Source organism: Syzygium oleosum, unplaced genomic scaffold (genome assembly GCF_021117445.2).
Source record: "Syzygium oleosum isolate NSW1041296 unplaced genomic scaffold, Sole_v2.1 Sole_v2.08, whole genome shotgun sequence".
NCBI classification, from domain to species: Eukaryota; Viridiplantae; Streptophyta; class Magnoliopsida; order Myrtales; family Myrtaceae; genus Syzygium; species Syzygium oleosum.
In genome coordinates this window covers 4,872,708-4,930,133 of record NW_026607492.1, presented here as the reverse complement: position 1 = coordinate 4,930,133, position 57,426 = coordinate 4,872,708, and the positions used below count along the sequence as shown (strand labels likewise).

Sequence of the window (57,426 nt, the reverse complement as noted above, 5' to 3'; positions counted from 1 at the left end):
CTTTTTATCGATATTTTACTGCGTAAGTGATCGAGCTCCTTTCGCGTGATAATTGAATCTTGCTTACATCCTTGGATTTTGCTAAAGAGATTCGTTTCTTTCTGTGCTCGAGCATTTTCAACAGTGGTTTTTCCGGTTAAATTTGATTTTGATCGTGAATTGCAGGTCAAGCAGGTTTGCCAGATTACAAGACATTAGGTGCGCAGTCGCGGGGAAAAATCTGTACATGAGATTCATGTGCAGCACAGGCGATGCAATGGGGATGAACATGGTCTCTAAAGGTGTCCAAAACGTCCTCGATTTCCTCCGGACCGACTTCCCTGACATGGACGTTATCGGCATTTCCGGTAAATAACCTGTAATTGTCGCTGGTGTGCTCAACCAATGCTTATGAGATCAAGCATTGCTTTAACAAAATCCTTAGAGAACGGGTCCACTTCTCTTCCTCCCATATTATCCACGCTAGGTAGCTAATATCTTCCATAGTTTAGCTATTCAATCTCATGGACCAACCCAAATCAGAGCCAAATTCATAGAAGCAATGTCAAGAAAATGGGCAATTGCAAGATGGTTCAAAGTTCAAAGTTTAGTTCACTCTCTTTGATGAATCTCTAGGAATATGTAATTTGGGACACGTGCACACAATGCAGGAAACTATTGCTCGGACAAGAAGCCTGCAGCGATTAACTGGATAGAGGGAAGGGGGAAGTCGGTGGTGTGCGAGGCAGTGATAAAGGAGGAGGTGGTGCAGAAGGTGCTGAAGACAACCATACCGGCACTGGTGGAGCTCAACATGCTTAAGAACCTGGCTGGATCAGCCATGGCCGGTGCGCTTGGTGGGTTCAACGCCCATGCCAGCAATATCGTGTCAGCCATCTACATTGCCACTGGACAAGATCCGGCGCAAAATGTGGAGAGCTCTCACTGCATCACCATGATGGAGGCCGTCAATGATGGCAAGGATCTTCACATTTCCGTGTCCATGCCTTCCATTGAGGTGATTAATTCCTCTTCAATCCCATTTTTGAATAATCTTACATGTGAAACACGGGAGGTGGACATGAACCAATTCAAACAGACAATCCGTGGCAGGGCAAACAGACAGGATGACAAGTGTAACAAACAAAGCAAATATAAGAGCAAGTGTCAAGATTCAAATTCGTGAACTGTTCTTTGATAACATATTAGACAAATTGTTTTCCCAAAACTTTAAGCAATGAGGAAATGGGTGAACAGTGTACATATGGAATATTACGTAACAAGTTGCTTGCCATGTTTGAGATTTGTTGTCGTCGAAGGATTTAGAGGCAAACAATGGAAAGATGAAGAGGTTAGTTGATTAGCAGAGTACTCATAAAATGCAATTTCTCCTCCCTAACTTTCATGACCTACTACAGAATCAATACATCCACTCTTTCCAAAAACTAAAGCCCCAGATATTTTACTTTTGTAGGTTTGTCTTTTACTCCTGAAGACAATTAGCTTTTCCATGACTGTTCGTAGATTTCAAAATTTTGCAGATCTAGATGAGCTCATGAGTGATTCCTTGAGATTATAAGCCTAAGTCATGCAACAATAAATTATTACAACATGCTTTGTCCTGTTTCAGTGGGGTTCAGCTAAGTACTTTGCATCTGATCAGGTGTCCACTGGAAGTTGAATTCAAAAAATGGCAGAGAGCTATTTCCTTTTGAATCCTAGAAAGTTCTCAAAAATCTATTGTGAAATTGTGAATTGCCTCTACTAAAATTTGTTATTTTTATGATTCAGGTGGGTACAGTTGGAGGGGGCACCCAACTTGCATCGCAATCGGCTTGTCTGAACCTACTCGGTGTGAAGGGTGCAAGCCAAGACTCTCCCGGCTTGAACTCGAGGCTTTTGGCCACCATTGTGGCTGGTGCCGTGTTAGCTGGGGAGCTTTCACTCATGTCCGCTCTGGCTGCCGGTCAACTCGTTAAGAGCCACATGAAGTACAATAGATCTTCCAGGGATGTCTCCAAAATGGCATGCCAATAAGAGAACAAGATGACCCCACTTTGATTCACGAAATCACACACCTTCAAACGTTGGGAATGGGGAGAATAAGCTAAGAGAAGTTAGAAATAATCATCTATGCTGGACATGGCGAGAGAGAGAGAGAATTAGGAAGAGGGCAGGCATTAAGGACTAATACAAGGGCATGTGGTACGAAGATAACAAGAAGGCAAAGACTTAGGAATTGGAATATTTAGTGAAAGCCGTATGAAAGTTAGGTCTTTCTATGTCCATGTGTATAATAGATCCTGTCTTTTAATGAAGGGTCGCTTCTGTTTGCAACTCTTTCCAATCTGGCCAAGATTACACCAGCAATCTGGTTCTCTCTTGCCAGCAATCAGTTGTTTCGCCTTGTCTCTCTGTAATCTCCATTGATCTGTATGGTGTTTTTTTATTAGCATAATGGTCTTGTCTTTTCAGAGGGACATATCAGAGGAGATTTTAGATATTTCTTTTGCCCTCTCTTTCTAGTTCCATCCATTTGCATAAACAAGCTGAAGAATGTTGTAGTTTCATGCACAGTGGACTTCTTTTTCCTTTCCGGGTAAGATGAAGGGCCTTCGCTAGCCAAGAAAGTAAATTTGCAATATGATCAATTTAGACCTTGATACCGACAAAAGGTGAATCAAATCAAGAAAAGGGTCACTTAGTTACGAGTTAATGAATTGGATACCATGCATATCCTGGATATAGTACAGGAGCTAACTGGGAAGGCATACTACTAACATGTCACTACTGTCTGTCTAAGCATCGACAATTAGAAATCAAAAAGCTACTCTGCCTAATCTGGATTCAGGGCAAATTGGTTAATGTCCAATACCTGATGTTCTAGTCAGAAATTTTTATTTTCTGCATACATCCAAGTTCTGTAAGACATTTAAAATGCATCGTTGCTAATTTAAACAGTGATTACCTGTTGGTTCTCGGTTTAAGAGTAGATCAACCAACCTAAATCACAAATGAAATGTTTCCTGGCCTTTTCTGGTGCAACTCTTTTGGCATCTCTTACAGTCTACTTGTTTATTGGGGGTGGGATCTGGGATTTATGTTTATTTATTCTGCAACTTCTCTCTGGACATTCTCAGGCACCAAGACCAGAAAACAGAAAAGACCCAAGTGTTGCTTTGCTTTACAAGAAATAGAAATCTGGCTTGGTGCATCACCCTCTCACAAATTTTTTGAGTCACTGACAGACTTGAAAATGATGCGCAAACATGTGACCCACCAAGTTGAAGAACCTCCCTCACAGGCCAAAATATGTTGTCCGCTATCCTACAAGACAAAAGCTAGATCAGTATTTTTCACTATGCGGCATCTGAATGTGTGTTGTTTGTTTCTCTGGTTTTGTTGTGACTTGCAGACTTGCACTTCACAAGGTGTACATTCTTCATGGGATAAGATGGTAATTATTCATTGCGATAGTATGTTTCTGGTTCAGGTGTTGCAGGTGGCCAGGAGGGTTAGATAGAATGAACTTATGCCGGCATAAGCTGTAAATTTATGACTGCTACCGAGCCATACGCTTAAATCACTTTGTCTGTTCAAATTTCAAATGTCGCACCATCCACTGACAATGGCATCACCCGAGGAAAAAACCCAGTATCTTTTCTTGGAAAAGATTCACTGCTGAACTGAATTCGTGGGTTGAATCCAAGAACACTAACTGCAGCAGTTCTGATATTCACCATCGTTCCATCGTACCATTTTTCAGAGGGTGGACTTCCCATTCATCATTATCTACTGCTAACTTCAAGATCTAGAACTCTTACTCTTACCATTCAAATGAAGATTTCGAAGGGATATGGTATCCCAGAAGAGAATAATATTTGCAAATATTGACACAATTGCGGTTTCGAATGAATTTCCGAGGCATTTGAAAGGTAGAAGTTCGAAAGGCGGGTTCAAACATAGAACTTGTGCATGGTTTGGTCACCGGACCATAATTTTGAATTGAGGAAGAGTAATCTTGAAAGTTTCTCCAGAGGACTCTACTGTAAGTAGGAAGCCGTCGGATGTCACTTTCCTCCTCAAAATCCATCATTAGTCATGGGTGGGCTGTTTAAGGCCACTGTCTTGGCCCATTTGCCGTTTATTCAATCACTTCTGAAGTTTAGTTTTCATTGAAGTTAATAATTCTTAGTTTATTAATCAAATTTTGGTCATTGGACAGCTTTCGCATCTGTTGCTAATTTGTCAGAAGAGTGAGTCTTTATGTGCTTTGCGCTTCTTGTGTGCTTTGTAAGTTTGCTCTCGTTTATCACATTTCCAGCATAAGATATGTTCGTTAAAACTCCTTCCACAGGCAAATCTGAGAGATTTTAACATCCAATTAGCCAAGGGTTCCCAATAAAGGGTTCGCAGGACCCTGATATATATTGGCGTCATAACAAATAGAGATTGATAGCCCACGAGTTCTTCTGTGATTAAATTTATGAAAAATAAAGTTCAAGTATCAAATTGAAATCAAGCGAGAGCTCGAAAGTGGACTTTGTCCGATCGCGATAACCCAGCACGACTATCAGCAAAATCATGCAGATACACCAAGTACAGATGAAGTAACTTGGAAAATAGCAATAGAATAGAAAAACCTGTGTGTGCTTTTTGAGGTGCGTGCACAAGGGTACATGGACTTATGTGTAAAGTTCAAAGTATTAAGCATGGCAAAAGTCAAAGAGAAAGATAATAGTTAGAAATAGGATGGACAAAAAACAAATAGTATTAAGGGCCTGTTTGGTTCAACTTTGAAAATGTTACTTGGGGGAATGTAAATACCTTTGGGTGAAAGCCTATTGGGGAAATGCAAATGGTGTTTGGTAAAAATATTTTGTAAAGCTACTTTGGCCAAACTATAGTGTTTGGTGAATTTTTTTTGCAAATGCACTTTGAGAATTATTTTATTTATTAAAAAAAAAAACAAAACCTACCCATCGCTGGAGCCGGCCGCCGGAGCCCGAGGTCGGGCGACCCCCGGCGAGCCAGATCCGCCGTCGTCGGCGGTCGCCCGAGGCCAGGCGACCCTCGGCGGGGGTCGCACAACCCAGGTGACGGCCGCTGGGTCGCGCGACCCAGGCGGCGGCCGGCGGCAACCACTGAGGTCGCGCGACCCGGGCGACGGCCGCTGGGTCGCGCGACCCGAGGCGTGGCCGCTTTGGGTCGCGACATGACCCGGCGGCGGCACTGAGGTCGCGAGACCCAGTGCCGTCGCTGGGTCATCATGCGACCCCCGCCGAGGGTCGCCTGGCCTCGGGCGACCGCCGGCGGCGGCGGATCTGGCTCGCCGGGGGTCGCCCAACCCCAGGCGACCTCGCCGGCCCTTCTCCCTCGCCGGCCACCCTCGCCGGCTGTCGTCGCCGGTCCTTCTCGTGAAGAAGATGAATAGCATCAAACCCCACAAAAAAAAAAAAAAGAAGGATGTGAACAGTAGCATTCGTGGAATGCTAGCATTTGGCCAATGCTAGTCTCAAAGCTGAACCAAACACTTCAGCATTTTGGGAAGGGGCTTTCGAGGCCCAAAGCCCCCTTCCCAAAACTGAACCAAACACCCCCTACGCATAGGACAAATGAACCTAAAAACATGTGGGCTAAGTGTAATCCTTTGTTTGTCGTTCCATAACCCATAAACATTGTTTTATTGGTCTCTTATTACATGCCTTATCTTAATTTTTATGCCTTCAACACGCGAAAAGGAGAAGGAGAACGTGTACCGTTGCCTTATTGGGTGGTGCGGGTCTAGAATGAGGCCTGTGGGGCGGCGCCATAGATGTCCCGCTCCCCGAGACAAAAGGTCTAAGCGCCTAACCGCTGCGAACCTACGTAGGATCGATTTGAGGAACATATGTGTTCGGAGAAAGTGAGAGAGCGTATTGTTAAGGTTGGATGTAAAATCATGAATCATCTGTGCATGATGCTTCAGAGCTCATCTCTCCAGCTTACTTCACAAAGTAAGGTATTCTCATGTTCACAGGCAAGAGATGACTCAGATGATCTCTCTAATCTGAATTGTTTTTCTCCAAGCTGAGAATGACCAAGATAAACTAAAGTTTGTATTTGGTTTGAGATGCCATTTCCCCTTAATTTTGACAGTACTCCAAAAACAAATCTGTAAATTTACTTTGACACTTAGGCTCTCTCCAATTAAGCTTGGTCCATGACAATATAGTATGAAACGGATTAGCCGAAAAACAGCTGTGACCAATATCTTGAACCATGTGATTGTCAATCCGAAGATAAAAGAATTCAACAAAGGTAGGCCTCCTCCTGGAAACACAAACAAGTGCATTGTATAAAAGTTTGAAACAATGATTGGCCTCTTGATTCTCAAAATTCCAACTAGAACTTCCACTTTTCATCCTTGTACATTATCTTTTATGCTCTCTTTAGTCAAGCTAGAGAAATGTGTGTGTCAGATGATATTACGTTTTTGGACTCTTAATTAGCTGCCGACTCTTGAGGAATTAGTCTAATCAAGCATAGGAGATTTGGAATTTCATGTACCGGAGAACGTAATCACATAGCCGACAGAAACAATTCTTTGCGCATTTACTTGTACCGAGATACGCTGGTGGACTTAATTCGATGCGGGGAAGTAATAGACCTGACTGGCATCACAGAGAATCGCCAAAAGAAAGACAATTTCTGCATGATGGGACACGGGCTGTCATTCCAGTGTGAAACTTATGAATCTCATTCCAGGAAGTTTAGCAATCAGCATCACAGAGAATTGTCTAAAGAAAGAAAACTTCCGCATGATGTAACACGGGCTCTGTCGTTCCATTGCGAAACTTATGAATCTCATTTCAGGAAGTTTAGCAATCAAACTTTTTCTCATGTTGAACAGAAGTTGTAACATTCTAGTACTGGCACTCACATTTCTCGTCGACTAAAGCATCACCAAAAACATCCTAGTAATACAGAGTGAAACTAAGCAAATCAATCCATGACCAAGTTACTTAGAACTCACAAACAAGTTCTATGGCATGGGATTTGAGATACCTTTGGATCATCATACATCATATTGACACAGAAGAGAGCTCCTAAATTTGCTTCGAATGGAGCTAACCAGAATAGTTTAACGGCCCCAAAACAAGAACAGAAACCAAACAAAACAAAAGGTGTTCTTATGCACAGAATAATTACTACACTCCTTTCATGTATGTGCGACTTAAGAAAACTCTCTCTTCGGCTGATCCTGGTGCTCATCGACCGAAACCGAGGACCGCTTGATGAACTCCAAGCAATCCGCGATGGCTTCCGAGTAAACCGAATTGGACCGCGCAAAGGATGGCATCCTACAACTCTCCGACACGCCCGAGTTGTAGTAATAAGTACAACGCGCTGCGTCGCCCTTCACCAGGTTCCTCCTGCTACTGCTGCTCCTCTTCAGAGAAGAGGAAGTAGACGAACAAGAAGAAGAACAAGTGCTATCGGCGCTGGTTTCTCTGCAACAGATGCTCCTCTTGAATGCTCTGAGAGCTCGACCATATCTGTATCTCCACCTGCTTAACGCCCTGAGCAGGCACACGAACTTGGCCCGCAGTTTTCGTACCGAGAACCTCCTCGAGCTCACCTTGAAGCCTCTGCTGCCGCTGCTTCCATGGCCTCTCCGTCCAAAACTAGCGTAACCCAGATGACTCATTCCCTCCACGACAACAAAAGAACCTCAAACGGAAAACACCACCCACCCACAAATCCCGGGGGCTATACGGACTGCCGAACAACGCCTAAACACGCCACGCCACGACACTGCGAAACGAACCGACCGACCAGGCAAGAATGCGATCGAACGCCCCGTGGCCGACGAACTCGGGACCTTTGAAGTAATCTAAGGATGTTGTACGAGCAAGCACGAGCTGGGGCGAATGTCTGCGGCTCTTCTTGATAGTTCGGGCCTTCGGGGGGGTGGCCGGTCGTGAGCGGATTTATAGAGATGTCCGGCTCATTTCTTTTCGTGCTTCTTTCTTTAACAAATGGTGGGTGTGAATGTGGTCGCTGGCCAAATGCAAAAAAAAAAAATTTTTAATGGAGACAAGAGGAAGAACAGAAGAACAAGATTTGGAATATACACGTGGGTCATGGGAGTACGATGGGGTGGGGCCGTGTGGGACAAGAAAGGGGGGGAAGAAATCGGGGGAGTGCTCTGTTCTCTTTTTTGAAATTGGGCGACTCCAAAGAGGGGGAAGTGGGCCCCCCCCCCTCCTCAAGATATGACCAAAATGGTATCTCGCGCCCCTTGTAGTTTGTGCACGAACAAGAAAAGAAAGGTTGAATGGACCGGCGCGATGATATCATGTTTGAAAATTGATTCGAGGTAACGACTTACCTGTAGCATATCAGTTAAGGAAGTACCGAAACTTATCACTAAAGTGTAATTAAATTGTAAAATTTGTAGAAAGTATAATTAAGTCTCAAAACTTATCAAATTAATGCAATCGAGTCGTACTGTTAGATGAAAAATGCTAACGTGGCCTTTTTAAATATTTTTTCCCTCCTACATGGCGATTACATGGTCCTTGGCCGGGGTCCAGCGACCCCGCCGACCATTCCTCCACCGTCGCCCCCCTTGGTTCTAAATTCTTTTTTTTAGCTTATTTTTTAATTTAAAAATCAAATTTGGACCAAAATGACGTCGTTTTATGCTTATGTTTCGTGTTTTAGCTCGCCATCGCCACGTAGAAGAGAGAAAATATTAGAAAAAAAGTTACGTCGGCATTTTCAATTAACCTAGTGAACGGAGTTAAAGTAAGGATTCGATTGTACCAATTTAACAAATTTTAGGACTCAATTGCACTTTTGTAATAAAGTTTAGGACTTCCGGTGAGTATATCCACATTACTTAATATCTTTCTTCCCGTGCAAGCCGGTCCTTGCTTGCATGATATAGAATGTAGACAACGTAATCACGTCGAACAACCGCCGGGAGACAGGAGAACCGGCGAAAAAATGGGACGAACTACAAGTAGGAGAGAAATAGGAGGAGAGCGTCGCGATTCAAATTCTCGACTTGCACGACACTATTGTGTTGGGTCGATCGTTTTCTCAAAAGTTTATGCGATTAGGAAACCAACTCTATACGTACACGGACATATTATTCGACTGCAATACGAATTCGATCAACCCCGAGGGATGGTTGCCGAATTTAATATTTGGACGTTCCCCGATTTTTGACTCGAAATGGTGTCTCCTTTCTGTAGGAAAGAGTGGCGAATTTTGTCTAGTGCAGAAGTGATAGGGTGGGCGTGGCTGTATTCCTTTAGAGGAAAGCATGGTTGGATGCCATTACGACTTAAGTTGTTGTTATTTAGTTTAACATATGATATAAATATAATGAAGACTAAAGAAGGCCCCGTTCTTGAATGTGACCCCTTTTCCATCGAAATGATACGGAAGAGAATCGCAGCTTGTTTTGTTTTGTTTTGTTTTTTTTTTTTCAAACTTCACTTGCGTCCTTGGAGAGATATAGGAGCTTTCGAGTGAGCTGGGATATCGAAATCGCCACTTTCTCAAGCATCTAAAGCCGCTTCGTTTTACATGTGAGTCAAACTTTGCACATGAAAAATCCGTACGGGTCATTATCAAACCAAACGAAACGAGCTAGACATATGAATACGACAATCAAGACATGGCATATCACCATCGATTTCACATCGGTTCACCCTAAAGCCATAGTAGTTTTGGTTTCGTGCCCGAAAGTCATCAATGCCTGTTGTCTAATGTCATAGGAGTTTTTAGCACCATGCTCTCGAAATTTGAGTGATTTTGGGGGATCAAAGGTACTAACTAGCGTGGGAAGGTGGTGATGTAGGTCATCAAACTTCATCAACACTGCCCGCAGGACACAAGAGGGGCTGCAAAGCCGTATCCATGCAAATCCCTGTGCGACTTTTATTAAATTTGGGGATTCTGCGAGTGAGTAGGTAGCCGAGATTGTGCTTATGTGTCCCCTAATCGTCACGTGGCAAGCGAGAGCACCATGCAAGTGTTTTCCTAGGCTTTCCTTCATTTTTTTTTCCTCATCTCCAATGGGAAAGTAGAGAATTTCCTAACCCCCCACCACCCTCCTCGACTTCGTGGAGATGTTTCCGTTAAAAGTGTCTCTTTGACCCTGGACAAAATCGCCATCCTTTGCACGAGGCACGTGATAACTCCTAGAACATCACGAACCTAAACAACCGCAAGAAAATCACGTTGGCATAGTATCTGCACCAACTGACGCCTGCTGCTAATCGAGCGACACGTTGTCCTTCCAATGGGCGTCGCAAAAGACCTGTACTTCCACCTGAAGTAGTACCGGGAATGGCGACGCCTGTCTTTTTCTCCAAATTGGGCTGTTTGGGGCGAATTTAATTAGTTCCCATCTCGCATTTGGAGGGTCTGTAGTTGAAGGGATGTCATCGAGACTCGTCACTTCCTGAGTAAGGAGTAGATCTCATCCAACTATTCTTTGGGATGCAAGTTGTGGATGTGGCAACGGAAAAGGACAGGTCTAAGTGGGCACGCAGGAATCCCCTAGTGCGTGTTTCCGAGGTTTCGGCGATTCAGCGGGCTGATGAGGAGAAACCAAGACAGATACCAGAATTGTCAATTCATTGTCGCAGGCGCATTAGGCTATTCGGAATCTTAGATGAGCTGTTCCTTACGAATCATCAAATCAGAATCATCTGAGCGGAGTGGGATAACCTAACCAGACCTTTGCCGCACCGGATAATGAGAATCTTCAATGTGATCCATAGCTCTGCAGCAGCATTAGTCTCTTGAAAATTAGGCCATGGTGTCGGACGAGATACCTTTAACCAGAGCCAACAAATGTGCCCAGCCTTATAAATCCCCTCACTTATGGCCTATTTAGTTCAACTTTCCAAGTACTATTTGAGGAAATGCAAATACGTTTAGGTTAAAGCCCCTGGAGAAATGCAAATGACGTTTGGTAAAAAATCCTTTGTAAAGCTACTTGGCCCAAATTGTGTTTGTCAAATTTTTTTTTTGCAAAAGGGCTTTGGGAATTTTTTTTTTATTAAAAAAAACAAACCTACCATACCCTTCGCCGGAGCTGGCGAAGGCCTATGGCCGCCGGTGAGCTAGATCTAGCGCCGGCGACCGTCGCTCGAGATCCGGCGACCGTCGCCCGAGGTCTGGCGACCCCCCGCGAGCCAAATCTACCGCCGGCAACCATTGCCCGAGGCCGAGCGACCCTCGGCGAGGGTCACGCGACCCAGGCGACGGTAGGCTGAGGTCGAGCTACCTAGGCGGCAGACGGCCTCGCGCGACCCAGGCCGGCGGCGCTTGGGCGGTCACGCGACCTCAGGCGACCGTCGCCTAGGTCCTGCGACCTCGCCGGCCTGAGCCGGTGTCGGCCAACCTCGCCGGCCACATCACGAAGAAGATGAACAATAACAAAAGGAGCAAAATCGAAACAAGCCAAAATAAATGAGGATAGTTTGGGACAAAAAATTTGGGTTCGGCAATCTAAATGCTAGCATTTGGCCAATGCTAGGCCGAAAGCTGAATCAAATGGTTCAGCATTTTGGGAACGGGCTTTCGGCTAAACCAAAACCAAACGGGACCTTAGTGAATGCTAAGATGCACTCAAGATTGCATGGACTAGCCCGCGGAATTAAGAGCATCCCTCTCCAGTGCTTTGCTTATAAAACAAGGGCTTGGATACTGCACAACATCAGTAAATCAGACAAGTGAACAAGGACTGTGGACCACAGCATGACAAAAGTAGTACATGCCATCCAGGAGCTGGAGATCTCGGGAGCCTACGAGTTGCCTATTCTAACCTTTCTTCCCCCTCTTTTACAAAGATCAGATTTTAGACCAGAAATGATTAAAATGAGCACAGCCAGATGGAGGATCGGGAGAAACGAGCAGGATCTCAAAACAGTAATCGACAAGAACTGCATGCGAAATAAGGACTAAAAGATAACATAAATCAGAGGTTAATCTAGTCCGCTACACAAGAGTACAAAGGAGAGTGAACTGAAGATGTGGACATGGTTTAGTGAACTACAGAAGCTAACACCTAAAGTTAGTTTCAATCAACATGATGCACATAAGCACGCCAAAGTAGCTCATTCTGATTGCTCGAAGGGGACCCGAACAAATAACTGCCCATGCAGGGTGACCACTGCCGATGTCTGGTGTGGATCAATTCTTGAAGGTAAGTTCACGATCTGTACAAAAGAAAAAACCATTCCTTCTCCATTAATTGATTCCCAATCTTAAACTATAATGCTGACAGTAATTGAGAATGATAAGTCCCAGCAAGGTAGTGGAACATCTACCAGTAGCACAACGACACAAAGTTAATGATTGTGACTATATCAAGACAATCTACATCATGTAGGCATCTAGAATAGCACTATGATCCTTGAGCATAACCATGTCATCCAGATTTAATAGCGCCTCTAGCGAACGGCAATAAATAGCAGGCATTGTAAGGCAATAGACTTGTGGTAGGGGGTTGGCTATGGAGAGAACCTAGAAAAAGACTGATTGTTGGCTTCCAAGTACAAGCACTGATGAAGCACAGACAAGAAGGAAATGGAGCAGGCATTGCTGAAGCATCTACCCGTTGTCTACTTTGCAAAAGTGGTTTTACAAGGACGGATCCTTCAAAACCAAATTACTAATTCAGAAGGAACACATTTACTGAGAAAATAATATACCTTCTTAAAAGGAGTCACCCCCCAAGGATTATCGGGTTGCTCTGGCTCACCACTTATAACCAGTCTTCCAGCAGGATCGGACTGGACCCTGACCTGGATATTCCCAAGAAGCAAATGTGACATCTGAAGCAAATACATGTAGCCAACCAAAGCCCAACAGACAAGAAAGAAAGGAGAAAAGAAGAAAAGAAGACTAAAGACAGAAACATCAGATATTTCTCTGTTTTGGTGAAGGCATCTTAATTTTTCAAAAAATTGGGAACAATTTCATGTATAAGGCCCACAGAAAGTGTTTAAACAAACAACAAGAGGTTGTTTGCTATTATACTTGCACTTCTCATAAAGCTATCTCAATATGTTTTGGAGAGGCATGCCCAATCATATACCAAGTATATGTGAATATGACATATTCAAACTTAAAGGAATAGAAGTAGTTGTATGACACTGCCCCATCAAACCGAGTCGACTCAAACAATAAGTTCACTCATAACCAGATTCACATGGACCCCAAGAGATAGGATGGCCTTAAAAGGCAAGGAACACACCAATAGAACATCACGGTAATAGTAATGTCAAGAAAGTAGTGATGGATGACTCTCTATATTGACACCTATTGTGCCACTCCCCGCTTTCACAATCTAGCCTACCGTCTCTCTAAATTTCCAGTGAAATGACTCCATCAATTTGACAAGAAATTATCACCACCATCCACAGTCACATATATGATATGATACATTCAATATTATGGCATTTGAACCATTGAAGTTTACTGTTTCATTTTCTCCATTACCAATGAACTTCAGTATTAAAAATCCGTTGAAGGAAAGAGTGATGCAAATGTAGCTTTCGTGATTTTCAGTTGCGAAAACAGAAATGGCTATCCGGAAACCTCAGTCCATAAAAACTCAACATGAAAGGGGCCAATAAAATGGGGTTACTACCTTTGTCTCATTTTAAAGTTCATGAATAAATCTAACAACAATTATGAAAATAAAATCCAGAGACTGAGTTCTGACCTCCTCCCGTAGAAGCCCTGGGACTAAGGCATAGACTTCAAAGCAATCCTTCTGCACGTATTGAAAATAAAATTCTAGCAAGAGCTTGAATCTTGAAGAGGAAAACTAGGCAAGTGAATCAATAAACTTACAGTTTTCTGTACGTTGATTTTTACCCAATCAGCTGGTGGTCCAATGTCGACTACTGGTATATCCAATCTGGCAAATGGTAACCATATTAAAAAGGTTTGAAGAATTAAAAGATCAACATTATAACCAGTCTTCTTTAGAAATTAATAAACTAGACAAAAGAATACAAAAAATATGACTTACTGAAGGATTTTAAACATTCAGAACCACTCGCATAAGTAAAGCGATTAAGTAGATCTTCCATGATTTCGATGAATAGGGAGCCTAAATATCTCTCCTTAAAATGTGTTGATTTTTTTCTTTATTAATATAAACCAAAAATCAGTAATAAATAGACCAATAAATATGGTTCGAGAGAAATTAGAGTAAAGACACGACAATGGAACCGTGTTGAGTCAAGAGACCCCTTTTGAGACACCAGAAGAGTCATTTAACAGGGAAATGCTACTATAGAGCCAAAACCTAAAATTATATAGAAGATACTAATGCTGGTTATACTAATTAAAAAGTATTATCAGACTATTCTGTGATACTTAAACCAAGAGAAACAATCATATAACAAACTAATTTAATAGCAGTCACATTACAAAAAGCCTGGCTGAAAAGGATAAATACTGAAAGAGGACCTTAACTGTGATTTAGAAGTTTTTGGTCGTGTAGCTTTAATAGAACTTTCCAAGTATGGTTGCTTCTTACGTTTCACTGGACCTGCAGTGACCACTCCACAATAAGAAACTGGATAGGTATAAAACAGTAGAGGCAGTAATGATACATCCAAAAGAACAGAACTAAATTTGAAGGGATAAGATAAATTCCAATATGTGGCATACCAACGCTTTTAAGCTGCTTTTCACGTTTTTGCATAGACATTGCATTCTTATCCTACAATTACAAGTATACTAAAGCTTAGAGCCTTAAAAAAGTATGCACAAGGAATCCAAATCTAATCACAACACAAAAGCAGGGATCTAGTAAGACATGGTACACACCTTTATAATAGGATCACTAACTTCACCATTACCAAGAAGACGTTGCGAGTGCCAACCCTGCCTTGCACGAGCTGCAGCATCTCTGGGTGCCCTACCGGATCCAGATGCCTAATTATAATAAAGAAATATAAGTTAAATGCTGAAAATTACACCTCCTCTACATGTTGTCTGGAAATAATTAGAAGAGAATGGAGGAAGTAGGTAAAATCTATAAGATCAAACACACAAACAACAATGAAAGGGCAACCCCAATGCACAAGGCTTCCCATTATGCGAGGGTCAGGGGGCAGACTCTGTTGTGCACATTGTTCCCTCGTTTCTATAGAAGGGACAATTTCCATAACCAGAACCTGTGGCATATAGCTAACCCTAAGAAGCATTCAATAGCTTATAGTATCAGCAAAAGTGGATTTTTTCTTTTCTTATTACTGCTGCAAAATTATGCCTCCTGAATGTTCTTTTCCAAAAAGATCTCCCTTGGTTGAGTATAATTCAAAAAGTATCAAACATAACACAGAGAACCGTAATGAGTTACTTTCAACAGAATCCTTAATCACATTTCAGAGTAAAAGAGAACTCAAAATGGAATTAGAAAAACTGAACCGAGGATATCTAGTTCAAACTTTTCACGGTTCCAATTTTTCTATATCGTTCTTAGTCCTTTTTTAATAGAATCACCACTCTTGTTCAGAATTTATGACATTTACAAAAAGGTTAGTCTTAGTCATATTAAATACCAACCTCTCATGGAGCCAGATCAGAACAAAATGGTCAATCTTCATATAATAACTACATTACCTGATTGTCACCAACCATAGGCTCTGTGGGAGAAACAGCAATTATACTAAGCTCCCCACTATGCATATTTTGCCGTTCATAGTCAAGGAGTGCCTAGAAAACGAGCACAATAGTTAAAAGTTCATACATGCAGCTGTTCAACACAAATTTGTAGAACCAGTTCAATACGTATAGATGACTAAAGAGCACAAAGTATGAAACTAAGACTCACCTTCTCATAGAAACCACGAAATGTCCAAGACACTGTAGTGCATGTCCTGCATGGAAGGACTGGACTAATTATGGATGTATCAAGCTGAAAATGTGATTACATGTTCATAAGCAGGAAAGAAAGAAGACTTCAAATGACTATCTTTGGTTTTTGTCTGTCAATGATTGCCCTAAATGCCTCAACTTACAAATTTTCAAAGTAGAGAGACAAACCACTATAACTACCGCAAAAGAGCAACAGGCAAATTAGACCAGCAAAAGAAGCCACAGAACTTGAACATGTAAACAACACAAATTAAAATCCGACAATGACAAGTTCATGATATGCAGAGAAGATATTAAACAGGACAACAGCTATTTCTCATAAGCAGTATTAACAGCTCTAGCCTAGGCTTGAGAATAGAAGCCGTTCCTTACTTGGGGGGTTTAAAGGACTCTCCAACTTGCCGCCACAGCTTACATGATGTAACCTATACACCAAAGATAAATCTTCAATTGCTTGCTCAAAAAGGGTCACTTCAAAACACATGAAGTGCAGAGCAACATAGGAAAGACAAAATGCACATCAAAATATCTCTTCTCATGAATACGATTGCGAAAATGTAAAGCAAATATTCTTATCAACTGGACAATCCCCAGAAAGTATATTATTTTGATCAATGATAGTTCGCCCAATGCGTGAGAATGAACATCAAAAGCAAAATCCAGAGAGACATGTACCTTATCATAACCTCCAAGTCTAGTCACAGCTCGCCACAACCTCCATCACCATTTCAAGAATAAAAACATTAGTTTTGAAATAGGCAATATCCAGACACAATTCCTCCCAAATTTCAGTAAAAAAAATCACGGTTAACTTACTTGAGGCAATTTAGACCCTCCCCGTAAAACTTAGGTGGTTTGAACTCCATGCTCCTCTCCCTAAAGAAGCTCTCCAGTTCCTTCATGAATGATGATTGCTCCCCTTCTGTCCCGGACTCACTACCTTCATCATTTTCGTCTAACAGAAATAAATTTTTCAAACTGGAGTTGCCATTATCCTTAGCTACAGGGGTCTCAGTCTGATGCTCCTCAACCTTCATCGGTTCCACTTTCTCAATTTCAGCGTTAGTGTCAATGGATGCATCATTAGGTGCAATGATGTTGTCTCTTTCTACTGAGGATAAATCATCACAAACAGCACCCGTTTTACTTTCCACCATCTCAGTATCTTCTGCTTTGGGCTCCAATATCGGTTCGACAAGTTCTGGATGACTTGCTGACAGGGCAGTAGAATCGACCTTTGTATCCTGCACAGGCAACTCAGTGGCTTCCTTCTGAGCCAGGGTGGTAGAATCGACATTGGTTTCCTGTAGAGGCAACTCAGCGGCTTCCTTCTGAGCTAGGGTGGTAGAATCAACCTTGGTTTCCTCTAGAGACAGATCAGTGGCTTCTTCCTGAGGCAAATCAGTGGCTTCCTCCTGAGGCAAATCAGTGGCATCCTTCTGAAGCAAATCAGTGGCTTCCTTCTGTATCTCATCCTTGGCAGCAGCAGCAGATTCAGCACTTGCACTATCACGCTTGGGCACATCTTGCTGATTTTCTGCAATAGCTATACTATCTGGGGCAGAGAGTGGAGGACTTGAGACAGGTTCTAGTTTCTTATCATCAGTTGAAGAATCCTCCACGGGCAAAGTGTGCCCATTCTCAATTGGCTTCAAATTTTCCTCTACAGGAACTGGATGAGGGGATTGTTCATGAGAAGCCTCAACTTGCACTTCATTTGGCTGCCCTTCATCAACGAGATTTGGAGCTGGCGGCACCTCCTTATCCATCTCCTCATTCTCCTTTGAACCGCTCATCTTGTGCTTCTAAAGACAGTCCTATCAAAACAAGGGCCTTAATGTCAACAGCGCTTATTCTTTTCCAGCCTTTAAAGAAGGCAAATGTAGAGCACTTCCCATTCCAGGAAACTACTCCATCTCCTTTTCCCTCCGAAAACTATTCGGTGTCTTTTGCTTCGGACTTCTGTTTGTGCACTATTTTGAAACAAACACCTAACAGACCGTTTTCAAAGTTTTGGTTCTCGTCGCAGCTGAACATCAGCAGAACACGAGAACCACTCGATAAAATTTCGTTCTTTCTAACAACAACCATCAAAGCTCTCCCAGTTTCCAAAAGACCAGAACAAGGCATGCCAGCAAAAACACATTCCCGGAGCTAATTTCGGTTTACCAGAAAGATTTCCCCCAGCCAAACCCACGACAGTCACATCCCCCCTACAAATTCCAGCGACAACCCCCAAAAAAAAAAAAAAAAATTCACAGGCTCTCGACGTATGTGCGAGCATGCACTTGCCCGCCGATTTCCTCTTCGCCTCGAAACCGAACTAGGCACTCTCGCGCCAAGCCCAGCTAAGGCGAACGCGAACAGGACACCCATCCCCCCGCCCCGAGCCCCCGAGCAGCAACCGAACCAAGAAGGCGCCGCTCTAGGGCTTCCAGCTAAAAAAACAACACCACAATGACCTAAACCTACCCAAGCACAGGACCGCGACACAGAACCGACCGAACGAGAGACGCGCGGAAGAGCAGGCAACCAAAAACCGCACGAGGACCGCGCACGCGGACGCGGGGCCCTGCCATGTCAAGAGAGAAAGGGAGAGAGAGGGAGAGAGGGACCGAGACAGACCTGTGGCGCCGCGGGAAATGCAGCGGCAGAGATTCGCCGAGGAGGAGGAAGATTAATGCGAGCCAAAAACCCTAGAGGGCGTCCTTATGGGGAAGACGACGGAGGAGGCGGAGGAGGAGGAGGAGGGCGACGGTGGTTCCGTGCGGAGAGATCTGCGAATTGAGAGCAACGAAATTGAAAAACGCTTTTCATGCCCGGGAGAGAGCAGTTACATTTTTTTTTTCTTTTTTTCTTTTTTTTGGCCCCCCCATTTCTCTGATCAGGGAGACGCGAAGGCGTCGAGAGCGGCGAGAGAGAGAAGCTCAGACGGCGGCGTTTTCGCGGTGGTTCCGGGTTTGTTTCGCTGATACGGGCCGGGTCAGAGGTCGCCCAAGCTCGGCCCGATTTGGGCCGGGCCCGACAAGATCCAGATCGCTTGCTACACGGGCCGTGGAGGATCCGATATTTAGGGACATCGCAATTTGGGCTTCCATCTTCTACCTCCTGGGTAACTTCTTGAACCTAGATAGAGAGAGAGAGAGAGAGAGAGAGAGAGAGAGAGGGACTTTACTTCAATGAAGGCGTGTTTGTTTAGATGAAAGAATTTCATGCGGATTAGTTTTTCTGGACTTGCGCTCGTTTGGTTTACCGAAAATGATCAGTCAATAGAAAACTATTTACAATCAAAAGAAAAATATGCATGCTTGAAATTAAGAAAATGAATCTCCTAAAACCATTTTTCGGAGAAATGATTTCCTGGAAAATGTTTTCCTTTATTGTGGAATCTTTTCCGGAACAAGCACGCTCTAGAATCATTTAATGACGTGAATAATTTAAAAAAAGAGTGGTACCCAGAGCTCGCTTACTTAGGGAGGCTACCTAGCTACCAATACCATTGTTAAATTGAAATGGAGAAAATGACAACACGTGAAGGAAGATAGGATGAAAAATTAGGAGATTTCACTTATTTTTTTAAAGCCTAATTTAAAAAAAAAGCACCAACTTTACCTTGAGTGACAATTATGATCGAACTCTTTTTGCCTCATAAAAAATCACCAACTTTCACTTAAATCTCAATTTTGACTCGAACAATTTGAAAATTTCATATTACGGGGACTAGATTTGAAATTCGAGTAAAAGATAGTGCTTTTTATCAAGACAAAAAAAAAAGTTCAGGCCAAAATTGTCGTTCAAGGTAAAGTTGATGTTTTTTTTTAATTAGCCCATTTTTTTAACGACCGTAGACAATGGCATGTTTGATGTTCTTAGCATAAAAAAAATACCATTCTCGACCGATTTTGCATTCTCATATGCCTATTCTAAGCTTCTAGCGAGAAAATTTGCTAGGATGCTTGATTGATCCAGTAGAAAATGTTTTAAAGCTTAATTGATCGCTCGGAAAGTTGTATGTTACTTATTGGATCATGTGGACCTCATGTAGCCGATGCATTCGCTCGAGGCGAGATCATGTGAAGGAGATGAAGGGGGAAGGGAGAGCATGAGAAGAGAGTGGGGGTTGCAATGTTCAAGACCGGTGGTGTTGGGTTTCGCTACCACGAGCACTTCATCAATACGAGCGTTTGTCTCGACGACTCATAGAGCACGTTCCTTAACATCGTTTGGGTTAACTCCTAGGAGTTGAATTAGACTTAGATTTTACATCGAACGCTCCAGATCGATCAAACATTTAAATGATGATATTTAAATGCGCCTTAATCTTTTATTTTATTTTTTAAAAACCCTTAAATTTTAATCCAAAATTTGAAAAGGGTAAAGCCACCCCCAAATATGCATGCATTTGGAATAATCTTTATTTCTAGTTTTCGGGATGAGCTTCACTTAACATTCAAATAACTAAAATCATCCATATATATATATATATATACGTATATACATACGTATATACATATAACAAATTCGAGTTTTTGTCCAACAAAATAAAAATAAAAAAGGGGTAAATTTTAATACATAAAATTTTGCAAAGTTAATAAAGAGGTACCTAATGGCTTCTTAAGTAGAGGTATGCAAACTTTTCTTTTTTGGGGTTTCAAGATCTTCTTTCCTATAGCAGAAAGCAAGTTTGAAAGAAAGATTTCAGTCCATTTACCCCGAAAATCCCATAAAAGCTTATATATTACATTAATGAAGAAGAAAAAAATCTACTTCTATATGATAGGTAATATTGTAATTCGCACATCAAAATAATTACTATGTAACTTCACTGTCATTCACCTTCTAGATTTCAATTCAACTCTTCCTCATTCCACGACCATTTAAGTTAATCTCTTAAGCGAATCAAATGTGGAAGTGTTTTGCATTTTCTTTTATACATTTAAAGCGTATTTTCATATACTTTTTTTTTTCAAACGCAAGCGCATATTCTTTTTTTTTTTAAAGCTTGTTGGCACGAACAAAAAGCTGAACAACAAAAGGAAAATTAGATTTTCATAAACGGGATTTATACACTCTTTATATACATCTAATCTCTTTCTACCTATTAATTTAAGTTTTTGGACTTAAATTTTTGAACGCGCTCGATGAGGTCCACTTAAGGTCTTAAGGATCTAGAGTCCTCTAAAGAAGACGGGAATTTCAAAAGTTGAAATGACCCATTGAATTGTCCTAAGTTAATAAATTCGAATGCCCCAAACTTTATTCATTTTTTCTTGGCACGTGGCCATATGAACCTCTCGAGGGTCGAGATTCGATGCTTTGCCAACCCCGCTTTGTTTGGTCATACGAAGGTGGGACAAGAAAGGTCACATTCTAATAATTCTATTTTTGTTGTCGACCCCATCAAGAAAACGAGTATGTCGGCGAGAAATTCTGAAATTAGGGTAGAAAAGGAAAGAACGAGAAACAGCATTGGACCACACCATTCAATGTCATTCATTCAAAGGCAAACGAGAATGGTGGAAGCTACTTTAATCAATATTCGACAAAGGTGGGGAACAAGTTCACAAATCACGCCATTTTGGGCAAAATACCAATTGAAGGCTAATATGTCACTAGCATTTGCAAATTGGTTCCATACATCCAGTTTAATCTAATATCTTGTGAGTTATGATTGCAAGAAAACAGTATGGCATTTTGCTTTAATCTGGATGGATAGACATCAAGAATTGATTATGAATGATTTGCTTATGTCTAACCTGCCAGGCAGAGCCTTTTGGCTTAAGCAAAGGATTTGGAATTTCAAAAATTCAGTGCACATCTAAATTGTTCAAGTGATATCTGCAGGACTTTAATCACGATTACTGAGAATATTGGTTCATGGTTAAATAGTTTAGGTCTTTTGTGAATTTTCAATCTGTTCACAGCACTTGAAGAAGCATGGACATTGTTTTTTGTCTTTTTGCTGTGTCTAATAATTGTTAGGTCTATTTATTCATGAATGCGAGTTATAGTCCCTCTTACAACCTAAATGCCACAATTGTAGGTACTTCAAAGGACCCGAGCTGCTTGTTGATTTGCAGGACCATATCTAAACATCTATTGCTGGGTCTTTCATTTATGTAGAATGGCAGGTTTTATACACGACCCAAGTAACTCAAGAGGCCGCGAGGTGAAATGATTGTCGGGTTTTGGGGGCCTGGAAGCTGATCTAGTTGAATCTTGGAGCGAAAGGTGAAGGTCTTTTGAGATCGGCTTGTGGGTTTTGAACTTCTTTCTGCACAGAACTCCGTTCCTGTGTAATCCGCTTCTCGAAGACCATGGCCATTCGTACGCGTTAGAGGCAAAAGTTGAGCTATTTTCCAATAGTTGCAGGCTTTCAGAATAATTAGCGTAATCGGCTGCAATCTCTCGATTTTCTGCGTGTTATTAGAATAAATGGTTTTGATATTAAGTGCCTGACAACGTTAGTGCTGGGGTTCCCTCATTCCATTTGCCTGCACCTGAAGGGTAGTCTCGCAGGTATGAAGCATGAACCGTTTCAACTCAAACTTTAAGCTTTTGCCGAAATTGGCACAGCACTCCGGTTAAATTTTGTTTTGTTTTGCTTTTTCAAACTTGGGTTGGCTGGTTGGTTGATTTTGGCTTCACTGCTTGTGCTGCACAGTCTGAAGAAACTGGCGATACTCACTAGAATGAATTTGATTCTCACTTGGTCGATATTGGGGAGCATATAGTAAAAGAAAAGGTACCAATGGGTTTGAATGATCGTGAACCATGTCACGCCCGAAAAAAAAAACTATGTAGAAATTTTTCTTCATGAGAATTGTCTTCTGCCTTTTGATGTAACTATCTGAGAAAAAAAAAAAAAAAAAAAAAAAAACCCCAAACCTGACCCGACCCGGTCCGGCCCGGCCCGGGCCTTGGGGGTGTACTGTGAACAGGGTCTTGGGTGGGTCTGGGCGGGTCAAGCATGACCCTGTAGGTTTCGGGTCGGGTCGGGTATCAAGAAAGCCCGACCCGACCCGACCCATTGACACCCCTACAATGTCATTCATTCAGAGGCAAACGAGAATGGTGGAAGCTACTTTAATCAATATTCGACAAAGGTGGGGAACAAGTTCACAAATCACGCCATTTTGGGGAAAATTGTCAAATTAGTCCTAAACTTATTGTACGATGGCCAATTTAGTCCTAAATCTTTTCATTTTGTCAATTCAGTCCTAAACCTTTTAAATTCTTGCCAATTGAGTCCTTCCGGTCAATTTTGGCCGGCCGGCGCTGACATGACCGCCAGCCGTCCGGTCAACACTGACGTGGCAATTTTTAATTATTTTTTTTCAATTTTTTAATCTTTTTTTTTCTTTTTTTTTTTTCTGCTTTCTCCCCTCTGGCCGGTTCGGCGACCGGCGGCCGGCCAGAGGGGAGGGCCGGCGAGGCCTCTGCCGGCTCGCCCGCCGCTCGCCCTCGCCGCCGCCACCGGCGAGGGCTAGCCTCACGGCCCCCGGGCCGGGCGAGGCGAGGTTGGCCTCGCCTCGCCGTCGCGACCCAGGCGACGGCGAGGCTCGACCTCGCCTCGCCTCGCCTCGCCTGCCGTCGCTGGATCGCGACGGCGAGGTCGAGCCTCGCCCGGATCCGGCGAGGCTCGACCTCGCCGTCACGACCCGAGGCAACGGCGAGGCTCGACCTCACCGTCGCGACCCGGCGACGGCGAGGGCTCGACCTCGCCTCGCCGGTGGCCGGCGGGGCGAGCCGCGAGGCCTCGCCGCCCTCCCTCTGGCCGGCCCGTCGGCGGCCGAGAGGGAGACAATGAGAAAAAAAAAAAAAAAAAAAAGATTGAAAAATTGAAAAAAATAATTAAAAATTACCACGTCAGCGTTGACCGGACATGGACAGGCCGGCCACGTGCTGACGGATGGCCACAAAATTGGCAGGAAGGACTCAATTGGCAAAAATTTAAAAGGTTTAGGACCGAATTGGCAAAATTAAAAGGTTTAGGACTGAATTGGCCGCCGTACAATAGGTTTAGGACTGATTTGACAATTTTCCCCGCCATTTTGTCTTTCCTTAAGGTGAGTAGACCCTTCGTGGGTGATTGCAGAGATCGGCGGGCCGGCCCCGCGGGGGTACCGACCCGGTCGGGACGGATTCTCCTCTTAAGGAACGGGTGATGGGGATTCGGGCGAGGCGGGACGGAGACGTTAATAGGCCCAAATTGTATATATGTTTCGAAAATTATGTTTTTCATATTTAGCTAACACTTTGATAGATGTATATAGATTTAGATACACTGTTATAAGTAAATTATAATTTCGACACGTTTCTCTCTTTTATACATGAGTTGCGATGAATCTTTTAAACTTTTGTACAATTTGCGATGAATCATTCGAGTCTTTTTTTTCTCTTCCCCCCGCCCCCATTCATGCACGAATCTACACGTGCCGTTGTCGCCAAGTGCAATGGCAAGAAGCGAAACTGCACCTCTCGAAGCGGAGAAGCTCAACAGGGGGCATGCCGAGCGCCGGTGCCCGGAGCACGCGAAAACTATTAAAATATATCTCGAGTTTAAGCCCGTCAACGAAATCTGATCCGAAGTTAATTGTTAATCGGGAAAGTCCGAATATTTTGCGGAACGCTCGAAATCAGGCAAGTGCAGCTTACGGTAACCTTAGTTGGCGAGTTGGAAGTTCATGAAGAAAGAAAACATATGGAAAAATGACACAAATAGTCCCGGAACTTTGACCAAATGTGCAATTTGGTCCTTGAACTTTTAATTTGTTCAATATAGTCCTTAAAGTTTAACCTAATGTTCAATTTGGTCCCTGAACTTTTGATTTGTTCAATGTGGTCCCTGAACTTTTAATATGTGTTCAATTTAGTCCTTGAACTATTTGAAAATGTTCAATATAGTCTTTCCATTAATTCAAGTGCAGGGACTGTATTGAACATTCTCATATAGTTCAGGGACTAAAGTGAACACATATTAAAAGTTCAGGGACCATATTGAACAAATTTAAAGTTCAGGGATCAAATTGAACATTATGTTAAAGTTCAGGGATTATATTGAATAAATTAAAAGTTCAGGAATCAAATTACATATTAAATTAAATTTTAGGGACTATTTGTGTCATTATCCCAAAACATATATGCTTTCTTGAATTTCACATTGGAATCGAAAGTTGGACTTTGACCGTGAAAGAAGACTACAGAGCATAAAATATATTGTTTCCTATTTCTTGAGGAAGAGCACGGCTAATCTCTGAAGAGGAAAGTCCCACCAGGTTGGACTTGTTGACAGAATGCCATTATTTCCTATTCCACACGCCCTCATGCGAGTGCTTGGTGGGCCGTGCAAAGTGAACAAGAAGCACCGTCATTGTGAACGAAGAAGAAAGCGCCGCGTTCGTGAGTGCTTGACAGTGGATGTTTATGTGGAGTCTTGTTCGTGAATTACATCAAAAAAAAATAAGTGTTCAAGCTGATTAAATCTTGTGATAAGATTTGTATGTAATTTTATCGTGAGATCGATATAATTATTTCGTGAAGAATTATGAGGCTAAACACTGCGTGAATTATTGGATGTAATTGAGGCTTGAGAAACACTTAGAGTGTTTGAGTAATTCAAGTGTGGATATAATCTCCGTTATATCGCTTGATTTACGATGAAATTTCATGCTGCTCTTCTCGTGGACGTAGGTCACTACGACCGAATCATGTAAATCTGGTGTCCGATTTAGTTTCTTTATTCTGTCAATTTTATTGTTCGATCGCTTTGACTTCCGCAACAAGAACAGCTAGACAAACAAGCGATGGCGTGAACCGATGGGCGATGGGAACGGGCCATGAACCTGCCAAACGAAGGGAAAGTGCAGGGGCCATTTTCGAAACAATAACGCCAACCCCTTCTTTTTCACATGGAGTGGTGTGATGCATTCGCGTAAACGCGACCCCTATGTTTTGTCCTCGCGCCTTCTCTTTCCCCCCCTTTTTTCCCTCTAAAAAGAAGGCTTCGAGGTCATTGAGTTTGGACCCATAAGTCGTGGATCCATGTGCCAAATGCTCAATAATGGCGAAATAAAGTGGGATTGGTTGTGATCATAATGTCATCGCATGCGTGCACTAACATAGGTGTAGACAACACTAGATGTACGTGCACAAGCAATGGAAGGCGCGCCGCTTAAACATTTCCAAAATCGAACTCGGGACGTCAATTGGGGAGGCGGGTTGGATTGAGCCGAGACGTGGCCCAAGGTCGAGCGTAACTTTGCTATCCGAACACGTCGATTTTCAAGATCTGTGATACCTACGATTCGCCAATTTTCGAAGGGTTAGCAAAGCATCGGCACGGGCCGAAGGAGGTTGAGTTTCGGGTTTTTTTAAGAGATTGAATGAGGATGAGTCGTACATATCGCAAGGCCAATAGTCCCAGTGGTGTGGCTTTGTGCATAAAAATGGAAAGGGCACATGCACATGTATGTTGTCTAGCTTTTTTATTCACTCTTAACATGCCTTAGATTTTACAGAAAAGAAAAGGAACAAATAACTACAAAAAAAAAAACTTATTTATTAATGTGATGTGATGTGTGAATTAAGCAGTTTTTTCTTTTTAAAATAAAAAAATAAAGAATTCTATATAAATAACCCCAAATTGACACATGACAAAATTTTTTGGGACCTAAATAGTTTTATTTCTTATTTTAATCAATTAAGATCCTTTATTGTTTTCTATTGCAGCGCCCCAAGTTGTGCTTTAATATATATATACACACACACATTATTTTTGGTCATATGCTTTAATTTACATTAAGCAGTTGAAACCGTACAAAAATTCGAAATTTGATACGGAATAATTTATGAAATTCGATCTTTTTTTTTTAAAATTTTTAATTTTTAATTTTCACATCATAATCAAGTGAATTGCGAGAATTTGGTATATCATCGAAATTTGATATCGAGAGCATACAATAACCAAAATCCATCCACGATAACAAGTATTTCCCAAGAATGCAAAAAGTCGTTGAAATTAAGGATTCGTTTGTTCAGCGGAAGTAAATGATTTGTAATTTTTTTTATTTAAAATGATTGCTTGTATAGCTCGAAATAATTAGCCAATAAAAAAATATTTTTACTATTGACTACAACTTATGTCTAAACAATTTTCGTGGACGATGAGAATATTTTTCGCTTATTCATTTCCGTTAGCGATACAAAAGCGATCGTTTTCAAAAAAATATTTCCCAAATCGTATATTTTTCGCGAAACAAACGTAGCATAAAAGAGAAAGATATCGATTCCATTATTGTGCCGGTCCACGGGGCCTGAGTGCATGTGCTTTTAAACTAGCCAGCAAAAAAATGAAATATGGCAATCTCCAATTTAGTTTATGTTACGTGCACGAATGATTGTACACGTAACAAAAAAGGGTCCAAATTGTACTAATGAGTATGCATATTCTGTGTACGAGTGATTCTATACGTCACGGAACGATCCAAATTGTACTAATACTTGACTTTGGCATTGCAATACTTGGAATTGCAATACTTGACTTTGGCATTCGTGGACAAATCTATTACCCCGAAAGGCAAAATCGGGATAACATTCTCGCGCGCATCTCGTTGCCGTCGCGCATCGCTTGCTTCGATTAATCAATTGAATTTACGGCTCCCAAGGTATTCCTATATCATTTAGGTGCGTTTGGTCGTCGGGATTTCTAAACGGGATAGAATTTGGATAGGATAGGATAAGAAATCACGGGATTTCTTCATATCCCGTCCACTTGCTTGTGGTGGACTACGGATTTAAAGTCGGATAGGATAATTTTTATTTTATTTTTTGCTATTCACGGGTCCAGAGAGTCGGTGAAGGAAAAAAAGCGAGAAATTTTTTGGTGAAAGCGCACAAGGTGTGGGGATGAAGATGACGGCGTGGAGCGTAGGATTTCTAGAAAAATAGGCATTAGAAATCCTATCCGGGTCTATCCTACCCTTCCCCGGATTCCGCTTATCATCCCGTGAGATATAACTATCCATGAATTTACAGCTCCCAAGGTATTCCTATATCATATATTGTTTGGAAAATTAGATGGATGATTAGGATGTATTTTATAGATGACGGGTCTCCTTTTCAAATTGTCTAGACATAAATGTAAACACGCAAAAATGAGAAAATTCTCGCCAATGAAATTAGTAATTCTCGCGACCCTCAAACCGCCCGCCTGCCTGCTCACGGACCTCAATTCCTTCCTGTCAATGGGGAGCACAAGCCACACTCCAATATGCAACTTATTAGCTTAAACTCTCGAGCGAAGGTTACTCCAATTGGATATGTCGATAGACTCGGACATGAGCCGATTCTCCCCGGCAATTATTAGTCCGCCGCAGAAAAGGCACGTGTCCTATTTTCAATGTCGCACGAGGATTGCGGGGAATAAACTATCCCATCTCATAAACTAATAGAAAAATATTCATTAACTTACGAAATGAGTCTCGGGAACTAGTAGAGGTGTCACGTGATATTGAAGAAGCAAAATTTATTCGTTGCATGTTCTATAGTATTTTTTTATATGTTATTGCTTTTCATAGGTCGCACATGTTGCGGCACAAATCCTGAAAGCTAGACAAACATGTCCTTTCTCGCCATCGTGGCCGAGCGGGGAACGCCAGCCAGATGATTCGACACTGCTAGTGCTTTCCCTTTGTCCCTCCACTTCTCTGTTCTTATGGCGCCACAGCTGTTTCGCGTTCTCGGCAGTGGATGGATGAATGGTGAAGAAGAGTAGGCGAGGAAGAGACATCATGGCGAATTGGCGATGAACATTGGCTGGCTCCGAGCCTTGTGGGGCTAAGTGGGCCCTCAAGGCGCTTCCGAGGATGGCATTCGATGTCTGCACGGCTCGCGTCGCGTGGTCGCTTTCGCTGCCATGCTGACAGGGTCGGGATGGGTTCCACTGCACGGCAAACCGAACCAGCTCGAGTCATACATCAAAAAAAGATTCCGAATTTGAAAGTGGAAACTTGAGTTTTGGTAGTTATGTTGCAGAGAATGAGAGTGTCGTGCTGATGGAAAATCTTAGAGTGGTCCAGTGCTGGGATGGTACCACAGAACAGTTAGCTGGTGAAGGGGGATGAATGGCTTCGCTTTCGTGGATCCAAGAAGCGAACTGTGGTGCGATTGCTTTTGCTTCCGCTACCGAACCGGGTTTCGCTTTCTCGATTTGCAGCTCTACATTTTTCGCTAGCGACGAAGTGACCATGTATTTCTCTGTTTGTCTGTGATTGGCATACAGGTTTTCTCTAAGTGCGAGGTCTTCATCCAGTTGTTCGTTGTCAATGCGGGTATATATCTCCGTAGGGTCATATTTGTTACCGTGCAAGCGACGTATCGACATCTTTGCGGGTGTTGAACAAGCGCATAATGTTTCACTGCTCATGTTAAAGTAGCTTCAGTTGAGTGAAGTTGCCCAAAGAGTAAGATTCTGCTTGAAGGAGTTCCAAAAACTTTCGGCCCCATTGATTTCCGTGCTGGGAAGCTAATGTTTCAGAAATATGCTCGACGTATATGATGTGCCGAACCCAGTTTCCTGGTAGATTTGGGAGGAACGGGTTTCATAGTCATGCTCCAGTCTGTTCTTCTACATGATTTCGAGTTATATCCATTTTTCTTCTTTTCTCTGCTCTTTGGACAATCAAAACCGACATGGCACTACTAGTTACGCGAGTATCAAACAGAAAGCAAAGCATATACGCATCTTGAGATGATTGCCTCTGCTTACTGATTAAGCTAATTGGCGTAGCCTGTTGCATCATCTTTAGTGAATATCTCTTCAGTTTATTAGTATGGTTATACATGAAAAATGCACACTATAATGCAATATTTATAGCCTGTATCCTTAAAATAACTCGATCCTGTCTCTAAACTGTTCTGGTATTGTCCTGCAGAAATTTCAGCTATGGGATTTTGGGACCTCTTTGTCGTGGCGCTGATGCCTGTTTTGAAGTTGCTCATCATCACGGGAGTCGGTCTAGTACTTGCATTAGAGCGCGTAAATCTCCTGGGACCAAATGCGCGGCACTACCTTAACGATGTAAGTAGTCCCTTCTCATTTCATTTCCTAATCCTGGTATACCCGGGGCCAAATCTTAGACATTCATAAGCCCCCGACTTTTTCGAGCAACCTGCAAATCTCAGAATCTTGTCGATGCTCTTTATTTTTCCTCTCCCTGCACTGGATATTATCCCAGGAGACTATTGCTTTCTATGTCTTGGTTTGCTTGCTTTCTGGTTAGGACTAACAATAGCCAATCTCCATTTGACAGCTTGTGTTCTATGTGTTCGGTCCTGCGCTTGTCTGTAGCTACTTGGCGGAGACTGTTACACTGGAAAGCTTGGAGGAACTGTAAGTTCGCTTGGGATCATTCCTTCGATGGCACTGTCTCTTTTGTGTATTGTTCTCACTTTCCCGCTATTTTCATTTTACTTCATAGGTGGTTCATGCCGGTGAACATCCTGCTCACATTCGTAATCGGCTCGTTGCTTGCTTGGATAGTTAACATCATCGCAAGGACTCCTCAACACTTGCGAGGTCTCGTCATGGGGTGCTGCGCTGCAGGTACACGCCTTTCTAAGATACTTCTCGAGAGTCAGTTTGGACTATTTAGTCATGCCCGCCAAAGCCGAATATATCACCAACCAAACCTTTTCAGAAACCAAGTATACTACGTTTGTCTCAGGTCGTTGTCCCTGACATTGATCAAGCGGATGAGCAAACTTAAGCCCCGTGAATGATGTATTCCCGAGAAGACCATCCGCTGAATCTCTCTTGATCCCTCCATCTCTACCACTAGCTGATGAATAATCTGATTGTCTCTGCACAGGAAATTTAGGAAACCTGCTTCTGATCATCATCCCAGCTGTCTGTGACGAGTCGAATAGTCCCTTTGGAGATTCGACCACGTGCACCACCAATGGAGACACTTACACTTCGCTTTCCATGTCGGTACGTTCTGCTCTGAGAGGACGGATGTGTATGCTAGTTGGTATGTTCTGAAATGATGATCTGTGTGAAATTTCGCTGAATCGTTTCGAAAGTATCTTCTAAAGTGGTACAAGTCCTCTTCCTTAAAAGTCGACCTAGTGTCTATGGAGCAGAGAAGAATACTAATGGGGCACGGCGCAAGCACTTCAAATTTCTAAGCAAATTCTTCCACTCGAGTCTCCGCTTTTTGACATTAATTATCCCGGTCTGCAACCTCTCTGCTGGTGCAGATAGGAGCGATCTATATATGGTCTTATGTCTATGTCATCATAAGCATATCCGCAAATAAAGGCACAAGTACGCGAGATGAGAACGGGAGCAGCATAAAGTCTTCCGGGCAGACGTCGGAAACCCATGCAGAGAGCACTACCGAACCGCTTCTTCATTCCATAACCCTCGAAGAAAGTTCAGCCCCAGTCGATTCTTCTATCGTGGAGTCTGAGGAAAAGGTAAAGGGCCTCTGAATGTCCTTATGCGACGGCTCTGTCTCTGAGAACTCTGCTTGCTTAGTTCTCGACTCGAGTGTGAAGATAGTCATCGTATTGGATAAACTTCATTCGTCTGGCTTAAGTGGGATAGCGATTTACGGGTTCTATCTGCCGCTTTGCAGGAGACTTTCCTCCAGAGAATTAGGAAGAAGGCTAACATGCTCACCTGTGGAATGGATCTGAAGATGTTACTTACTCCGATAACAATTGGAGCGGTAAATGCCACGTCCCGATGCCTCTCTTACTGGCCATTTGCATCTTTTCTCGAACGTCATAACAATGCTTAAAAGCGAAGAACAATGGAGGATGCGCCTAATCGGATTTTCGAAATGTTTCCTTTGGACACAATTGAAGCGACAATCTCCTTAATTGTTGGCTATGTATCTGCATCGATGCTTCGAACGATTCATTTCTTTCCAAATCGCAATGCTTCAAATGAGCTATTTTTCTTTCCAAATTGGATCGGCCTAAGGTGAGGGGGGGCCGTCTGACAATGCGCTTTTCTTGTGTAGATCATCGGGTTCGTCATCGGGATAGTCTCCCCAATCCGTGATGTTCTCATCGGCGACGATGCTCCTCTCCACTTCATCGAGAGCTCCATATATTTACTGGGGTATAGTACACACTGCTTCTGGCTTTCTTGTGATGTCTAAAGCTCTCGTCTACTTCCAGCGACAATGCGTAGCTTTGTCATGTTGCTTGCTGTAGTAAAGTATCTCATAGGAATGTATTGCTAGTTCTTATCAACTACTGCAGTAGCTTCATTGGTGACTAAAGTGGCGCCTTATCTCTGACGAAAAGGTTGCTGTCGACACACATACTTCGATCTTGACACTCTCCGTTTGTTTCCGTGTCCGATCCGCAGGGAAGCTTTAGTCCCGTCGCAGACTCTCATAGTCGGAGCGAACCTCCTCAGAGGTATCTAATTTTCGCGAGATAAGTCGCTTATGCCTCGATCATCATCGCCTCATCTAAACATGCATGAAGGCCTTCTGTCGATTCTCCTCCTCCCAGCAGTTCATTGTTCTGCATTACCATTTGGATTCTTTTTCTTTCCCCTCCTTGCTCAGGGCTGCGGAGATCGGAAGTGAACGTCGTGGTGATTATAGGGGTCATACTCGCGAAATACGTCGCCATGCCGATCATCGGCGTCGGGGTCGTCAAAGCCGCATCCCATTTCGGGCTCGTGGGGTCCGACCCGCTGTTCCAGTTCGTTCTCATGCTTCAGTTCGCACTGCCGCCCGCCATGAGCGTTGGTACGCGTCCGGGCTCCGAGGAAGCTTCGCGTTCGGATCCGGTTTTCGAGTCTCTCTATCCATTCATGCTCTCTTCCTGTATGCTGCAGGTACGATCACGCAGTTGTTCGGGGCTGGCGAGGGCGAATGCTCGGTGGTGATGCTGTGGACTTATGCCGTGGCAGCTTTCTCGTTGACTCTTTGGTCAACCTTCTTCATGTGGCTCGTGGCCTGATTTCTTTTTTTTTTTTTTTTTCTTTTTGCGAATTTTGTACGCAACTATTTCAGTATCTATTTCGACACCATTTCGATTTTTTTCTTCACTTACCAGTCATTTATTTTTCTGTGGCTTCTGAATTTTGAGTTTGATTTAAATTCCTGTTTTTTTTTTGTTCTTTCAAATTTTTTTTTACTTAATCACACATCATAAAAGCAGGGAAAAATACCACCAAAAATCCTAAATTATGCCACTTGTGACAAATTTACCCTGAATTTTTTGATGACACGAAAAATCTCAAATTATGCCACTTTTGACAAATTTACCCCTGAACTTTTTTTTGTGACATGAAAAACCCAAAATTATGCCACTTGTGATACATTTACCCCACAATACTTTGGCCCAAGGACATTTTCGTCTTTTTTTTTCTTTCTTCTCTTTTCCCTCTGCCATGGCCGGCGGAGGGAAGTCGGCAAGGGCAACCCTCGCTGGCGTTGGGGTGGGGCGAGGGCGACCCTCGCCGGTGTCGGGCAAGGGCAGCTCTCGCCCAACTCAGGCGAGGGTCACCCTTGCTGGATCTGGCGAGGGCAACCCTTGCCGGCATCGGGCAAGGGATGCCCTCACTCGACGTCGGCGAGGGCGGTCCTCGCCTAGGCGAGCGAGGGCGATCCGACGTCAGCGAGGGTCGTCCTCGCCAGATCCGGCGAGGGCAGCTCGAGCCCCACCCCAATGCCGGCGAGGGCCGCCCTTACCGACTTCCCTCTGCCATGGCCGGCGGAGGGAAGAGAGAAGAAAGAAAAAAAAATAGAAAAAGACGAAAATGTCATTGGGCCAAAGTATTATGGGGTAAATGTGTCACAAGTGGCATAGTTTAGGGGTTTTTAGTGTTACAAAAAAAAGTTCAGGGTAAATTTATCACAAGTGGCATAGTTTAAGGTTTTTCGTGTTACAAAAAAAAGTTCAGAGTAAATTTGTCACAAGTGGCATAGTTTGAGGTTTTTTGTGGTATTTTCCCTAAAAGGAGCGAAATCTCGGTGGTTTGCGAGCATACTCATTGGTGTAATGAATTAATTGGAGACGATATTATTTTGTATGTTCATCTTACGAGAATCGTGTGATTTTCTATTTATTTATCGATATTTTATTATTGTCCAATTTTTTTTCCTTGAAATCTCCCATATATCCAGTTGATTTTTGCTTCTAGAATTTCTCTCTCCTAAGCAAGCCCCGAGCCCGAACAAGAATGACTGATCTAAATCTAGATATGATGTAGGATCAAAATAAAGAATTATGAGTATATAAAAGAAGTGACCGCTATCGAAAATTTACCAAAGAAATAACAATTTGGATATAAGTTTTCCTAAATTTAATTAAATATAAAAATATTTTAATAATATAGGTTAGACTGAGTATAAGTCATTAAATTTTATTTCATGGAAACATGTTAATTTGGATCAGACTATTTTCAACTCGACCCAAATCTATCCATTTGACAGATCTAGTTAAACCCAGCCAAGCCCGGCCTAGGGACATCGTAACGACCCGACCCGACCCGCTGTAACTAACTCCACCTTGCTCTATTGGCTCTGCAACATTTTCAGTTACGCGGTGGTGCCAACGTGCCAATCAGCCACCCCTGCCAAGCGTCTCTTCTTCGCTCACCTTCTCCTTCCCCGCCGATCACCACCACTTCTTCTTCTGCTCGTCCTCTTCTCCAAATGTGACTTCTCGAGGGCCTTCCTCGCATGCGTTCTTTCTGCGGTTCTCTCCCCCGTGCCTCCAACTCCACCGCCGTCGTCTCGTTCTCAGCGCTCCTCGCTTCGTTCGGGACTCCGCCGGAGCTTCGATTCCGGGACGGCATTGCATCGCTGCGGTAATCATCTCTTCCGTTTCGCCTGCGAGCGCGCGCGTCGCGTCGTTCGCAGCCGTCGTTCACTGTCATTTGCCACTCGTTCGCACGGGCACGAGTCGCGCATGCGGGCGAATACTTGGATGGCAGCGCTGATGAATATTTACGGGTTCTCTTTGTCTCTTTTGTCTCGCCGAGATATGGAAAAGTTCGCGTGTGTTAGTCTGGAATCGCTCGTCGCTCATCGTTAATGGTGTGTAGGAAGTGGCGACTTCTTCGCTTAGGAGTTTACTGTGCTGTGCTTGTTGGTTGGTAATGGTAGCTCGTCGCTTGGTAAACTTGCAGTTCTAAACATCAGAGTTATCTGCATATCTGTGCGCTCGATGATACCATTTGGTATCACCACTGTTCTCTTTCTTGCGGTACACTCTGAGTTTCACCTGAACTTCAATCTCTCTGTTGCATCTGCTTGTAAGTGTGGATGGGGTTGAAATTGGTGCCCCAAGTGAATTTGCACAAGATGTTCGATCTAAAATTACCAGATTACTCTCTTAACTTTTATTGAACTGCTAGAGTGCAATCTTAGTACCATTTTACCAGTTTCCTCATGCACTCGGGTCAAAGTTCTGTGCTTTGCTCTGGGATCCATGCCCACTTTACACTCGACCGAGGATGAGTTTCTGATCGAACTTCTGTTGATTTATCCGTAGAAGAATGAAACTGCCCATGACTCAATAATGCATTTTGTTTCATAAGGAAGTACAAGAGGGAGGTTGAGACCTGGGAAATTCCTCCATGGCGCTGGTGCTGCTGGATATTTTCGTTGTTGCGCTGATGCCGGTTTTGAAGGTCCTTCTGATTACCGCTCTTGGTTCTCTCCTTGCAATTGCGCAAGTAGATATACTGGGGGAAGAAGCGCGAAAGCATTTGAATAATGTAAGTTCCAGATGTTCCTTTTTTTTCCAACCTTAAGCTGACCATACATTAGTGCTGTTGATTGCATGTCCAGAGTAATTACTTGATTGGCTACTGAAATTTTTACGATCATTGTGATTACAAAAAGGATGGTAACTAAAGAGTATAGTTCTGGAAATCAAGTTAACGAAATTGATGCTCCTTTATAGTGGTTCCTTTATATCGCATCTGTCTGTGATTTATTGATATAAGGATAACATTAGGTGTTGGATACTGACCTATTAGATCACTCTTACCTAGCTTGACAAGAAATACCTTTTATGAGTCTATACTTACATGCGTGATGTATGGAAATAAAGGCTACTGTTAGTTTTCGAATATAGAGATATGTTCTTGTAATAATACAAGTCGTCAGGTACAAAAGGTAGAGTGAGCTTTTTGACATGTACAACAATTGAAGTGTCATTCCAAATCTTATGTACAGAATTCTGAAAAATTGTTGGCGCCATTCCTTTGGACTCAGCAACTAAATTCCTAATCAAGATTAACTCAAATGCTGTTTTTGTCTAACAGATTGTGTTTTTTGTCTTCAATCCCGCGCTTGTGTTCAGCTACCTGGCCAAATCTATAACATACAAAAGCATGGCTTTGTTGTAAGTTGCACACTACCAATGTCTATTTTCCAAATACATGTTCTTTTATAATGGTTTTCCAGGAGTAAATGTCCGCAAATCCATGTAGGTGGTTCATGCCATGCAACATTCTTCTTACGTTCATTCTTGGCTCAGCACTTGGATGGATGATTATAAGATTCAGTAGGGCTCCTGATCATCTGCAAGGCCTTGTCTTGGGATGCTGTGCAGCAGGTAAGCCTTCGTCAGATTTATGACTCTTACACCGGAATGATCTTTTCTTTGGGCCAGTACAACAAAGAAGATTCATAATTATGGTGTACAACTTGTGAAATAGCAGCAACAATGGAATTGGAAAGTGTTCACCAACAAAAAGACGCCAACCTCTTGCTTCAGCGGTATCCACTGTTTAGTTTGTCTGGAGAAGAGCGATTTTCAGAAGAAAGTGAAATGTCATTTCTGAAAAATTCAGACAGAGACGAAACAAAACTATATATTTTGGTTTATTTTGGTTTGAAGTGTTTAGACCAAATTTAGAATATTTTGTTTTTAAATTTGAAAACAAGATTGTAGTGTAAAATCCAGTTTCAAAATGCTTAATATGTAAGTAGAAAAGTCTAGTTTTGCAAATGATAATTAATGTTTTAACGGCGATAGGTTTTACTCGTAGAAATAATAAGATCCTTATCTCTTTATCAGAAACTTTTAGTGAGAGAGGATAAAGATAAAAGTGGTTACCTTTGTTTTGAGCTTTCTTATTCCTGTAATGCTTGGATGTATTTGTTAAGGTGGGGTATAAAACCATGGCATTGATACAATGGACATACTGCATTATAAATGTTCCATTCTCTAGTAATTGATTCCAATAGGACTCTCATTCCACTTATAGCATGCTCTGAACAGGCAATCTGGGGAACATGCCGCTGATTATCATTCCAGCAGTTTGCAGAGAAAAAGGCAGTCCATTTGGTGATCCTGAAAGCTGTAATACACATGGAATGGCATATGCTTCTCTATCTATGGCAGTATGACTGATTAATTTTGTTCTAATCAATATCACTAGTCGTAACAATAATTAGAGGTTATAGTTCCTTATTTTCACTATGTTATATAAACTAGCATAGGGCACTGCAAATTCTTTCTCATTAGAAACTACTTGAAATTGTGATTTCAGATTGGAGCCATTTACATGTGGTCATATGTATACAACATAATGCGCATATTTTCAAGTAGGAGCTGTCAGGGATCTGAACCTGATGTTTCCATGCCCTGCATTCACTCTGCTGGAGAAAACAGAAACCCATTGAAAATTCAAAAGTCGGAGCTTCTTCCTCTACAGCAGTTCTCATCAGTCGAAGATCATGTTGAAGTTGATGTCTCAACATTCGAGGGAACGAGAAAGGTTCATTCACCTTCTGATTTGCTGCCTGTCTATCTGCAATTGTTAAGTTGCCTCTGTCTGAAAACGATTAGAAATCCTCAATTGGGACTCTATCTAAGCACACGGGATAGTCGAACCTCTTTGGTTTTTAGGCCATAGTTAACTGCTAGTGGCTAAGTTTCGGTATTCTAATAATATGAAAACAGTTATAATGGAAAATGTTATGGCTTAATCCTCCAGCATGTCCTCCAGGCTGCACGCAGTTTAACTACGTGACAATGTAAAGTGAAAAGCATTAACTGTTTGCACCTGCAAGCACTTACTTTCAGAGAAAATTGATGTTTAGACACTCCTTTAGCTAGAAACATGGTTAAGCAGCACTAGTTGCAATTAACAAAGCATGCACTTATAGTCGTTTTTTCTATGAGTAATACCGCCTAAAAATGACTTGACTGTGCTTTGAAGAAGTTGATAGCTGTTCAACTGCCACTTTCTATTTCTTCCAAATTTACATGGCAGTAGATAGCAGCAAAGCTGACTCTTTTAGGCTTCATAATCAGGTTCATGTTCCAGCCGAGGTAAAGAAATTTCTGAGAATGGTATGGACAAACATCAACCCAAGAACGCTATTTGCACCTTCAACTATTGGAGCGGTATGCTAATTGTCCGTATTGTTGGAATTCCCATACTTCGTAGATAGTAGATGATGAGAGGCATAAAATTACATAAATCTAAAACCATATGGAAGTTAGGGTCATCCAATTAATTTCCAGACAACCTTGTGGAGATTATGCTAAAAGTTTCTCACTATTACTGGGGAATGAATATCCATTGAATGGTATTACCTCCTAACAATTGATAATCGATTTGATTTCCTAGAGAAGTAACCCATAATTTTGGAGTCGGTGAAACATCGTGTGTTCTATAACCATCTTAGGATGATACAGCTATTGAAACTCTATTTTCTCATGCAGCTCATAATAGAGGCTTTTAGTGTGAGAGAAGCAAGGTGGCAAGAAGGAGAAAAACATCGCATGACGTGCCTATGGTGTTGACTAACAATAGATTTTTATTTCTGATGTGATCTTTCACATAAGAAACTACACTGCGTTATGCATTCTCAATTTATGGAGCTATAGTTTGATACTGTTGTTTTCCTTCTCCTTTTTCATAGAGAAAGTTTACTATATTTCAGATTTAACACAAGAGACTTCTGTGCAGATTGTAGGTTTCATAATTGGCACTACGCCTCTACTCCGAAAAGCAACTATAGGTGATAGTGCTCCTCTTCATGTGGTTCAGGATTCGGCATCACTCTTGGGGTATGTACTATGTATCCTTTCCTGATGGTTTTTTCCAATGCTTTTGGTGGTGTATGCTCAGTCTGATGTCATCTATTTGAATGTTAGGAATTGCTATATAGGAAAACATGAATTTAGCAACGAAAACAAATTAATGATCTGTAAATGTTTGAGTGCCTTAAGCGATGAAATGCTTACACAGAACTGCTTAATGGTTCCTTGCATATGTTTTGCATGAATGCTGACTCTTCGGTACTTCAATCTGCGGGTCTGCCACCTTGGAATCCCAATTTCTTCTTTGTATTTTTTACTTGCTGTGCTGTGGTAAATTGAAGAAATATTATTTCTAAGCCAAAGTTGCTTCATGTTCTCATTTTGACATGGATAAAATAACTTGCCACTACCTTAAAACTGTCGGACAAACTTTGCTTCTCCGTTTGTCTGTGATGGTGTTAGACCAGTATGAATCATTATGATAGCATTGGTCAAGAGTATTTGACTGAATAAGAAAATTGGCAGTCCTGCATTAACTTATCATTCTTTGAAGAAAACACTGTGACTGAGCATTCAAAAGTTTGCAGCCGCTGCAGGATATGATCATACAGACTGGAATCTTACGTCACCTTTGATTGCTCAGCCCTTCTGTATTGGGAAAAACCAAGGGATCTGCGACCCTTGAGCAATCAAATTCTAGCAAATGCATTTATCACCATGGGTTGTTTTCTCATGTGTAGTCCTTGTATGCCTCCAGGGATGCAGCCATTCCAACCGTCACATTAATACTGGGTGCTAATCTTCTCAGAGGTAAGCGCTTCTATTATCTGATTTGTGTTCACTTCTCTACTGTCTGGTTCTCTTTTCGTATTTGGACGCTAAAGCAGTATATATTTGGTGTCTAGGTCTCAAAGGATCAAGTATACACCTGCCAGTCGTCATTGGGATCTTAGCAGTTCGGTACATTGCCTTGCCATTGTTGGGCATGGTGATTGTTCGAGGGGCAGTTTATTTGGGTTTGGTGCAATCAGATCCCTTGTATCAGTTTGTTCTTCTACTTCAGTTTGCGCTGCCTCCAGCCATGAATATAGGTAAGGACGACAATTCACTGTTTAACGTTCACTTTATCATCCTTTTGTTTCTCAAACTTGTGGGAACGCCTTGTGGATAGGATATAGTAAGCAAATTACCAATTCTTTGAGGTTGTTTTAATGACAATGGTTTGAAGTACTATGAGGCTGAGCTCTTTTACATGTAAGTATGACAATGTGGGTAGGACAAGAAAACATGCCTTTGTCCTTATCAAACAAAGCTTCAGGCTTCTCTGAGTAAACTGGGAGAAAGTATGAGGAGGAGAGCAATGAGACAGCGGAAAACAACGCTCCATCTGCTATATGGATGATTTCCTTCCTCACTAGTGATCATTTTTCGGTTATGGACCTTCAATTTCAGCGTCGATCTTGTTTTATCATACCATAGATTTAGTTAAAACCATCTTATCTGAACAGACTCGTTATTCTCGATCGGCAGGAACAATGACCCAACTATTCGGAGCTGGTGAGGCGGAATGTTCTGTCATTATGCTGTGGACTTATGTTTTGGCAGCAGTTTCATTAACACTTTGGTCGGCATTCTTTATGTGGCTTGTGTCATAGGAATATTCTTTTCTTTGGCCGATATTTTTGTCATGTACAAGGATGCTTTCCAAGTAAGAGAACAATGGTAAGAAGAAACGTGACCTTACACAAGATCAAGATCAAACCAAGAAATTCTCTCATTCTGCGGTAACCAAGGACCGCAGAACCCTCAATTCTCAGTCGGACATGGAGTAAGTATTATTGTCCGAGATCGATGATTTTCTCAGTTCTTGCATCATTTTGCCAGAATGAAGTTCATGAATTTCCAAGAATTGGTTTTCCATCTTGAGATTGACAATTCAAAAGACAGAGAAGTTAGTTCATTTATTTTTTGGGCAAGTGAGAGTAACTGATATATTCTACTCGATTCGATGTACAGTATCAGCCCTCCGTTATCAGTAGCATTAGAAAGGCACCCTTTTCGGTTTGAATGTGTATCGCTCGACTGTGAACTTCTTTTGACGGAATGCCGGGCCATGTATTGCGCATTTAGTTGCGGATAGCGCATGCTGGACTTAAGACATTACGTAAGAGAGACAACTATGGAACTTCCATTGAACAGCTCTCCATTGGATCTTCCATAGAACAGCTCTCCATTTCCAGTTTCCTGGAGGAGACTACCGTTGTTAAATACGTTATGTAATTACACTGGCCATTTCCGCTTCGGAATTGAATGGAACCAAACAAACCCCGATCGGTCGGTGGAGTGTGCAGTGTGCACCAAAAACAGAGTAAGTACTCGGTCTAGACTGGGTGGTATAAAGTACCTCAATCATATATATTCCATACACATCAAAAGATGGATTCTACTGTTCCGTTTTAAAAAAATGAATTTTTGCAAACTTTTATTTACAAACTTTTGGGGGGGGCGAGCAGTGTCGCCCCAGGGTTTACCTCCGGCTGTCGGCCGTGCGGGGTTCCCTAGGTTACCAAAAAAAAAAAAAAAAAAAACTTTTGTTTGTGTGACTCGTCGGCTTTCTCTCATTAGGATATCTAAAAGTTTTAATTTACCAACTTCCATTTAAGTTGCTTACAAACCATTGTCAAAGATAACCTTTTAATTCACGAGAAGAAAGAGAGGGACTGCCTTTACTTCTTCCAAATGTGCAGTATTATCTTATAATTGTGATAATGGGCATCCTTCAAACAGGGCTTTGAAGGATCTTATTGACTTTGGTGTAAATATTCAATGCCAAATACTCAGAAACCTTTCTGACTTGCTACGGTGACTTGATAAGCATCGATAGGAAGTGCACTTTTGGTCGCGATCAGCTCAAAGAACTTTCAGCTGAAGATCAGGATGCCCGAGTCGCCCTTTGTGCCACTCGAAAAGATCTCTCATCGCTTCGACAAACTGACTGTGAACTTCGTTTACCTGAATTTGAGTGAGAGCAAATACCGTGAAGACTCCGGCGAGTCATAACAGAGAGAGAAGCCGGCCTTCAAGAAAACAGAGCGAAACCAGGACTAGTCTACTTGTCCTGGTAGTGGCAAAACAGTAGCCAATCTTGCATGAACGGTCTCAAATTCAATCCTTCCTCTGGTTTAGAACATGCTCTTATTTGCCTTCCTAATGAACACTTGAATATTACATAATCACAAAGCAAAATGCAATTAGTATTCATACCTCTTCAACGGTGGGGTTCGGATTTCTCTTGAACTCAATCGGTTTCCCTACCACCACATGCATCGGCTGCTGGAAGGGTAAGGGAGTCCTGTATGTGAGCAGAGAACCATGTCAAAGACAACGAGGCGAACTGAGCGCGCAATATACACATCTCCGATAAAACTTACCCAAGAATTCCCCAAAAGAAAATCGGGGTGAACTTGAAAGCCCTGGAGAATTGCAAGAAAATCCTCCCGCTGGGCTTCCACCACTTATAGACATGCGACTGCATGTATGCCGAGCAATTCAGAAAGAGAAACGGAAATGAGGACCGGGAAAAGAAGTTCCCAACTTATTGAAACAGAATGCACAATGTGTAATCACCAGTTATAGTCCATGCTTGAACATGGATTGGATGGGAGCACAAAAGCATAAAATCATTCAAACAAATGGATGCAGAAAACTAAGGAAAGCACGATGAAATCCCAAGCTGTCAAACATGGAAAAGAGAAAAAATGAAGATAAAAGGAGAAGCGAAAAGAATAGTACTTGACCATAGCAGATCACTGGAACTAGCGGTCGGCCTGTCTCCATTGCTATGCGGATGAATCCTCTTCTAGCTTTGAGGAATGCAATCTTCAAACAGTGTGAGGCAATGTTAGTTTGAGTCCACAAAGTCACATCAAAAGCTGAACTGTTAATCATCCTTCCCTGCCTGTGCACTAGGGGGTCGATGTATGCGCTTCTTATGATTCAGTGTCTCAAATTTTGCTAATTGGATAGATTGTTCACTCTTTTGGCAGCATAAATCTAGTCAGACAGTAGACAATCCTAGGACTAGAGGTAGTGTGGTGTTCTTTGAATGTCCCGCAGTGCAATATGATTTGGTGTACCAAATTACGCTAGTTGGATATTTTGTTCACACTTTTTGCAGCATATATCTAGTCAGACAGTAGATAATCCTAGAATAGAGGTAGTGTGGTGTTCTTCAATGTCCTGCCATGCAATTATCTCCCTCCTAAACATAAAAGTACTTCGATATCAATGACAAAAGGCAGTAAATTTCCAAGTGTTTATTTCAAGGACATCTTTGTGTGTTGATGGAGCGCAGCAATGAATATGCTATGGCAGAGCAACAAATCTTCTCTAAATATGACAACTCAACTCCAGAAAATTTTCATAGCAATTCTCCCTTCTCTCTCTCTCTCTCTCAAAATAGTGTTCAATTTTTGCTGTCCCCTTCCCAGGAAATAGCATTAACACAATGTTATGACAGAGGTGAAAGAGAATCTTTTTCAGGGTATGATCCACGGTAGTCCCACGGCAGTCTTACTGGGACGTGGAAATTGCTGCTATCAGCTATTGCTCCATGAACCAGGAAGTGAGGCACTTAGCGACATGCCACTTGCAGAATCATGTTGACTGTGGTATGAGAAACTGCGTAGCTAAAACGGAAAAGCTATTTTGTAGAATGAAACCCAAACCATGCATGTTAATTGCAGGCAAGAGACTTCTAAACAAGTAGGAATCCAAGTAAATGAGATAACAATTGAAACTGAACGAAAGAGTTGAGAGGACACGGACCTCGAAGTCGTGCTCCATAAGAAATGTCTCTTGAACACCACCGGGCACAATGATACAGCTACAACCGGCTTCCAAAAGGGAAACAAAATTTTTCCTTGTTGCTGGTGTGAGACCCAACCATGTCCAGATGTGCCTCACAATTGGTGTATAGAAGACCTAATAAGTAATAGATATTGAGAGGCACAGTAAAAGGTTTCGTAAGAACATAGAGTGCACATGACCAAGGATGGAATATTTACCGCAGTACTTGCGAGGACTTTAATCTTGGGGAGAGGCATGAACCCGGTGAGGTCAGCCAGCGCAATGACACCAATCGGCAGAACCGAATGCGGTTCATAGCCGAAAACTGCAAGGATAAAAGCACTACAATTTCAGTTACCCCATTGGAAAAACTAGGAGAAACAGATTCAAAAGGTCATCGTGCTAGTTTCGTCGAAAAGGTCTCTGGAAGATATATCGAACATCGACAGCCTACCATGTGGGAGTCAAGAACAGAGCCCTACCATTTTTTTAGAAGTAATGCAAAACATCAACCCACAAAGCCACGAGTCTTTGAAAGCATCGGATTGTGTACGAGGAACAGAGGAGCGCTCATATAGTACAATAAAGCGGAGCACAAGACCTCACGCTCAATAACCAAAGTGCACTGGTATAATCTACCAGACTCTTCATCAGTCAACTAACATTTCACTTAGGCAGTAGTTAATTCTCTTTTAACAGAGTTTAAGAAACACAAAACGCCAACTGATTTTCCATTTTCAAAGGGCAAACTACAATATTAAGGACTGGAATGGAACTGACCATAAGCCTGATTTGGATCGAAGGCTGTTATATCCTCCACGTGCAGAGTCAGTGGGAAATAGCGGCAAGCATGCTTACATATGTACCTGCAAAAAGAAAAAGTCCAAACCCACCTTCAAAACCACGAAACTAAAAATAGCAACAAGTCAACAACACTGCATCAATCCAAAGAAATCACACAGAGAGACCAACTGAGAAAACCCACCTGGACAACTTTCGCCCAACTTTGCTCTGATCATCTATGGGAATCACCATACAAGCCACGAGGAAGCCAACCACTCTGGCCCATCCAAAAAGCCAGCAGAAAGCGAAACCACGAACGAAAGTGAATATATTTAAACCCCAAAAAGAAGAAGTAGAAGAAGAAGAAGAAGAGGCGGAGAGACAGAGAGAACTAACAGGAGGGCTTTGGAGAGAGGAAGGAAGAGGAGAGAGAACAGGACGAGTATGGCGTCGAAATGGATCGCGCCGAGCCATATCAGCAGCGCCGTGACCGTGTGCAACACGCTCGACGACGGGAATTGCTCTCTCCCGTTGAAGACTCGAAATTTCTCGGTCTGCTGCTGACGATTCATCACGCTCTCGTCACCCACCATCACTGCCGAAGATTGATAAGCCACAGAACTATAATTCTTGCTCAAGAGATTGGCTCCCTAGCGTTGTTTGTGTGCTATGATGAATAGCGAGAGGCGATGTTGTTCGGGGTTGATTCATCTGGAGAACTTATATAGACGGCGTCTCGGGCTTTCCAGACGAAACACGGTCCTCCGCCCTCCTCCATGCATGGTTGCGTGATCACCGATTCCTCTAATAATTTCAAGAAGAGACAAAACTTATCAGAAGAGAAAAAGATGAGCTCCGATTGTTTTTTCTCTGTTGTCGCTGTTCATCTCGGAGTACCGAGTGGCCACGACATTCGGTAGAGGAAGCTTTTGCTCCTTCTGGACATTAGAGATTCACCTTTCGTTTGGCATCTTCCTGTTCACCGACGAGAGGACAAGAACTCGACCCTCTTCCGCTAATCCAGAAAAATCATCGTCTCAACCTACTATACATACACACACATCACAGTCCTAGAAACAAAGAAAAAAAGTAAACTAACATGTATACTAGATTGAACTTCATGAATGATACAAGGGAATCCACGCCAAATCTACATGGACCCACTATTATAACGGATTGTCCGAATTTAGTTTAGTATTGTTTCGCTGGAATTTGACTCCGCAATAAAATACCTTCCATCGAAAATCTTTCTTCGATTTTTATCAAAGAAGACAAGTTCTATGGCAATTATGAACACGAAATATCACAGTTAGAGAAGAGAATCGACAACTTCACTTCATATGGAACCAAATGTATACAAGCTGTGCTAGAATTCAATTGAAGATGCGGCCTAAGAAGATAAAGATGCAAAGCCGGAATTTAATATACGATGAGGCATCCATGAATTACAGCAAGATACATGTTGGAATTTAATCCACATGCGGTAGAAACTATAGCTAAGAAATACGTCGGAATTTAATCGATGACGTGAATATGAAAACTATAACTACAATGTAGAGATTGAAAAATAATTAAAAGATATCATGTTTGTTTGTTTGGGGGTGGGGCTTCTAGTGGTTGAGCACCAGTATTTATAGTGCCTATTACATAACTATTCCAGAGCAGTTCTTCTGTAGTTTTTGCCATGCTTCTATATTTCCAACAATCTCGATCCCATATCCTCATGATGTCACAATCTTATCTTCATGTGGGTACTCCTTTCAAATTGCGCCTTGATCTTTTTGTCCTTGCTGAGTTAATTTTATCTATTCTCCACGATCTGCTCGACTTCATTGTTCTTTCCACGAGTGATTTCAAATTAAAATATTATAACTATTTCTTAGCGCCTCTCAAACATCTAGTCTTTGTTCGGTGTTTCAATCGATAACTTATCGCTCCTTTTCTATCGGTATCTTCGCCGATGATGTATGCGTGGGACGAGTGATTCTGGATATGAGGATTTTTTCGGTTATGTGTATGGACGGGTGTGTTGAAATGGAATGAAATAATGTATAAAGGACAAAAAGATATGGGAAGGTTAGTCACCGAAGTGTAAAGAGCCACCAACCAAGGATGAAGAACTGGGATAATGGCAGCTCACGATCAACGTATAAATGATTGTTCCACCGGCCAAGGATAAATAGCTGGTTGATTCACCATCAACGATGCTGGATAAAGAATCACATAAATATTCACTCATGTAAGATTCATCAACTCTACGTTACATTTGAGAACTCTCTATTTATGGAGGGACTAAGACATAGAAAATAGGAAATAGGAAATAGACAAACATTAAAGACATTAGAATTAGAAAGCAATTAAAGATCTAGTAACTAGAAAACTCATTAATGACATGGAGACTTGAAATCTTGACTCTTCAGCCTTGCGGTTCATCTTCCAAAATTCATCAACCAGCCTTGACCAGGAAACAACCATATTAGGAAATCTACAAATATTAAAGGAAATTGCTCATAACAGCCTCCCATCAATATGTAGTTTATTAGCGTTGAAACCAACAACTAGTCTCGAAGAATTGGTAATTTAATACTTGATCGACAATGAAGAATCGACAAGGGAGAATCGACAACTCCTTAATCAATAACTTGGTCAATAGCCTTTACGTTGATAACCTCATTCTCAACGGGAAAATTGTCAAATCAGTCCTAAACCTATTGTACGGCGGTCAATTCAGTCCTAAACCTTTTAATTTTGCCAATTCAGTCCTAAACCTTTTAAATTCTCGCCAATTGAGTCCTTCCGGCCAATTTTGGCCGGCCGGCGCTGACGTGGCAGTCAGCCGGCGCCGGCCATCCGGTCAACGCTGATGTGGCAATTTTTAATTTTTTTTTTCAAATTTTTTGTTTTTTTTTTCTTTTTCTTCTTTTTTTTTCTGGTTTCTCCCCTCCGGCCGGCCGCCGGACCGGCCAGAGGGGAGGGCCGGTGAGGCCTTTGGCGAAGCTCGCCCCGCTGGCCACCGGCGAGGGCGAGCCTCGCCGCCCTGGCCGGGCGAGGCCGGGTCGGCCTCGGCCTCGCCGTCGCGACCCGCGAGGCGAGGCGAGGTCGAGCCTCGCCGTCGCCCGGGTCGCGACGGCGAGGCGAGGTCGAGCCTCGCCGTTGCCCGGGTCGCGGCGGCGAGGCGAGGCCGACCTCGCCTCGCCCAACCAAGGGCCGGCGAGGCTCGCCCTGCCTCGTGGCGGCGAGGCGAGCTTTGCCAGAGGCCTCGCCGGCCCTCCCCTCTGGCCGATCCGGCGGCCGGCCGGTCGCCGGACCGGCCAGAGGGGAGAAACCAGAAAAAAAAAAGAAAAAAAAGAAAAAAAAGATTAAAAATTTGAAAAAAAAATAATTAAAAATTGCCACGTCAGCGTTGACCAGACGGCCGACGCCGGCCGGCGGCCACGTCGCCGGCCGGCCAAATTTGGCCTAAGGACTCAATTGGAAAGAATTTAAAAGGTTTAGGATCGAATTGGCAAAATTAAAAGGTTTAGGACTGAATTGGCCGCCGTACAATAGGTTTAGGACTGATTTGACAATTTTCCCCATTCTCAACTCACGGAAGCAAGTTATGACCAAAATCAACCTTAGCTTGAATGAACATTGATTGGGCTGGATTTGTCGACGGAAACATGTTGGAACTTAAGAATCATTCCATCAAATCGAATGCTCTCGCATGAGCCGACTAATTTTGCTATGTGTCAACCATACGCCGTTGTATATCATAACAACCCGGTACAACGAGGGCGGGGAGTGGTTACCGGAGCCAGAGGACCTGGACTAGAAGTGGCTCCTGACAGGCTTCTAAGATGACGAAGGGGGTATGAATGAATCGAACTGTGCACCAAACATGGGGCGAGCAATTCTAAGAGAGATATATATGTTATGAAATACATGAATGAATATTCATTATATTCAATGTATCTATTATGGTACATTTGTAACCTACATACATGAATGTATATTCAATGTACCTATTATAGTACATTTGTAACCTACATTCTACGTACAATCTCCAATGAATGTTTATCTCTCTATTCAATGTATGTATTCAATACATTGACATTAATGATATGTGCATTCTTGTTTTCTTATAACATAATGAAAACAGAAAATATATATCTTTGGTATTTATCTGCTTTCTCTACTTAATCTCTATTATCTCTATTATATACTTGCAACGTAATATTTTACAACACGTTATCAGCACGAAGATCTACCAATTGAGTAAATAATTTTTGCAAGGTAAGTGTTCTCTTTGTTTTCATTAATCAACTTACACTTCATCTTCTCATATCAATTCTTCATTTTTCTTTTTCTTGGCCTGAGGCCAATTTCCAATCTAAAAGTATCCTTCTGCTCCTGAAATGGCGGTGGATATTTGGAAATCCTTCTAATTAATTTAAGGATTCATTTGTTTTGCAAGAATTATGGCAAATATTGAAAAGCCCAAATTCCACATCCTGGAAGTGAGTGGAAATAATTATCTATCCTGGTGCCTTGACATGGAAATGCACCTCCAAGGGCAAGATCTCGCTAATGCAATTACAGAAGACGAAACCTCAAATGCAAAAGATAAAGCAAATGCACTGATTTTTATTTGTCGTCATTTGCATGAGAGCCTGCAGACTCAATATTTATCCGTTCGAGACCATCAGACCCTGTGGAAGAGATTGAAGGATATGTATGATCATACCAAGACTGTTATCCTCCCTCAAGCATAATATGACTGGCAAAATCTCAAACTGCAAGATTTTAAATCAGTGTCTGACTATAACTCCGCTTTATTTGATATTGTTTCTCGGCTTGAGTTATGTGGTATCAAGCTCACTGATGCAGAACTGTTAGAGAAAACTTTCTCCACCTTCCATGCTTCGAATATTGTATTGCAACAGCAATACCGGCAGCGTCAATTTGCCACATACTCTGAATTAATTTCTGTGCTCCTCACTGCTGAGCAAACTAATGAATTGCTGCTCAAAAATCATGATCTTAGACCCGCTGGGTCAAAAGCATTGCCTGAAACACATGCTAACTCTGAGAAAAATACTGGCCATTTTAAGGGCTATAAGCGCAGGCAAGAACATAATTCTCGAAGAGGTGGCAAGAAATTTAACCGCCCTAGGAGATCTTGTGACATTCTGAATTCGACCCACTTTCAAAATCAATGAAATGAATGTGTATTTCTCACTTTGTTTTAGTAAGTCTCGCTCGGAGCTGATCACTCTCGGGATACTAACTAATAGGGAATGGCTAACTAGGAAAACGGTACGTGGACCCAAGAACTCGATCGTGAATCGACCTTCGATTTCGAGGAACGACGAGAGAATATTTTAGGCCAATGTGGGCCGATCCAAGGAAGGATTGCGGATCGATTTGCCAAAGACGTACGATCGGATCGCGGGTGATTCTGCATGACCGATTGTGTGCGTGATGAACGATCCAAAACTTATTTCGAACGATCGCGACCTCCAGAACTAGTGATCGATCCTCACGTTTTCTCGGTAATCAAGGCCACCATGGCTCGAGTAACCCTAGGTTGATACGCGTAACCCCTAAAAAGCCACCCGTTAGTAAGAGACACTAAAATCGCAATTGAGCGAAATTGATCGTTGAGTTGAATCCGGACTTGAGTGTCGAATTTCGCGGACGTACACGACTAATTTTCAAGGACAACGTCATATTAGTGTGGCCAATCATATTTGGGATAGGTTTGGTCGGAAAATTTAATTTTGGACCGGAAGTGGAAAATTACCATTTTGCCCTTAAACCCTATGCCTTAATTCTGAAATTTGGAGGTTAATATGGACTTATTCAGCCCCAAGTGTGGCCGAAATTTAATGGACACTTAGGCCCCCATCACTCTTGCTTATTTCCAATTTTACCCCTAGATATTTTGTTCTAGAATTGATCCTAGCCTTTGATTTTTGGATAAGATCTTTGATCCTTGAATTTTAGCCCTTGGATTAGAGTGTTAGTGGAGTGGGTAGACTTGTCTTTGTTAGTGGAGTGGTTCACCTAACCCCACTTATGGTTTTTCATAAAACTCTCTTTCTCTCTCTCTCTTCTCATTTTCTCCCTCCCTTTCGGCCGAAACCCCCCTCACTCTCTCCATTCTCTCTTCTCCTCCTTACTCACGTGAAGCCAACCCGCCGGAGCAGCCCACCAGCCGCGGCCGTGCCGCCCCCGTCGGAGCCGCGCGCCACCGCTGGTCGCGTGACCGCCTCACGCACCACCACCACCACCACCACCGGTCACACTCTCACCCTTCCCCTCTCCTTTTCCACACCACACCACCATCACCATCATCCTCCCTTGCCGTCTTGCTCAGCCGCGAACCACTAGCCTCGTCGCCGCCACCGTTCGCCGTCCGTGGGAGCCGCCGGAGTCCCTGCTGGTCCGGCGTGAACCAGTGGCCATCCAGCCCTTTTTCTCCCCCTAGTTCAGTCCCTTGGAGCTTAGGACTTGGGTAAGTGGAAACCCTAAACCCTATTTAGACTCTTATGCATTTTTAGGCAAGTTTAGGGGTTATTTAGGGAGATTTAGGGGTTGTTTAATGACTGGTGATTAGGGCTGATAGTGAGGTGACTTTGGTAGCCTAATGTGCTGTTTTAAAGGTGATTTAGAGGCATATAGTGGTCTGTTTATTGGCTAAGTAGTGTAAGCTTGGTTGGACTATATGTTGTTAGTCCATGGTTTAAATGTGGATTGCTATATGTGATATGGTTGGACCATGAAGTGGCTGAATCATGCATGGCTTGAATTAATTGTATGATGTTGTGATGTCATAGTGGGTACTTGATATGGCCGAGGAAGGAGGGGACATCGCGGGCCATAGGCATGTGTGATTTCAATGGCTTAATAGTATAATTTTTGTGCGCCAAATTGCGGAACGTGGCTGAATTACCTTGAACGGCGAATTGGGCATGTTGTTATGTTGGATTGAGTAAATAATGTGGATTCGATTGATGCCCCGAGTTTTGGATGATATGGCCATGATTTTGTGCATATTGAGTGTTGGCATAATATGTAAATCATGTGAGTTTGTACGAATATCATTGAGCATGTGATCACCTAAAATGCCCTGAGGCGTCGTTTACGCGGGGTTCAGATAATAACTGGTGAAGTGGGTACGTGTGGTTACATAAGCCTTGATGCGTTTAACGCAGGGTATTGAACCCGTCCTGAGGCATTTAACACGGGACGATACCCGGTTTATCGGATGATGGCCAACCTGAGACGTCGTTCACGCGGGTTGTGTCAAGGACTTGAGGCGTGTTACGCGAGTCCCGAGCAGTGATGGACCTGATGCGTTTAACGCAGGTCGGAGATTAATTGGGAATTGGCACGTGTGTGAATTGTGCATTAATGAGTGCAAGTATGTGATTGGCAAGTGTTCGTGGCCAAGTAATAATATGTATGTGCCGTGATTGGTTTTTGTATTATTATTATTATGTGCCTAACCTGCAGGGTTGATTATGTGCTTGATTTGGGCCCGAGGGCCTAAGTCGTTGGATTACTCACTGTTTGTTTGGATAGTGACTTGTCTAGAGGTGCATGTTAGCCTAGGTTAGATTTAGGGGGTCTACTTACTGAGATTCGTTCTCACTGTTGTAATCCCCAACATTTCAGACCCCCAACTTTGAGGATGGCCAGCATACCGCTACGTTTTGGGATCCCAGACCATATAGAGCGTTCGGTGATCGAGTACCCTGGTTGGAACGGGGAGGTTTATATTAGATTTTACACCATCATATGGGTCGACGAGGGCGGGCCACAGCTCAAAGCCCATCCTTACCTTAGTTGGTGCTATCGGGATCAGTCCGGCTTTCATGGGCCCCTTAGGACTTTTGACGTTCCGTTTGACGGGTTAGGTCGATGGGACCTGCATGCAGCTGATGGGGAGGTAGTGAGCCCCGATTCAGTGTCTGAGGCGAATTCTGACCCTCGACCTGTCATCATAGAGTCCGACATGGATTCCGAGCATGAGGAGCAGGAGCAGGAGCTGATGGAGTGGGAGTCCGATTCCGATCCAGAGCCGATGGAGTTTGAGTCAGAGCCGGAGGGGGAGCTTGAGGAGGTGCTGGAGCCTGAGGATGATCCCGAGGAGGAGCCATTGGAGGTCGAGTCCGAGCCCGAGTTTATGGATTCCGAGTTCGAGTCGTCCGACGATTCATTCGAGTCTTCTGGGTCCGACTTGGATTGGATACCACCTAGGGGTTAGCCTAGAGCTTAGCTAGTGTTTAGGGCCGACACTTTTTGGAAGGGAGCCCTTGTAGATATAGTACCTAACCGCCCCGAGCCACGTATTCCTTTTTTATGACGGTGGCTTGCTGACCCATTTTGGCCTTTGTATACTTATGTTTCTAATGGATGTTGTAAATCCTCTTGATCAATATAAGCATGTGTTTATGAAGTTTGTTTCTATACTTTTCTTGTTTGTCTTCCGTTGCTACCTTGGTCATGTTTGTTTGTGTATGGGTGTATGGTCGTTTCCGCGTGTGTATATTCTCTGATTTGGGGTTTTGGGTTGGCGATGCGTCTTGGGACGTCGCACTAATTCGACCGCAGAAGGGATGCCGCGTGCCGTAGAGTTCGGGGCATGACAAATCTTACTTTGGCCCGAATCATGACAAAGAAAAGAAGCAAAAGAATGTGACTAATGAAAGTATTTGCCAGTGCTGTGGCATGACTGGGCACTGGTCACATACTTGTCGTACGCCAAAGCACTTTGTTGATCTATACCAGGCATCTTTAAAAAATAGGGGCAAGGGTGGTGAATCTCACGCCATTGAAATTAATCCTACTGCCATAACCACAGTTGATGCTAACAATATCTCTGTTGGTGGGACTCCTCTTGCTCCTGAAGTAGCAAATGCATCCTTGGATGTCTCTGATTTCTTTGAGGACCTCTGATTACTTTGATGAAGCGTCAGACTGGTGGGTGACAACTTAAACTTCAAATTTTATGATACTAATAATTTCTTTTCTAGTTGTTTTTCGTTAAATGTGTTACCTTTAATTGTCCTTTAATATGGTTATGCAATGAAATGCTTATGAACCTCATATAATATTTATTATTTTGAAATTATTTGACCCTATAACTAATTTGAAAATTTTATGATACTTGACACCTGAAGTTGTCAACATAAATGCAAATGGAAAATACCGAGAAAAAGGAAGATGTTTGTTTGCTTGATAGTGCATCAACACATACCATATTTCGTAGTGGACACTTTTTCTCGAGTATGACATTGCGTAAGACACATGTCCATACAATATCAGGTCCTATTCCGATTATTGATGGTTTCGGGAATGCCACAATTGTTTTGCCAAAAGGCACCATCTTGCATATTGAGAATGCATTTCTAAGCAATAGATCAAAAAGGAATATGCTTAGCTTCAAAGATGTACACCGTAATGGGTACCATATTGAGACTATTTATGAGTAAAATAAAGAATATATTGGCATTACCTCTTATAAGATGGGCCCGAAGACCATCCATGAGAAGCTAGAAGCTTCTTCTATGAGTTTGTATTGTGTCATGATTAAGGCCGTTGAAACCTACTCCACCATATCCTGGAGATTGGTAAACCCTGATCAGTTTGGATTATGGCATGATCGCCTTGGTCACCCTGGCACTTCAATGATGCATAGAATAATCCAGAATACAAAAGGGCACCCTTTAAAGGATACAAAGGTATTGTTGTCCAAAGATTATAATTGTGAAGCTTGTTCACAAGGAAAACTCATTACCAAACCTTCTATAACAAAGGTTAATCTTGAATCCCCTTTATTACTGCAAAAAATTTAGGGTGATATTTGTGGACCAATACAACCACCAAGTGGACCATTTCGATATTTTATGGTACTAGTGGACGCATCCTGTAGATGGTCCCATGTTTGTCTATTATCTACGCGCAATGTCACATTTGCACGTTTACTTGCGCAGATTATAAAGCTCCGGGCACAATTCCCTGATTATCCAATTAAAAGCATAATGATGGATAATGCTAGTGAATTTACATCAAAGAGTTTTGATACGTATTGTGCTTCACTCGGAATCGAGGTTGAGCACCCGGTCGCATATGTTCATACTCAAAATGGATTGGCAGAATCCTTGATTAAACATATCCAAATCATTGCCCGCACTCTATTATTGAGAACGAATCTCAACGATACAGCATGGGGTCATGCAGTTTTGCATGCGGCAGCCCTAATAAGATTGCGCCCCACTGCTAGTCTCTTACAATCTCCCCTTCAAATAGTTCTTGATTATGAACCTGATATTTCACATTTACGCACCTTTGGTTGTGCAGTACAGGTGCCTATAGCACCGCCAAAAAGAACGAAAATGGGTCCCCAACGCCGTTTGGGCATTTATGTTGAGTTTAATTCACCGTCCATCATTAAGTTTTTAGAACCAACTACTGGTGATCTTTTTACTGCCAAATTCGCAAATTGTCATTTCAATGAGACTATGTTTCCATCGATTGGGACACCTAAAACTGACATGGCTGCGAAGCAAAAATGAATTAAGGTTTTCTCCTGGAATGAGAAAAATTTATCTCAATTAGACCTAAGAACTCTTGAGTGTGAAAACGAGGTGCAGCGCATAATCCATTTACAGGCTATGGTCAATAGACTTCCTGACACATTTAATGATGCTACTAAGGTAATGAAGTCTCATATTCCAGTTGCAAATGCTCCAGCTAGGATAGCTGTTCCCGAAGGACAAGCTAAAATGGATCAAAATCCCCCAAACTTGAAACGCGGTAGACCGATAGGATCAAAAGACACTGTTCCTCGAAAACGAAGGGGGAAAAATCAGGAATCTGCTCCAGAAGAGCCTGGTGTTGTGCTTGCTCCCAAAGAGCTTATTGCCTCTGAAGAGGTACAAACCCATGAAAAGATCACCAACCCTGGGAATACTGAGAATCCCATTACATATTGTAATGAGATTTGGGATCGGAATGAAATCATCATTGATGATGCTTTTGCATTCTCAGTTGCTCATAAAATTATGAATGATGATTGTGAGCCGCAATCTATTATCGAATGTCGTCAAAGGCAAGATTGGTCTAAATGAGAGGAAGCAATTAAGGCTGAATTAGCTTCCCTAGCCAAACGAGAGGTTTTTGGACCCATAACTCGCATCTCAGATAATGTAAAGCCTGTTGGATATAAATGGGTATTTGTCCGGAAACGAAATGAGAAAAACGAGGTTGTCAAGTATAAAGCCCGACTCGTTGCCCAAGGATTCTCCTAGAGACCTAGGATTGATTATGATGAGACATATTCACCTGAGATGGATATGATTACATTTCGTTTTCTCATTAGCCTAGTACTCTCTGAAAGATTGGAAATGCGTCTTATGGACGTTGTGACGGCATATCTATATGGCTCATTAGACTCGGATATTTATATGAAAATTCCTGAGGGATTCAAAATGCCTGATGCATGCACTCCCCGTAACTTATTCTCAATAAAATTGCAAAGATCTTTGTATAGGTTAAAGCAATCATGTCGCATGTGGTATCAACGCATAAGTGAGTACCTAATTAAGGAAAGGTACAAGAATGATCCTATCCGCCCATGCGTGTTTATTAAGAAATCAGAAACCGGATTTGCTATTGTAGCAGTTTATGTTGACGATATAAATTTAATTGGAACTCCAGAAGAGTTAGCTAAAACTGCTGAGTATTTGAAAAGGGAATTTGAAGTTAAAGATTTGGGTAAAACCAAACTTTGTCTTGGTCTAGAGCTTGAGCATAAAGCAAATGGAATAATCGTCCATCAATTAGCATACATTAAAAGATTACTTAAACGCTTCAACATGGACAAGACTCACCCATTGAGCACCCCTATGGTTGTAAGGTCTCTAGATCCCAAAAAGGATCAGTCTCGTCCTAGAGAATCTGATAAAGAGATACTTGGTCCTGAAGTACCATATCTCAATGCAATTAGGGCTTTGATGTACTTGGCACAATGTACGAGACCAGACATCGCTTTTGCTGTAAATTTATTGGCACATTTTAGTTCGGAGCCAACTCGGAGACACTGGAATGGAATTAAACATATTTTTCGTTATCTCCGAGGAACCATAGATTTGGGATTATATTATTCCGAGGATTCCACTACCTCTGGTTTAGTTGGATATACTGATGCTGGATATAGATCCGATCCACATAAAGCTCGCTTTCAAACCGGTTATTTATTTTGTTATAACGGCACCGCCATTTCTTGGCGTTCTACGAAGCAATCGCTAGTAGCTACATCTTCCAACCACTCTGAGATTATTGCTCTATATGAAGCTGGAAGAGAGTGTGTTTGGTTAAGATCCGTTATAACACATATTCACAATTCTTGTTGTTTAACATCGGTTACAAATTCTCCCACTATAATTTATGAAGATAATGCTGCTTGTGTTGCACAAGTTAGGGGAGGATATATCAAAGGTGATAAAGCATATCTCACCAAAATTTTTCTATTCGCACGAACTCCAAGAAAGTCGACAAATTGATGTTAAGCAGATTCAATCCATAAATAATCTTGTAGATCTTTTTACCAAATCATTGCCAACGTCAACTTTTGAGAAATTAGTATATGGCATTGGTATGTGGCGAGTTCATAAGATGCAAGATTGACTAGCCCCAGCAGTGGCTATATAGCTCAAATTGAGGGGGAGATATTATGAACTATGCATTGCACTCTTTTTCTTTCTGTCCGATTTTTTCCCACAGGGTTTTTCCGGCTTAAAGTTTTAACGAGGCAATTAACGCATCTATAAAAGGGAGAGATCTTAAAATTTGTGCTGTGTACTCTTTTTCCCT

At 42.4% G+C, this 57,426-nt stretch overlaps 5 protein-coding genes across 10 annotated transcripts in view; 3 read left to right on the top strand and 2 right to left on the bottom strand.

The window, feature by feature from the left end:
* The window catches only part of LOC115684204 (3-hydroxy-3-methylglutaryl coenzyme A reductase 1-like), a 4,001-nt gene extending 1,519 nt beyond the window's left edge, over positions 1-2,482 (top strand). Inside the window, exons 2-4 of the mRNA XM_030608924.2 lie at positions 166-347; positions 651-997; positions 1,771-2,482. Coding sequence (XP_030464784.1) covers positions 166-347; positions 651-997; positions 1,771-2,016 — 775 coding nt within the window. The 3' untranslated portion in view covers positions 2,017-2,482. The remainder of the gene's footprint in view (positions 1-165; positions 348-650; positions 998-1,770) is intronic.
* Positions 2,483-11,935: 9,453 nt separating this feature from the next.
* Positions 11,936-18,749, bottom strand: LOC115686671 (AT-rich interactive domain-containing protein 6-like). Of its 2 annotated transcripts, none has more exons than XM_030612040.2 (13): positions 18,514-18,749; positions 16,705-17,705; positions 16,564-16,603; positions 16,261-16,313; positions 15,845-15,890; positions 15,634-15,726; positions 14,836-14,943; positions 14,677-14,728; positions 14,473-14,554; positions 13,849-13,915; positions 13,718-13,768; positions 12,702-12,794; positions 11,936-12,206 (listed from the first exon to the last, which is right to left on the bottom strand). In XM_030612040.2, exons 2-13 carry the CDS (start codon positions 17,682-17,684, stop codon positions 12,105-12,107), a joined length of 1,767 nt encoding a protein of 588 aa, XP_030467900.2. In that variant the 5' UTR covers positions 17,685-17,705; positions 18,514-18,749; the 3' UTR covers positions 11,936-12,104. The 2 variants fall into 2 exon arrangements, with proteins under 2 accessions (XP_030467900.2, XP_030467910.2); XM_030612050.2 differs by having other exon boundaries at positions 14,479-14,554; positions 18,514-18,747.
* A 9,855-nt stretch (positions 18,750-28,604) lies between these two features.
* Positions 28,605-32,965, top strand: LOC115688329 (protein PIN-LIKES 3-like). Of its 4 annotated transcripts, none has more exons than XM_030614131.2 (12): positions 28,605-29,046; positions 29,171-29,351; positions 29,823-29,968; positions 30,201-30,280; positions 30,369-30,493; positions 30,759-30,880; positions 31,150-31,368; positions 31,530-31,622; positions 31,920-32,020; positions 32,273-32,325; positions 32,478-32,663; positions 32,753-32,965. In XM_030614131.2, exons 3-12 carry the CDS (start codon positions 29,834-29,836, stop codon positions 32,875-32,877), a joined length of 1,239 nt encoding a protein of 412 aa, XP_030469991.1. In that variant the 5' UTR covers positions 28,605-29,046; positions 29,171-29,351; positions 29,823-29,833; the 3' UTR covers positions 32,878-32,965. The 4 variants fall into 4 exon arrangements, with proteins under 4 accessions (XP_030469991.1, XP_056169556.1, XP_056169557.1 ...); XM_056313581.1 differs by having other exon boundaries at positions 28,610-29,046; positions 30,759-30,884; positions 31,154-31,368; XM_056313582.1 differs by having other exon boundaries at positions 28,610-29,049; positions 30,759-30,884; positions 31,154-31,368.
* An 867-nt stretch (positions 32,966-33,832) lies between these two features.
* On the top strand, positions 33,833-40,900 carry LOC115683992 (protein PIN-LIKES 3-like). The gene is made up of 11 exons (XM_056314010.1): positions 33,833-34,732; positions 35,465-35,644; positions 36,197-36,276; positions 36,365-36,489; positions 37,159-37,280; positions 37,430-37,657; positions 38,197-38,289; positions 38,858-38,958; positions 39,689-39,741; positions 39,837-40,022; positions 40,462-40,900. The coding sequence occupies exons 2-11, from the start codon at positions 35,504-35,506 to the stop codon at positions 40,584-40,586; spliced, it is 1,254 nt and encodes a 417-aa protein (XP_056169985.1). The 5' UTR covers positions 33,833-34,732; positions 35,465-35,503; the 3' UTR covers positions 40,587-40,900.
* Positions 40,901-41,594: 694 nt separating this feature from the next.
* LOC115687305 (diacylglycerol O-acyltransferase 2D-like) lies at positions 41,595-45,594 on the bottom strand. 2 transcript variants are annotated; one of them, XM_056313634.1, is made up of 10 exons: positions 45,520-45,594; positions 44,959-45,366; positions 44,765-44,839; positions 44,560-44,645; positions 43,998-44,104; positions 43,759-43,914; positions 42,724-42,810; positions 42,363-42,460; positions 42,196-42,283; positions 41,595-41,943 (listed from the first exon to the last, which is right to left on the bottom strand). In XM_056313634.1, the coding sequence occupies exons 2-10, from the start codon at positions 45,153-45,155 to the stop codon at positions 41,842-41,844; spliced, it is 996 nt and encodes a 331-aa protein (XP_056169609.1). In that variant the 5' UTR covers positions 45,156-45,366; positions 45,520-45,594; the 3' UTR covers positions 41,595-41,841. The 2 variants fall into 2 exon arrangements, with proteins under 2 accessions (XP_056169609.1, XP_030468682.2); XM_030612822.2 differs by lacking the exon at positions 45,520-45,594 and having other exon boundaries at positions 44,959-45,472.
* Between the last annotated feature and the right edge of the window lie 11,832 nt (positions 45,595-57,426).

Bases quoted from the DNA above. Each gene is read 5' to 3' on its own strand.
- LOC115683992 (XM_056314010.1), top strand. From the start codon at position 35,504: ATGGCGCTGGTGCTGCTGGATATTTTCGTTGTTGCGCTGATGCCGGTT. The intron at 35,645-36,196 runs GTAAGTTCCAGA...TTTGTCTAACAG, and splicing joins CGCGAAAGCATTTGAATAAT to ATTGTGTTTTTTGTCTTCAA. The intron at 38,959-39,688 runs GTATGTACTATG...GTATGCCTCCAG, and splicing joins GATTCGGCATCACTCTTGGG to GGATGCAGCCATTCCAACCG.
- LOC115688329 (XM_030614131.2), top strand. From the start codon at position 29,834: ATGGGATTTTGGGACCTCTTTGTCGTGGCGCTGATGCCTGTTTTGAAG. The intron at 29,969-30,200 runs GTAAGTAGTCCC...TCCATTTGACAG, and splicing joins CGCGGCACTACCTTAACGAT to CTTGTGTTCTATGTGTTCGG. The intron at 30,494-30,758 runs GTACACGCCTTT...GTCTCTGCACAG, and splicing joins CATGGGGTGCTGCGCTGCAG to GAAATTTAGGAAACCTGCTT.
- LOC115687305 (XM_056313634.1), bottom strand. From the start codon at position 45,155: ATGGTGGGTGACGAGAGCGTGATGAATCGTCAGCAGCAGACCGAGAAA. The intron at 44,840-44,958 runs GTTAGTTCTCTC...TGGATGGGCCAG, and splicing joins CCTCTCTCCAAAGCCCTCCT to AGTGGTTGGCTTCCTCGTGG. The intron at 42,811-43,758 runs GTCCGTGTCCTC...CACTGTTTGAAG, and splicing joins TTATGGAGCACGACTTCGAG to ATTGCATTCCTCAAAGCTAG.
- LOC115686671 (XM_030612040.2), bottom strand. From the start codon at position 17,684: ATGAGCGGTTCAAAGGAGAATGAGGAGATGGATAAGGAGGTGCCGCCA. The intron at 13,916-14,472 runs GTCCTCTTTCAG...ACCATTTGCCAG, and splicing joins ACTTCTAAATCACAGTTAAG to ATTGGATATACCAGTAGTCG. The intron at 13,769-13,848 runs GTAAGTTTATTG...CAATACGTGCAG, and splicing joins AAATCAACGTACAGAAAACT to AAGGATTGCTTTGAAGTCTA.